The sequence below is a fragment of the Trachypithecus francoisi genome, unplaced genomic scaffold (assembly GCF_009764315.1).
Source record: "Trachypithecus francoisi isolate TF-2019V2 unplaced genomic scaffold, Tfra_2.0 Lachesis_group9, whole genome shotgun sequence".
Lineage (NCBI taxonomy): Eukaryota > Metazoa > Chordata > Mammalia > Primates > Cercopithecidae > Trachypithecus > Trachypithecus francoisi.
Genome location: NW_022681474.1, coordinates 12570760 through 12642848, shown reverse-complemented (window position 1 = coordinate 12642848; position 72089 = coordinate 12570760). Strand labels below are relative to the sequence as shown.

Sequence of the window (72089 nt, the reverse complement as noted above, 5' to 3'; positions counted from 1 at the left end):
TCTCATCATTCACCATCCTAATTGCTCGGTTCCTGTTTGGAATCGTGCTATAAAACTCAGTTTCCTACTTGTCATTCTGATTTTGATTCTAGTTTTCAATCATAGTTTTGAAAAGTTGCTTTGATGAAGGGCTTAACTATTGCAGTTATAGAGGTCACCACCTATAATCTCTCTAAGAAAAAATTTCAAATGAATCACAGCCACTCTAATAACGTTGCGGTCGTGCTACATTGCTCATAATTCAGAATATAACACAGAGGCCTTACAGGTCTTTCAGATAGGCTTCTTTTTTTTTTAATCTGTTTAAAAAGCAAAAAATGGTGAAGGCTTCTATAAGGATCAGGATGGACATGCTCAGGCAAGTAGAAAAAGGTTTTACAAAAAATTGATTACAGCCAATAATTAATGATTAATATATGCATTAACTTTAATATAAACTTTAGGCTTACTTTGTTAATGAATGATAAATCATTTCATATGTAACATAGATATTAAAACTATATTACTATTTCCATTAAAATTTCCATACTCTTCTCTATACTTGTTATAATAAGCTTTTTTTCCCAGCAGTGACTTCAAAGTATTTTTTGTGTGCTACTTTTTATATATTTCTTCCTTAAGCTGTTTGTGAACAAAGCTGATGATAAGGTTTTTCAATGGTGCCAGCATTTTTCTTAGAGTGTTTTAGTGTCTCAATAAAGAACTGTTCATGTTAAGAATACATTTGTTCCTAGGCCGTGAGCGGTGGCTCAAGCCTGTAATCCCAGTACTTTGGAGGCCCAGACGGGCGGATCACGAGGTCAGGAGATCGAGACCATCCTGGCTAACACGGTGAAACCCCGTCTCTACTAAAAAAATACAAAAACTAGCTGGGCGCAGTGGCGCACACCTGTGGTCCCAGCTACTCGGGAGGCTGAGGCAGGAGAATGGGGGGAACCCGGGAGGCGGAGCTTGCAGTGAGCTGAGATCCGGCCACTGCGCTCCAGCCTGGGCGACAGAGCAAGACTCCGTCTCAAAAAAAAGAAAAAAGAAAAAGAAGAAAAAGAATACATTTGTTCCTAAGATCATCTCTCCAGAAGCCTGAAAGATGTGCTGCACACATTGTCAGCAGCTCAGTAACCTGAGACCCACAGGTTTTGAGATACCTGTGTTCTTCCTGTGTGTCATTTGCTTCCTGGTGCCATCCAAGCTGTGAGAGTTTCAAGCATCTTTTTTTGGGTGTTTAAGGCACAACAAAAGTGAATAAGCTTTGCTAGCCTCATGTCTACTTTAGATCAAGAAAGCAAAAGAGCCTGGGTGGATGGGTGCGTGATCCCAGCACTTTGGGAAGCCAAGGTGGGAGGATTGCTTGAGTCCAGGAGTTTGAGACCAAGTTGGAAAACATGCTGAGACCCTGTCTCTCCAAATAAATAAATAATAAATAGCCTAATTAGCCTAGTGTGGTGGAACATGCCTGTAGTCCCAGCCTGGGAGGTGGAGGCTGCAGTGAGCTGAGATCATGCCACTGCGCTCCAGCTTGGGCAACAGAGTGAGACTTTGTCTCAAAAGAAAAAATAAAGAAGGAAAAAAAAAAAGCAAAAGAGGTGAGCCGATGCTAGTTCCGGCTAATTTCTGTTCCTTTTCATGTCCAGAGTCAAGTCCTTCAGCCGCTCTTTGCTAAAATGTTTAAAGAGTGTTTCCTGAGACCTGGTAAAAACAACCATTTAATCAATTGAAATATTTATTTAGAGTCATCTATGTGCCAGTCCTAAGTTTTCTATTAGTCTTACCTAGATGACTTGTGGAAGATAACTTCAGTTTAAGATTCTACGAAAATGTTGATGTCTTTGGTTAGAGGAAGTGAGGCTGAGTTTATGAGTGAAGAACAGGGGAAAATGAATTATTCACAGTCATGTGTGAGTGTCTGGGAAGACAATGGGACTGTTCACTGGAGGATTTGAGATGCTGTATTAAGGACAAAGCAGACGTATAAGATAGATTCCTAAGCTAATGACTTCGTGACCCAAGATTCATGTCCAATTTTCCTACTAAAAGCAAAACTGCAAAGTAGGCAAATTCAAGTACAGATTTCCGATTTCATCTTAGTTTCTTTCATTCTTTGATTGATTCAACCTCGACCTCTTCACCATTATCATATTTTGCTTAAATATTAGCACAATAATATGAAAAACATAGACTATAAGAAGTTAATGAAGCCATACAGAAAGGCACACGTCACGAGAAACATCATCGGACTGAGATATGGACTAAATTGTGTCCCCCAAAATGCCTGTGTAGAAGCCCTAACCCCCAATGTGTTGGTATTTGGAGGTGGGGCATTTGGGATGTTACTATTATCCATTTAGATGATGTCATGAGAGTTGGACCCTGGAGATAGGATTAGTACCCACATCTGATCTTGGACTTCCCAGCCTCCAGCAGGAACGTGAGAAATAAGTTTTTTGTTGTTGTTGTTGTTTTTTTTTTTGAGACGGAGTTTCACTCTGTCATCCAGGCTGGAGTGCAATGGTGCCATTTTGGCTTACTGCAACCTCCGCCTCCCAGGTGTTCAAATGACTGTCCTGCCTCAGGCTCCCAAATAGCTGGGATTACAGGCATGCACCACCACACCTGGCTAATTTTGGGGTTTTTAGTACAGACACAGTTTCACCATGTTGGCCAGGCTGGTCTTGAACTCCTGACCTCAGATGATCTGCCCACCTCCGACTCCCAAAGTGCTGGCATTACAGGCATGAGACACCATGCCCAGCCTGATAAATAAATTTTTGTTGCTTAACTCACCCAGGTTATGGCAGTCTAAACTGACTAATAACACACTGGGTTAGATACTCTCTAAGAAGACATGTAAAAATCATTCTGGCTTGTTTAGGAGATGTTTTTGTTACAGGCAGTCCTATTCATTTTGTCAAGAAGTGTTTTACAAACAACTGTATATGACTTTACACATAATCCTAAAAAAGAGAAATTCCAACCAGTTGGGTCGGACTTACGTCCTGCTTTCACGAGGAACACAGTCTGGAGGAGACCGACATTAACCACATATTTGCTTTCAATGGTGTATCATGAACCGAGAGAAATGTTTTGAAGGCCAAAACATGATCGTCACCTGAAATTGCATAGTAATGAAGGAAATCTACCAAGACAGGAGAAAGTGTCATGGATATACGTGTGTCCTAAAGTCTGTAGGACAATAGGCAATAACTACGAAATAATGTTAGGATGGTAACTGCAGAAGGAAGAATGGGCCCCTAGTGGATGTAGGCATGAGGTGCCCTGGGCACTGAGACAACCAGTGTAGGAGGTGAGTGGAGCAGTAATGCCAGATGAGGTTAAAGGTAAATAGGAGCCAGAAGTTAAGGGTTTGTGTTATCCTCTAAAATTCATAGTAGGTCATCACAGGTGGTAAGTGCGGGGGAGGAGTGTCATGAACAACACTGCATTTTGGATAGATGCTCGGGTTGTGGAGTGATGGAAGTTTTGGAGACAGTCATGGGTTAGGTGTGAGGAAACCCATTGCCTAAGTTATAGACAGTAACAGTCCAGACTAAGGTAGCAGTAGACGAGATGAAGGAAAGTTGGCAGATTTGAGAGACAGAGAGGAGAAATGGGGAGAAATGGATGGGGGCAGCCTTTATGCATGTGGGAAGCAAGGGAAAGGGAATTGATTGAGAGTATTTCAGTTTCTGGAATATATCTGCAGAGAAGATCCTTAGCATCTGTTGATGTTTCTAATAGCCTTGGTAGCCTTCTCTAACAGCAGTTACCTAAGCCACATTGCTAAAGCTTATCACAGCAAGGATCAGAGAACGGGATGAATGGGTTTCCCTGGAATCACCCGGTCTATCCTGTGCTAAGTATCCCAGTTCTCTGTTTTCTTTCCATGTCTAGGACTATCCCCAGGGGGCTGGCTTCCTAGGATATAAAGTAAAATGCTAAAAAAAAAAATCAGAACCCTTAAGAATGTGAAAGAGTCAGTAAAATCTGCATGTACTTGTTTGTCATCAGAGGACTGAAAACAATTCCAAATGGTGCCCTGATTTTCTCTTCATTAGCAGATACTTGGAACACTGACTTCCGGTTTTGATTAGGAAAAAGGAGCTGGTCTTCAAGGATCCCAATAGTCTACAGAAGAGATAAGATACAACCCAAATAAGCTGGTAGTGATTGGGAAGTAATGCTGAAGTTCACAGGCACTAATGAGCTTCTTTGTTATGACTGCAGGAGCTATAAGCAAAGAACTTGTTTCTGTTGCAGAAATTTATCACATCCAGTAAGTATAAAATATCCCTGAGAGGAAGTTTTTCCCTTTTCCTTTTTTAAAAAAATTGTTGGGATGACTGGGTATACTGCATATGTATAAATTATATTCTGAAAATGGAACAGGACAAATCAGATAATTTACCAAAAGAGCTGCCTGCTGAGGAGGGACTTGAGGGGGAATCTGTACCCCTGAGCTCAGTTGATGGCAATCAGGAAAAATAGAAACAGTCTTCCAGGAAGGCTGCGAGAGGCACGTTTTGCCTGGGCCCTCTACATGGATGTGGATGACATTGTAAAGAATTCTTTAAGGTACTTCTGGCCTTAAATAATTAGGAAGTGAATACCTGTCAAATTCATCAATGAGTAAACATGCCAATTATCATTTAAAACTGAAGTGACAGGCACGAACTCACCTATGGCAACCACAGAGCATGCAGATACCCCAAATAAGAACCGATAGTACCTGAAAAACCACAGGAATCAGAAAGGACTAGGTTCCCAGAGCGGGAGACCTGCCCAAGCGCTTCAATGGGCAGTGATTCTCGAAGGAGGCCAACAGACAAGGGAGAGACCATGGACTGAGACTCCCGCGCTCCTGAATGCCCTGGAAATATGTCGTCCACACAGCAGCCCTGGCTCCTGAGGCATCCCAGGAGTACAAGTGAATCCTCTTCTTCCCATCATCCATAAAGGGAGACTTGGAAGAGGCTAACGGCATTTCTCAGCAACTACACCACAAGGATTTTATTTGAATCACGTTTAACAACATGACCCAGGTCAGGTGCAGTGGCTCATGCCTGTAATCCCAGCATTTGGGGAGGCTGAGGCAGGAGGATTGTTTGAGCCCAGGAGTTTAATATCAGCCTGGGCAACATAGTGGGACCTGGTCTCTATAAAAAGTAAAAAAATTAACCAGGTATAGTGGCATGCCTAGAGTTCCAGCTACTTGGGAGACTGAAGTGGGAAGATAGCTTGAGCACTGGGAGGCTGAGGCAGTAGTGAACTGTGTTCGCACCACTGCACTCCAGCCTGGTCAGCAGAGCAAGACCCCGTCTCAAAAATCAAAACCAAATTCAATGTGACTATACTTTACACTGAATAACACATTTCAGTTGGAAATAGCCACATTCAACTCTTCTGCAACCCCATAAGAGTAAGGGCTGCCACAGTGAGCAGTATGGACTAAGAGCCACCCCTGGTACGTAGTTGATGCTTGATAAAAATTAGTTTTTAGTATTTTATTTTGTTTTAGCTAATATGTTTTTGCCTAAGTTGATAAGTTTTATAATATTTTAAACTTCCTATACTTTCAGTTAAAATGCTACATATTTTTAAATTCTTACTACCACCTTCTCCTGTAAATAAACACACACAAGCCCCTTTAAATAAAAGGATTTTTAAAAACTGTTTGTTTGTTTGCATTTTCTTGAAGAGAGGATAAAATGGGCTCAATTTATATGCATCAGTTTTTTAAGACATCAATGTGGCGTGTTATCACAGCTGTAACACTGGATTACAAATTAAAATTTGAGACATTTCAGAAAATCTAGTCTTTCAGCTATAGGGAGTTTAAGGTCCCACTTCAAAGAAGAAAAGCTATTTATATAGAGTAACCAGAATTGGCCAAAATTTCAGTAGACATATTTAGCATTTATATATTAGTTTTAAAATATTTGGTTCTAGAGCAATTAAAACGTGCTTGTGGTACTTCTGAATGAAAATGTCAGATAGGTTGGATTTTTATTCCTCACAAATATGTAGAAGATTTTTTTTTTTACTGCAACAGCTATTTTTGTCGTTTGAAAGAAGAATAATTGACACTGGTATCCCTCAATGGAAATTAGCACAATTTGGATTTTTCCTGCTTCTCTTTACCTGATCAGGGCCAGTCCAATTTAAGCCCCAAAGGTTACCAAAATGTCAAGGAAAGGATGATTTATTCTTATTTGAAGACCATCTAACCTTAAAGTTAAATGAGAGCTAGATGCTCTCTCTTTCGATACATATAAATTCAGTTAAGTGGCATTTTTTCAGAATATGAAAAGTAAGCATATGTGTTAGCTCAACCAGAATTTCCTATTTCTCACCTCTGCTTGCAGGGGGCTTGTTAGGTTCCCTGAGTGTTCTGCTGTTTTTATGTCTGCATTTGTTGGCTTTTCCTGTGATTTAGGATTTGGAATTAAATTGATCACTGGTGATGCTGCCTCAGTCAAACTGGTGTGTTTCATAATAAATGTTGACACACTGAGTGGAAAAGCTTTGGCTCAAACCCACGTCTTCTTCTTTTCAGTAAAGTGTTCATTTCTCGGTCCTCCCACCGTGTCGTGAACTGGGGTTGCAATAATTATTTATTTATTTATTATGTATTTGTATAAATGCCAGGGATGCAAGTGCAGCTTTGATACATGGGGATGTGTTGGGTAGTGGTAGAATCTGGGATACAGTGTTTCCACCACCCACGTGGTATACACTGTACCTATTTATTTATTTATTTATTTATTTTTTGAGATGCAGTCTCACTCTGTCACCAAGGTGGAGTGCAGTGGCACGATCTTGGCTCACTGCAACCTCTGCCTCCCGGGTTCAAGCGATTCTCCTGCCTCAGCCTCCCGAGTAGCTGGGACTACAGGCACGCACCACCATGCCCAGCTAATTTTTGTATTTTTAGTAGAGACGAGGTTTCACCATACTTGCCAGGATGGTCTCGATCTCTTGACTTTGTGATCCACTCCCCTCTGCCTCCCAAAGTGCTGGGATTACAGGCATGAGCCACCGCACCTGGCCATTGTACCTAATTTTAACCTGCAGCCATCAGCCATGTGCAGCAATATTGATTTAGAGATATGCGTATGCACAGAGATGCAGTCAATTAGAAAAGGTATTAAAAGAGCTGTGACATCCTTCTGGCCGTGTGTGTGTGTGAGTGTGTGTGTGTGTGTCTGTGTGTGTGTGTGATCTGGGCACAGGGACAATGTGAGGATGGGAGCAGTAACTTGAAGGGATAACTTAAAGGGAAAACTTAACTTCAAGATAAAAGGAATAGTATATGTCAAGAAATGGTAAAAAAAAATTTCTTAAGCTGTGGCAAATTCTTAGCATTCATGTTATACTGACTTTCATGCAGCTTTCAATTGTCTTTATCATAATTACTACTGGCTCCAAAACATAACGTAAAATCATGTCCTTTTCGTAATCTTGTGGATCTGTTCAATTTACCTAGATATTTCCAGATAATTTAATTTTCTGAAGAATGAGCAATGTGTATATTTTTATATGTTAAAGTGAACTCAACTATAATATAATGGTGTCCAGTGGAGACACATGTCACATCGCCCAAGCCTTATCTGATACTTGAGTATCCTAATTTCTTCACTGGGAATAAAAGCTTTTGCCCAGCTAATCAACCATGTGACTGGGGGAATTAAAAGTCTCCTATCTGGAAGGATGGCAGATTATTTTCAGGGAATTCACAAAATTTACAACTGTAAACGTAATATCACCTTAAGCAAGGAAGAAAGAATAGCAGCTTCCCAGTGGATCTGGTGTGCCCATATATTAGAGTATTTATTTGGCCTTTGGATTCCTAATTGTGTGTGCAAGACTGGCAAAACTTGACGAGAGTTTAGGGAAAAGCAATGAAAATGATTAAGGGGCTGTTTGCATTGATTTATGAAGACACTTTTAATGAATTCAATATGAGTAACTCTCCTAAGTGACGACCAGGGAAAGCCATAATAAATGTCTACAAATATCTGTTGGGTGTGAACACTGAAAAGGGAGATGGATGAGGGTACAGAAGCAGATGATAAGGAATAATGAGATGGAATTGGCAGAGTTTATAAGAAAAAAAAAGTGTATTCATTTTATGCCTCTGAGAAGTGTCCATTAATGAAGAGGTTCGATGCCGTGACGAGAAGCACTCAGACTACAGAGCCGAGGCTGAGGAAGTCTATGGTGAAAATGCATGTGGGTGAGCCGGGGCACTGGCAAGGGCTCTGGGGAGTGGAGCTGGGGTTATTATGCTCAAAGCATGGCCATATTTGGGTCCATATTTCCTTATGGCTTGTGTAGAGAAGCAAGCAGAGGCTCAGAACTCCTCGTCCTGGACTCCATGCCGGTTTCACTGTTTTGCCTGTGTCTATGCCTGCACTACTTTAATGAAATACTGAGGCCTGTTCTGCTAAATTAGCAGCTTTGGTACAAAGGGTAATTTTAAAAAATCATTTTCACTCCTCCTACCCAAGGGCATAAAGACATGATATTAAAACATCTATGTATTTTTTAAGCTCCATATCCTCTTCCTCCCTCCTTTCCTCTCTGATGTCTGAGTCTCTGTAGGCATAAAGAGAAACTGGGGAAGGAGGGAGGGCATTGTCCCATGGTCGTACTCAGTCATCACTACATAAGGCTTTTCTTTTCAAAAATGGAGAGTGATGTGGCTAACAATTAATGAATTCAGCTGAGACAAATGACAATTAAGTTTAATAAAGCCTTAACAATTAGCATTTTAACCATTATTTCATGGGAAGCGAAACATTAGATTAGTTATGCTTGTAGGAAGTAATCAGCTAAGAATTACTCATTTTTAACTAATTGTAATTACCCTGTTCATTTCTATTGGGCCTCTTAGCTGAGAATCTCAGCCTGTGTTCGTATCACAGCTTTAAAAAGGATAAATGCTACTGAAAGTGTAATCTTTAAAGTGCAGCTGGGAATTCATTTTTAAAATGAAAGAACAATAATTTTTAAAGCAGCCATATTGGTGACTATTTAAATAGCTATAGCTTATGGAGAAAAAGAGTGATGGCCTTACATATCAATCAAGTAAATATTTTGAGTGAGCAAGTGTTATAGATTTTCAATGAGGTCATAATAATTTTTTGTTCAGACTTTGCTTTCAGTTACAAGCACTTGAAGGAAGGTTTGAGTAAGAAAGTAGCTAAAAAGTATCATTTACCAAATGGTTCATATAAGCCATGATTAAAATGGAATTCCCTAGATAGTGAAATAATATTATCATGTTGGAGTTATTAAGTTTTGTATTTTTGTGTGTTTACCATTTTTATTTTTATCATTATGTTTCCATACGTTTTTCCTGCCAGTGGGATAGCAGGATGCGTAGTAGTCAAAATCTTCTTTTAAAAATTAACTCTAATGTCTTAAGAATGTCAAATAAGTTATAAGAAGAGATAAATGAAATGCATAAATTTTTTTCAAAGAGAAAATAAAAGGTATTTCAGAAAACCTTTAGGAAATTTAGAGGCAAATGAATTCTAACATTTATAACCTGACACAAAAGTACAACATGTTTAGCCACTTTGCCATATATCTAGAATTTATATTCAATGATAATCATAATGTTTAAAACTACTGAATATAGATTGCTCTGAAACTCATGTGACACAAATTTTGACCTTTTAAATCAGGAAAAATTTTTCTTGCAAGCCAGAATTCTAATTGCATTTAAAAATTGTAGAATAACATGTGCTTATGCAAAAACTGTCCTTTAATTTCCCATGACAATCAAATTAAAATGTATGACTTACATGTAAATTGAACTACATCTACCTTGTAGTGACGTAACATCCTGCTCTGAGCTTTTGAGCTTTAATTCAATATCTGATTATGTTAAGGCCTCCTGTTTGAGTCTCTCTGAGTATGTACATGTGTAGGTGTGTAAGGTTAGTGAAAGAAAAGGGAATCTTGCTTTTATAATAATGGAAATCAAGATTAGTTTTCTAATGCCTTGAAAATTACAGTTCTAAAACGTCTGAGCCCTTATCATTGTCCTTTAAAAGATGGATGATCCCTGGTTTGATACTTTGGATTATAAGATATTATCAACATAAACAAAATTTTTATGGTAATGTTTTAGTGAAAGTATAGTGACCATTCAAGGAAACAATGTTGACTACCAAAGATGACCTGCTAAAAATACATTGCTTTGTTTTCTAGAAGTCTCTGTATTTCTACTATTCTGTTTTTTTTCTTCTCTGTTCTCGTCTTTTACATAACATTTGCCAAAATTCAAAGCACTTACTATTCATGAATGTGCATATTGAAACATTTTCAGTTTACTGAAAGATTAGCACATGGGCCATTGCCTTTCAAGTTTTATTAATAATGAATAACCTTTTCTGTCTTACTTTTTCTTTTTTTACTATTAACTTTGCAAGTGTCCCTTTGGAAGGAAGAAGAAAAGGATATGCATTGCAGGTTCTGTAAAACGTGGATCATAAATGAGCATAAGCATTTGTCAGCAATTTCATTATCAAGAAAAATTTCCTGGACTAAGATGTTTCAGCGTGAGTCAGAGAACCTCCTTAGTGTCTGAGCTTCCATCCTCACATGAGGCATAGGATTTGCTTGGGGCATTTTGAGACTTATTTAATATGCATTTTCAAAGTGATGTCTAACTCCTATAAAATGTTCATGAAACAGAAAAGTCACTCACAGGGCTCCCAAGTGTGAGGTATTGTGTTCAGCATGTGAGGGTTGTAAGGGTGGGTCTCTGAATTCAGAGAAAGAACTGTAACAGGAGAGAGGGCAGGGACAGCCTGTGTGCAGGCATCAGGTGCCATATCAGGTGCTGGAGGAAGGAATCGCCTGCAGTGGCTAAGCAGAGGCTGCTGAATGCTAGTGATAACGCAGCTTTACAGGAAGATCACAGAGCAGTCAAAGCCTGGCCAAGGTGCTTTGTTTATCTTCCTCTGTGGTAAATGTGATATGAATTATATAAGCTTACAGACAAGTCACTTCTTGCTGTAGGTTAGATTATCCCGAGAAACAAGAAATTGGAGAATGGCAGAAGGGTAACCCATTGGGATATTTCTAATGAAAACGAGGTAAATGGGTGTTCTCTTGGTTTATCTTTTTGATTTGCCTTGGGAATTCCATTTTGTTTTTGTAAGAATCCTCAGCTCATTCTTAGATTTCTGAAAGCATCAAGATCAGAATCCCGAGCCCTGTAGAGTGGTGGAAGAATTACCTCAAGCCAAATGCCAAAATGCTCTTAGAGCTTCTGCACAATGTGTTCTCTTTGTCAAGTGCAGATAAAACTATGCATTGTCCTGTAAAGAAAGGCAACCAAGGCCAAGTTACCGATGATGTGTTTCTGTGAAAGACGCTGCAGCAATGAAGGTTGTGGCTTTGATCCTTGAGTCTTAATGGTCTCAGCACCACTTACTTCCAGGTAGTTGACCATCTGGTCACTGCCTCAGATAAAGGAGGTCATATAGGGACTAAAAGCAAGACATGTATAAAAGATGCAAGGCATTTACTCTTTTGCTGGTGTAATAAGAAAATAACCGTGGAACAAAAAGGCTATTTTCTTGGATAAAAGCTTTTTTGTATCCAAAGCTCTGTTGGCCATATGGAGTCTTTGTCATCATTGTTGTCCACTCTCGATCTATCGTCCTTCATGTCCAAAGAGCCTTCCATTCTTTCCATGTTTTTTTCCCTAATTGCCATTTTCAGATTAGTTTTTAATCCCCAAACAATATTTCAACAATGATGCATGTTTCGCCTTCTCTGTTCACTTCTGCAATAATAGCTCTTTGGACCTGAATACAACACAAGAACTACAACTCCATGCGTTGGGGAATAAAAAGGCATTCTCTAAAAGAACTGAGCCCTGGAGAGAGGAGGTTGGCATTCTAGGCCAGAAAGAAAAACCAAAGATTTTCTTCTGTCCCTGTGTCAGCCTGGTGACACTCAGAGGCCATTCAAACTGCCTTCTTGTGGAAAGGAGAAAGCTCTTTGTCTTGGAATCAATTCGGATCCCTTTATGTCAATTCAGACAGATATTCTAAGCAAACAGGTATTTGTGTGTGTGTGTGTGTGTGTGTGTGTGTGTGATGCTCATTTGAAAATAGGTAAAATGTTTGGCTTTCCCACTGTAATACACAATAAAAAGAACAGAAATGAGAAACATCAAAAGACCATAAGAATAAAGTCTGAATGATAACGTTGAGAATGATAACAAATGTATATGACTGAAATATAATGTCTCATTTAAGGCTCCCCCAGCTTTGTGAGTGAGGGTTAGAATCCATGTGGGGACTGCAGTCATAAACAGCTGATATTTACCATATGTACATTGTTGCAAGAGACAAGCTCAATGAGTATAGTGTGAGAGGCTCTCACTGAGAAATCTGGCAGGGAAAATAGTATTAGTGATTTATACATGAAGGAACTGTGACTGAAAGAGACTTCATAATTTGGTAGCAGTTTTAGAAATTCAAAGACATTTACAGTGTAGTCCTTTTCCTCCTCCTTTTCCTCCTTGTCCTTTGGTAAATATTTAGGAATTCACAAGTCTTACTGAAACACTAAGCTGTACGTTTTGGACAGCCTAAAACAAATTGCATGTGTGTGTGTGTGCACGCACGTGCGGTGCACCTATGTACACATATGTTACGAATGCTAACTAGAAACAAACTGGAAACAAAGATCATGTCCAACTAAGTTTTAAGAAATGCTCCAAAAAGGCAGTGGTACTGAACAGAACCTGAGGGATGGATACATTCCTCCACTTATTCATTCAACAAAACTTTCTGATGGCCTGCTCTGTGCCCAGCATTTCATTTGTGTCTGCAACTAAGCCGGGCACAGTTCCTGGCACCAGGGTGCGTAGGTTGAAGCCCAGCATAGTGCCTTCCAGGTTGGAATTGTTGGGTTACTTCATAATGGGAGGCACACCTGCATGTTTGTACACCAGGTGTATGTCCCATGTCCCATGTCGGGTGCTCTGGGAAATTGAGACGTGTGCATGGAGGTTAAAGGGGAGCACTTTTCAGGGCAACATTAGTGTGGGTTGAGAAAGCAGTGTTGCCCAGAGCGGGAACTGGACAATGACACAAACACAACAAAAGACTCCGCTCATTCCACAAAAGTTCTGAAAAAGAAATGGTTCTGTGGAACTGTTCCAAACTGAGGCAAGGGGCTTAGGCCTTAATACCCAATATTGACCAATCATTGCATGTGAGCTGCAGTCAAAAAGAGGCATGACCTTCAACAAGCAAAAGAACCTTTCAGAAAGGAACTACCATCCTCTGTCAGGGTGGCCCCATCTGGAAACAGTACCAGTGAAGCAGTGGTGAACTTTATGGGAGTCTGATCCACTCACTATTGCAGCTTACGTGTGTGCCTGGCAATGTTCTCGCTGAATCCCAGAAGCCCTGCATCTGTCTTACAATAGATTGCTGCTGGGCTGACCTTGTGAGGTAGTAGGTCCAACAGAACCCATCTCATGCAGGATAACCCTAGCCACACCTGATGTCCTCCTCTTAGGTGCTCTGTGTGTCCCAAGACCCGGTAGAATTCTAGGAGTTATTTTTCAAGTGGTGTAGAATTCCTCACTTCAGATGGCAGGGACTTATTTCAGGACTTTGGCGTACACACTGAGCATCTCCTTTCAAGGCTTCTCATAAATGCCATTCAGTATCTTTCTACCAGTGAGACCTCTTTGGTTATAGGTTTTCTGGGTTATAAGCAGCAGGACCACTTGCAGTGCAGCCCCCACTTTCCAGGCTCTGGGTCTCACTTGAAATGGTCTGTCACACCACCCCGTATACATTTGGAATAGTATTTCCTCACATAAAACATCTGCATCTGTAACCTAAAGAAATTGACCAGGTGTTACGTTTTCTTATAGGTGGAAGCTATCAGATGATTTTTTCTTCACTTTAAAGAGGAAGGTTCTACATATTTTAGTTTTGTGGACCTATAAATCTTCACCAATGTGGTAAGCCACAGAATATTCACAGGATTTTCCCCCATCCTCTGAAATATAAACAGCTTACTACGTCTTCAAATGTACATGTCAGTTGTGTATCATCTGGGCTGATTAATATGGAATAGTGAAGATGGTGAGCCAATGTTACATTCTGCAGAATGTCCATAAAGTCCAGAGGTCTTAAGGCAAAGATTGGGAAATTATGGGGAAAATACTTCTTGTCTCTCCCAAGAGCATGTAAACTGCTTCTGGGAAAGAGTGCAGCCATTGGATTAATGATGGCCTACCATGGATGGAGGCTGCTCCAACAAAAATAACACATGGGGCACAGCAGTCGTGATTAGAGTTTTTTTCTGGCTGTTTTGAGGGTTTCTACAGGTGAGTTAAATGTAAATATCATGGGGTCACCATCCTTTAGGCTTTGGGTGGAAAATGTTCGTGATTACTTTGAAATACAAGATTCCCCTGGGCTCTCTCGGCCTTCACAAAAGTCCTTCTTACCCTTGCGAGGAGACAGCAGCCTCACTATGCCTAGAGAATATGCACCTGTCTCCCCTGAGGGGGATGCACCACAAGATGATAGCTGCCCTCCTCTATATCTGCCTCCACTGCCCCAGTACCATGCAGGACAACATTAAAATCATTTTCCAGAATGGGCCAGCTGAGGAATAATGTATCTGGCTCAGGGGAAAGGGGATTATTCACCAAAGCTTTGCATGAGCAGCTCATATACACTGATAGAATGTGTTCTGAAAGTATTAGACCAAGGTTTGGATTAGGCTGAATATAAGACAGTAAGAAAGAGCTAATGGACGTGAGGGAAATTATTCTACTATTCATGATTCGATGACTGTCCAAGACACCTGGTCCTGTCTATTCGAGTGTTGTTCTGTCTCCTTGAATTTGGCACAGAGCTATTGAGGTGAGGATACTAGAACTGCTTTGATGGCATTCAGAAAGGAGTAAGATATCTTAGGTAGATAGACATACTAGAAAGGACTTTTTACCTAAAGTCAGAGAAGTCTTCAGCTGACCCTATGCCCTGGGAAGATTCAGGGGACATTCCAGCTAGGAAATCAAGAAAGGATGCTGGACTCATGCCAGCTTTGTTAATCAGCTTGGTGTTAGTTGTGCTTTGTGGACCAGTGACGGCAGAGTGGGACTGAGCCCCCTAACATCAATGACAATGCCAAATGACAGACACACAATGGCAGCACAGGCAAGAGCAAGACAACCGGGAGACCTCTGGCCAAGCCTGATGGACAAGGGGCCATGGTTGTGAGACTGATGGACAGCCAATTAGGGTCTTGCCTGACCTCTGTAGAAAATCATCAAGAGTAGGTGAATTAAAGGCTTACATCAGTTAACTCAAAGCAAAATAATGATCTGCAGCCCATTTCCAGACCTGATTCATTTCTCAGCTTCAAATCCTAACAATTTTAGGTGGGCTTGATCTCTTCACGAAGGACCTGACAATGCCCCAGTATTGAGTATGCTCAATAGTGATACCCACCACTCATTCCTCACCAAGGCATCTATAGCCATCTACCGGAGTGGGTCAGTCCTGGGGAAGGAGATAGACAGATCTCACAAGGGTTGTCCCATACAGAGTCAGCTGAAGCAAGAAACCTCGAATACCAGAGAATCCCAAATTCCAACATGGCTTTCCTGTTAGAGATGGGCATCTCAAGGCCAGGTCATGACTGCAGTCCTATTGTGTCCACCGCATCCAGGATACAGCCATCTGCAGACGCACCGTGAGTGATCTTTCTGGTCTCCTAGTATATCACTGGGATGAATACACTTAGCAGCTGAAAGATCCCTCACATTTGTTCCATGATGTGTAGAGTATGAGCAGTTGTCAAAGAAACAACCAAGTGGAAACCTTTGAAACTGCCCCCCCTCCCCACCAAGATGGTGAATCAGAAACAGTAGATCATCCCAGTGGAAAGGACAGAAATTCGTGCCATCCCCAAATACATAAGCATACAGGCGTGGTGGTCCTCACTGTTTTCCCCTGTGAGCCATCTCTGGCCCGTGCACGATGCAGATGGATGGTGGCAGATGTTGGGGAACCCATGAACCTGCAAGTGGTTCCCCAGTTGCAGCACTGTGCCTGATGTGACATCCTTGCTTGACAGATCCAGAATCTCCATTGACCTTGGTAACTGGCAAACAGTTTCTTTTCACTTCCTATCCACAGGAAACATTGCTCATTCACTCAGAAGGTACAGCAGTATGCATTCTATCTCCACATGTACACGACCTCTCCTGCTGTCTGTCACAATATAGGTTGAACGGGACAGAATTGTTTAAAAATCTGCAGAAAGTTACAATGATTCACAAAAATGATGGCATCAAGTTAATCAGACCTGGGAGAAAAGTGGCAAGGATTCTGGAAGTTGTCATAAGATAAGTGTGTAGCAGACAGTGAGAAATCAATTCTACTTAAGATTGAGGAGTCCCAGGTGTTGGTAACAGTTTTAGGGCTCGGTGATTGGGAGTATGGTGAGACAGCCTATTCAAGGAGAAGAATAAGCTACTACACTTTGTACCTGCATCACAAAGAAAGAAGCAGACTACTCTTGGTGGGGGCTCTGTGAGTTTGGAGTCAGAACCTAGAAAATACTGCTCCAACCCATTTATCAGGTGCCTTGGAAAGTTGCCTTTTTGTTTTGTTTTGTTTTTTTGAGACAGGGTCTCACCCTGTCACCTAGGTGGGAGTCCAGTGGTGGGATCATGGCTCACTGCAGCCTTGACCTCTTGGGCTCAAGCAATCCTCCTGCCCAGCTTACAGAGTAGCTGGGACTACAGGCACACACCACCACACTCAACTAAATTTTTTTTTCATTCTTGAAGAGAAAAGTCTCACTATGTTGTCCAGTCTGGTCTTGAACTCCTGAGCTCTAGTAATCCCCCTAACTCTGCCTCCCAAAGTGATGGGATTACAGGTGTGAGCCACTCTGTCAGGCACAAGGCTGCCTTTCTTTCTTTTCTTTCTTTTTTTTTTTTTTTTTTTTTTTTTAGCAAGGGCCTAGAACAAAAGATAACTCTCCATGTTCAACATGGAGTCAAAGTGACCTTTAACCTGGGCTATGTGAAACAGCAAGTCCCATTGAACTGGAGGTATCCCTAGTCCATAAGAATGGTGTGTACACATTTGTTAAGCCTCACTCAGAGGGTTGCAGCAGAGGATCCAGAGCCCTGCAGCCTGGCCTTACTATCCGCAGCAATTTCTGGGTATAGCAGTGGAAGTGGTACCAGCAGCAACTGTCAGCATCCTGCCCTGGAGTGTCTGTCGGGGTAATGGCCGCAGCCCCTGATGGCAGCAACAGTGGCAGCTGTGTCCTCACTGAGCTGTGCTGTGGCATGCCTATCTGTGTTTCTGGCTGCATGGATTCCTACACATAGTTCTTGAACTCTCCTAAATCTTCTATGGACTCTTCAATATTTGTACAAATTCCTTTACAGCTTAGGTCATCAGAGTTGGTTGCTTGTTACAAAGAATAGAAACACTGAGAACTGGTCATGATTATCCCTTCCCAGCTGCTAGAAGAGCTTCCAAGAGGGCAGAAATAGAGTTGCCTCAAGACTGGGTCAAAGTCTGCTGTGTGTGCAGCCAGAGATTTGGATTAAAGAGGGTAGGGAGCATAGCAAATAAAAAAAAAAAATCACACAATTAAAGATTTTCAGGGTTTTGTGGACTCTTAGAATCATATTGTTTAATGCCCTCATTTTTCACACAAAAAATGAATCTCCCAGAGATGTTGACCCTTTGCTGATATTCCCATGAGTGCTCAGGGTCTAAGTATAAGACCCATGTCTCCTTTTCTCCATGCAAGAGCATTCTGCCCTCCAGCCTCCCAACTACTGAGCTGTTTTTTGTTTGTTTGTTTGTTTACCTCTGTAAACACACAAATGGAGGGGACTTTTCCCTTGATAGTTTTATTAATCTTAGGGGACTCGGTTGAATATTGTCCAAATGGATGTCATTCCCCTTATGCTTCAAAGATAATGGTTTTGCATGTTTCTCAGTAGCTATCAGACTCTTTATAGACTACTTGAACAATATGATGAAGGACTTCTAACATTTTTCAGTAACGATGATTGGGTCAAGGATCTATCAAGGGGTTAATCAGAAAAGTTTATTAATTAGCACATTTCCAGTGGCACTATTGCAACTGATCCATAACATGGCACATGAAGGGTATGTGAAGTTTAAAAATCAATGATCAATCAACAACCTTGTTTTTTTCTGGATCAATTGCATTGAAGTTTTACTAAAGGAATCTTAGATTATTAATAATCAGTCCAATAGTCCTAAGTACAAGCTAACCAAAGTATGTCATATGTACTTACAAAAAAGCAGCTAGAATCTCCCTATGAAATTTTGTAAATATATTTCAAAGCATAAATCTTCCTGTTCAAATTGAAATAGCTATATTGTTTAAATTTAGTTTTAAATAGCAAGAGCAATTAGTCCACTAAAGGAACTAATTGCTTGGAAATTTTCATATTTAAACACAAAGCCATTTCTAAATGACAGGATTGAATGTAATTTTCAACTCGAAACAATGATCTTTCAAAGTAAAGCAGTAAAACAAAGGTTTCAAACACTTCAAGAAAAGAGTAAAAGTACTTGATTTTGCTTTATTTTTATAAATAAAACTGTATTACAAAGAGTGTGATTATGATCAATGCCTATTTTCAGCAACACATTTCTTACAAACAACCACAGGATTCTAGACACACATGATAATTCAAAATACATTTGAAATGATTGGGTGTTTTTCATGCAATCTACTCCTAAAGATTATGATTATTTTCAGAGCTGCAGAAATTATAAAATAGACTTTTTTTTTTTCATTCAAACTCACTCCACAACCACCATTCTATATTTTGAAAAAAATCTCAGGTTAAAGACAAAAATAGAATGGATGAACATCCACATACTCACTTCTATTGGATTGCTGAAGCTTCCGAATTCTGAGCATTGCAATTGTCCTTTTGGGTGAAAAGTTTTTCATAGAAGGCCATTCCCTTCCCTTAATCAGATTTTAGAGTTTATGACCAAGAACTTTGGAGCCAGCCAGACTGGCTCAGATGTAACTGTAGTGCTAATTAACTATGTGACCTTACATAAATTACCGTACTCCCTTAAGTATCAGGGTCCTCAGCCATACAAATGATATAACAGTATAATCTATTATTCAATATATTCAATATAAGCATATTCAATATGCTTATCTTGTTTAATCCTGACAATAATGATATTATACTTAGGATTAAATAAGATAAGCATAGAAAGTAATTACTCAATTAAAAGGTGCTTAGTATTTGTATTAATATTTTATCATGAGTAAAATAACCATACATTATAAAAATTAGATAGAGGAAAGTAATTTTATGAACCTCTAGTCCATGAATCATGGTAAAATAAAGTAACAAGTACAAGAAACCGCTAACAAGAGATAGTTAGAATGACCCTATAGGGTAAGCAAGCCTAATTTGCTCATTAACTTCCTAAGAATACAGGGTGTCTAGGCAGAGGTAAACAGTCTTAGGAGGAAAACCAGGCAAAAGGGAACGTTGATCTACTCACTACTTTGTCAAGACTACTTAGAAAGAGTTGTTTACAGTAGCTAGTTTTTAACATTTGGTGATGTCAGGCTAGATTCAATAAAAATTGCATTACTTAATGTATAGCATGCTTTTTTACAAATTTTGAACTCATTCTGAAATTAGTCTGAAGATACAGAGCTCAGCCAATGCTATGCAATCTGCAAATTCAAATATTGAACGACTTGGTATTTAGAATATCCTTAAAAGCAATTAATTCTTTACAACTTTTTAAAATAAGAAAATCAAAGTTATTTCAATGTATTTTAGGGTTAGGAAAACTAGACATAGATACCCACAGGCAAAAAAAAAAAAAAAATTATAGACACAGACCTTAAAATAAAATCAAAATGGATTGTAAATCTAAATGTAAAAATGCAAAATTCTAATCAAACAGGAGAAAGTCTAGGCAACTTTTGATTTGGTGATAACTTTCTGGATACAACAATAAAAGGAAGAACCATGAGACAATAATTGTCAAGTCAGACAATATTAAAAGTGAAAATTTTTGCTCTGTGAAGACATTGTTAAGAGATTGAAAAGACAAGTCGCATGCTGAGAGAAGAGTTCTTGGAAAACATGCATCTGATAAAGGATTAGTATTCGAAATATACAGATAGCTCAACAATAAGAAAACAAGAAATCCAATTAGCAATAGGCAAAAGACACCATCCCGAAGAAGATACACAACAGCAACTAATCATAGGAAAAGATGTTGGACTTCATGTGTTAGTGGGTAGATGCAAATTAAAAGTACCGTGAGAGTCCACTATACACTTACTAGATTGGCCAAAATCCACAGTACAGACAACACCAAATGCTGACGAGGATGAGAAGCAACAGGAACTCTCATTCATTGCTGGTGGGAATACAAAATGTTATAGCCACTTTTAAAGACAGTTTGGCAGTTTCTCGCAAGGCTAATCATAGGCTTACCATAAAACCCAGCAGTCATGCTCCTCAGTATTTTTCCAAATAAGTTGAAAACTTGTGTCCACACACAACCTGCACAAGAAGTGTTTAAAGAGCTTTATTCATAATTAACAAAAACTAGAAGCAACAGAGAAGACCTTAAGTAGATAAATGATAAACAGATATTGGTACATGCAGACACTGGAATATTATTCAGCACTAGAAGAAATGACCTGCATAGCCATGAAAAGACAGGGAGGAACCTTAAATGCATATGACGAAGCGAAAGAAGCCAGTCTTCAAAAGCTGGAGACTGTATGAACCAACTCTATGATATTCCGGAAAAGACACATCTATGAAGACAGTAGAAAGATCAGTGGCTGCCAAGGGTTAGGGGAAGGCTGGAGGAAGTGGTAGACTACTGAGGATTTGTAGGGCAGTGGAACGATTCCGTACAACACTGTAATGGTGGATCCATTGCAAGATGCATAGAATGTACAGCAAAAATAAAGTGAACTTTAATATAAGCTGTGTGCTTCAGTTAATAATAATATATCAATATTGCCTCCTCAGTTGTAACACATGTACCACATGAATGCAAGATTTTAATGAAAAAGAAACTTGAAAAATGGAAAGAATGGAAATTCTACTTTCTGTGAAATTTTTCTATAAATCTAAGACTTCCATAAAAAATGAAGTCTATTTTTTGAAAAAATAGTATGTTTTTATAGAAGTCAAGGCAATTATGTAATTCTATTCATATATTCAATATGTTACACATGTGATTAACATTGCTTTAATAACTACATATCATTCATTTAAATTTTAAAAAATTAAAGTTATTTATTATGTATTTATTATCTTTATAAAATTTGACCATGCATAAGGATAACAATTGCATAAGTTGCATGAAATAATGCAGTCCAATTTTCTTTCATTTCTTCCTATTGGATTTGAAAATTATATTTAGTAAGTTACAGTTTTAGTTTATAAGGAGAGTTATGAAAATGACTTTGATTTTTAAAATGGTATTTAGTCAACCAGAAATGCCAAGGAATGACATTCTTAGTTGAAATCAGCTTTTTAGAATACTAAAAAAGGATTTAATTCATTTTAGTTTTGTATGGTTTTCGTAGAGCTTTTTTAGTATTATGTAGTTCATAATTTTTGATTATTTTTACATTAGGTAGGAATCTAACAGGAAAAATGATTATTTTATTTCTAAATTGAAACAGAAATAATTTGGAGCTTCTCAACTCAAAAGTGCTTTCAAGTATGTTTAGCAAATCAATTGTAAGTCTGAGCTCTTTCATGCTACTTCCTGATAAAAGCAAGCACTAGTCACGTCAACTGTGTGCAATGATGTGCACATAGGACTAACTGGGAATTTTGATAAAATATAGTTTCTGATTTGGTGGGTCTGGGGAGAAATTTAAGGTTCTGGATTTCTAATAATCTCCCAGGTTATTCTGATGCTGTTGTTCTGCAGACCACACGTTAAGAAGCATAGTGTTGCCTCAAACTTGTTACCATATGGAGAGAAAATAGGAGAAACATGTGAACCATACCTGAATATGTTACTTAAATGTTTATTTATCTGTGTAGACATTTGTATTACTTCTCCCATTAAAAGAAAAGACCCAGATAACAATAATCATCTATCCATCCTTCCACCTATCATCTATCCATCCTTCTAACCATCTATTCATCAGTCCATCCTTCTATTCATAATCCATCCATCCTTCCATCCATCACCTATCCATGTGTCCACCCATTCATCCATCCTTCCCTCCATCCATCCAAGAAATACCTATTGAGTCTTTTCCATGTATAAAAGACTATCAAAAGCCCAGAAGTAGAAGTCCATATCGTAGTAAACCATAGAGTCTGATAGGGGAAAATATCAGATGACTCAATCTCATTCTTTTATGGCTGAATAGTACTCCATTGTGCATATGTACCACATTTTCTTTTTTTAGCTTTTTTTTAGCTTTTTTTTCAGATGAAGTTTCACTCTTATTGCCCAGGCTGGAGGGCAATGGCACAATCTCAGCTCACTGCAACCTCCGCCTCCCGGGTTCAAGTGATTCTCCTGCCTCAGCCTCCCAAGTAGCTGGGACTACAGGCCTGCACCACCATGCTCGGCTAATTTTGTATTTTTAGTAAACTCGGAGTTTCTCCATGTTTGTCAGACTGGTCTTGAACTCCTGACCTGAGTTCATCCGCCCGCCTTGGCCTCCCAAAGTGCTGGGATTACAGGCATGAGCCACGGCACCTGGCCCCTTTTTTAACTTGTATTTTAGGCTCAGGGACACATGTGCAGATTTGTTACATAGGTAAGCTCATATCACAGGGGATTGATGTACAGATTATTTCATCAGGTACTAAGTGTAGGACCCGTTCGTTATTTTTTTCTGCTCCTTTCCCTCCTCCCACCCTCCACCCTCAAGTAGGCTCCAGAGTGTGTTGTTCCTTCTTACGGTGAGTTTCAAGCTAGCAGCTGTTTCACTGGCTTACAAAATTTTTGAGCATTCAGCTCTGTGCTCTTGCAGGACTATCCAGGCTAGACCCCATCCCCACTGGGAAACATGTCAAGGGGGAGGTAGGAAACCACGGACCAACACGAGACACTAAAGACTGGTGGCTGGAGGAAGAGCTAATGCAGTGGTGTTCAAATGCAGCAAAGCATAAGATTTGATAGACATTTTTGAGATTGAGGAAATCTGGCAACTGATTGACTTTTATTAACAAAGATAAGTCATGGAAAAGTACCAATTTTATCACTTGAAAGATTAACTGGATGATGGTGTCTGTAATTATGATTCAACAGAAAAGAGCAGACATTTGTGAAAAGAAGAATTTAGTTACATTTCAGCACCCTAAATTCCTTAAACACGGCTGCGGGGCTTGGCTTGGGAGACACCAGGCTACAGATGCTTTCCATATATAACCAAGGTATAGATATGTTAACTATTCTACAGAATCATCTACCCGGGAATTTTATAAGCATTTAACAGAACACATTCAATGAAGTATGTCTTTCTTCCTACAGGTAAATTGACCCTATTCTTTATATTCTGGTTTAAAATTAATAGTATAATTTTCCACTAACCTCCCAAAGTAGGTCTCGAAGGTGTTTTTGAGTCTTTCATCTCCCAGTTCTCGAATATTATTACTTCCTTTTATTCTGTAAGTAAAATCGTCATGGATTTACTCTCAAGTGTGATTTTAAAAATCACTCATTTCTGCTGTAACAAGTAGCTGTGACCTGAGTACCTTCCCTAATAATTCGTTTTTTGTATTTCTGCCACAGTTAACTTCTTTTAAATGTCATGATATCCATCTTTAATAAGTTGTATTATTGGGAGCGTGACGAGACTGGCCAGAAGGATGAAGCAGCTGGAAATTGAGGCACTGAGGAAGGGTTAAGAAATACAAGTTTTTGGCCGGGCGCGGTGGCTCAAGCCTGTAATCCCAGCACTTTGGGAGGCCGAGACGGGCGGATCACGAGGTCAGGAGATCGAGACCATCCTGGCTAACACGGTGAAACCCCGTCTCGACTAAAAAATACAAAAAATTAGCCGGGCGAGGTGGCGGGCGCCTGTAGTCCCAGTTACTCGGGAGGCTGCGGCAGGAGAATGGCGTGAACCTGGGAGGCGGAGCTTGCAGTGAGCTGAGATCCGGCCACTGCACTCCAGCCTGGGCGGCAGAGCCAGACTCTGTCTCAAAAAAAAAAAAAAAAAAAAAAAAGAAATACAAGTTTTTGGCATGGAGAAGAGAAACCTGGAGAAGGGAACATGCGGTAGTTGTTTGTCATCAAGCAGGAAGAAAGTGTTGTCGGGAAGAGTCTTCAGTCTATGTGTCCCAAAAAGTAAACTCAGAAATCACTAGGGAGGCAATAGCAAAAATGAGTTTAGTTTTGTGTCAGGGGGACCCTCCACTGAAGCAACTCAGATGTAGATGGAGATGCCTTGGTGCTGGAGGCAGGTAGAGTACTGGCTATCACCCTGAGAGTAATTTTAAAAGGAATTCTAGCTGTTAGGAAGCACTGGGCTGGGGGATCTTTCAAAGACCTGTTAAATGGAGGGTTCTATCATTCTCTGAAGTGAATGTTCTCTACAAACCTATCATTCTTCCCTAATGTTCAGTTTTTCCCAGTGACTGAGTTTTGCAAGCCAGTAACACTAAAGAGGAAACATTTATATTCTCTTTGGCAATAGAGTTATGTCAAATAAAAGGCCTCAATGCTAACAGAGAGAGTATGTGCTTCCTACTTGGGTACACACACAGAACTCATTAGTTCTAAATTTAGAAGTAAGCTTTAGTGTTGGAGGGACTCCAAGTTTGACTAATACATTTGACGATGTCCTTGTTAGAAAAAAAAAATATCATGATGGAGAATTCTATTTTTCTAGGTTGGTATGTGTGGATGGACAGGGAAAAACACATGCTCTTTTCCATGCGCTAATTCCATCTGTTCACAATTATTGAGTAGGTGTGCCAATCGAATGATGCTCAGTACACAGTAGGTATGCAATGGGTGCTTTTAGTCTGATAGTATTTATAGTTCCTACTTGGCAGAGGTAAATCCCTTAGCTAATTCTCAGAGCGTCTGGATTTAAACCAACTGCTCTTTTTTCTCCAGGGCAAGCTGCCTGGTATGAGACACTGGTCAACTACAAGGTGTCATTTTGTTTCGACAGAGTCTATTGAGCACCTACTAGGTGTAAGTAAACAAAGATAAACATAAAGAAATTAAAAAAATAAGTCAGCAAAGGTAACCAAGATGCTACATTTAAGAATCTGCTCTCAAGGATCTTGGTCTTGGCAGAAAGACACATTTGAGTAAGTAACTTAGTATCATTATCAGTGCTCAAAAAGCCTGTTACTTAGCATAATTCTTTTCTAGGAATCTTAAAAAACTACTGCATAGATAGTTCAAAATTTTCTAAACTACCTTGCTTAGAAGCATTCAATAACTTTAAATAAAGTATTTCAGTGTAGAGCAGTGCTTTACCACAAATTTTCTCTCCATGAATATCAAAATAAATAATTAAAAATAGTTTGTTTGAAGCTTTAAGTATTTTAAAATTAATAATAAAAATATTAAATGTCAAAGTATATGGATTTACTATGTTTAAAATATTAATTTTTAATTCTATCCCCCCAAAATCACGACAGTGTTTCCTATAGGGAATTCTAAACCATAGCGATGTTCCCGTCATAATTCATTAGGCTAGCTCTCCCTCCACTGTTAACAGCAGCAGGAGTGCACCAGCAGGGAGAAATGGCAACGTGGAATGGTCAACTACACACATATGCTGTGGTGCCCACTCCTGCACCCTCTGATGAGGAGAAGCTGGGTGAAATAGTAGGGCAGATGACGTTTGGTTATAAGCTAAATAACCACTGGCATCACCTGGTGCCACCATCACATGCTTTCCTCTTCCTCCTCTCTCTGACTCTCTTATTAACTTGACTATAAAGTGGGTGGACATCCCATTAGAACTCTGATTTACAAACTAAAATTGACAGAAACTTTTTTCATACTGTACTCACTCAGATGCATGGGCAGTTCTGTTTTAGACGCTGTTAATTTGTTAGAGAGTTGGCAATGGTGGTTACTCCGGATCACTACACTGAAACAGGAAAAGATACACACAAAAAAATCTAGAGATGGGTAAAAAGAATAAATATTCATATATACTATATCTTTTTTCCTAAAAAAAAAAAAAAAAAAAAAACACTTAACGGTTTGATAGGCCTACATGGAACTGGCCTTCTAGTGTGTGGCTAATCATCATTTGATAATACTTAGAAACTAAAAATACTAATGAATCATTGAATGTTTCTCCATTTATTCAAATCTGTAAGTTCCTTTAATACATAAAGGATTTTTCCCCAGGGAGGTTTTTGACTTCTTTCTTTAGTCAATTCTTTAAAAATGTTACAGTTTTTACCATGAATGCAAATATCTTATGTATTATTTTATTTTCTAATTTTTTATTGTTAGTGAAGATAAATATTATTAGTTTTTGTAAATTGGTCATTGTAAAGTGACCTTGATAAACTATTGTGTTTATTCTAATATTAATAATTGATTTTTTGGCTTTTCTTTGTGGATGATCATATCATCCACAAAGAATAACTATTGTAATTCTTTCTTTCCAGCATAACAGAAGTGGTTGTGAACCTTTTTGTCTAGTTTCTAGTCATAAAGAAATATGTCAGAAGTTTTGCATAATGTCTAATATGACAGTTTTATGATATGTAACCAAATTAAGGGATTTCCTAAATCTAATCATGAGACAATACCTGTCAAAACCAAATTGAGGGATGCCCTACCAAATATTATTTGGCCTCTGAGTTGTAAGAACTGTGAGGGTCTGAGATTTTACTCTGCTTAAAAGCTAAAATTTTAGCTTGCTACAATGTGATGGATGCCGGCGGAAGACGTTAAGACTCCTAGGTCAGAGACAAAGACTTCATTACACACAGCAGTCACAGGAGTAAGAGAACCAGCTTTTGTGTTGGTTTCCTAAGATCATTTCCCATAAAGCAGCACAAACAAGACCAGTAACACCTGGACATGCAGCAGGTTGCGTTACCGTAGAGGAACCCTGAGCTCAGGGAACCTGAATCTTTTGTTAGGTTGATGCAAAAGGAATTGCAGTACAATGGGCAGTAAGTATGTCCCGAGGGAGAAACTCTATTTATCTTCCAAAACTATTTGCTAAACAATCATCTTGAAATTGATAATCTGGAACAAAAGTAGTCAGTGTCTTTCCTTGCAAGATATGCAGTAACCAAAGAAACCCTGGAGAACTGTCATCCTGCAGTCAACTTCAAATCATCAAAATCAAGAAAATCAAGGGAAGTATGAGGAACTCGTCCAGACCACAGAAGCCTAAAGAGAAATGATTAACTAAAATCAACCTGTGATCCTGAGCTGGCTCCTTTTACTATGATAAACATTGAAACAATTGGAGAAATTGGGCCTGAGGGTCAGATACAGTAATGCGTCAATGCTGACTTCCTGACTTTGAGGATTATGAGTAGTGAGGTTATGTAGGAGGATGCCCTTGCTTATAGGAAAAAGATACTAAAGTATTTGGTGGTGATGGGCTCCCAGCTGACAACTTTATCTCAGATGGATCAGGGTAGAAAAAGGACTTTTTTTTCTATCCTTTTAGTTTTTCTCTAATTTTAGGATTGTTTCAAAGTAACGTGGGATTCTGAGGCTTTGGGGAAAAGTAATGTTTTGATTAGCATATCAATGTAGGTATACTTTTATTAGTTTATGCAAGCTTCAATGTCTTCCTAAACAATTTTTATCTACATATATTAAAATGTTTATCTATGTAATTGCTGTGTTAAATATATTGTTGTATTATTTTATTTTCATTGTTTCCAATTTTGTTTTTGATGTTATTTCTCTTTTTCCACCAGTTGCTTCATTTATTGATATATCCTCTCTTTTTCTGAAAAGATGAGTTTTCGAGTCCTGATAAAATACATTGAGAGATATCAGCTTAACTTTACTTCTACTTTCACTTATATTTGGACACATAGTGTTTAATTATTAGTCCATATTAAATATGCTATAATTTTTCTTTTGATTTCCTTTGAATTCAATGGTAATTTAATAACTTTTTTTTTTGAGTCATTTGAAAGTGTTGAAGCTACCTTTTATTTAAAACGGAGTCATGTTACTGACTTACTGGCGTTTTTTGGAAATTTGCTTTGTGGTTATTACGTGACTAATTTTTATAAATGTCCAGAAACTTTTTTTCTTTGTGACCTCTAGAATTTTACATATATGCCTATTTATACAGTCACAATAGTACAAGTTTATAAATTATGTTATGTATATATTCTATATTTTTGCTTATTTTTGTCTTCTTAATCTATAAGTTTTTAAGGGAAGAGTATCATAAATTACATTTGCAATTTTTCTGCCTATTTCTATAAGTGTCTCAGGTCTTGTAAATATTGGTACATGTATTGATGTTTAAAGTGATTATGTCTTTAGATCTATTTTTTTATCAATATATAATATTTTTTGCTATTTAGCTTTCAGTGTTACTTGTTTGCTTCCATTATGTCAAATATTGGTGGATTTTAAAAATCAAACCTGATTTTTCGTTGTTATATTGAGACATATGTTTCTCACCTACTTTATATTTTGCATTGGCTGTTCTTTCTTATTTTGTCTTCTTTTCAACTTTGTATTGGATACATCTTTTTCCTTTAGTTTAAAAGTCATAGGACCTATTTTTATTCTTGTTTACCTTTAACATAAAAATTATATTGAGGCTTAAATATCCTTAGAATTTTGGAGATATATTGTTATGTATATTTTTCCTTCATTACAAATACACTAGTGTGTTCTCATGTCAAATTTATTTCAGCCACACACACATAATCCCATACCACGTGGCTATACCTAGGTTTCTTTTCCTAGCTCCTTCAGAATTGCTAGGTCGCTTCGCATAGATAGGTAGGTAAGCAGGCAGATAGATAGATAGATACATAGATAGATACATAGATAGATGGGTAATAGATAGATGATAGAGATTTGCCATTTGTTTAAGGGAATTGGCTATGAAGTCTATAGTTTGGTAGGCTGGAAATTGGCAAGAGTTGATGTTGCCTTCTTGAGTCCTAAATTCTGCAGGGCAGGCCAGGCAGGCTGGAAACTCAGACAGACTTTCCATGATGCAATCTTGAGACAGAATTCCTCCTTTAGGAAACCTCAATTATCACTCTTAAGTCCTTAAACTGACTTCATAAGTCACAACCACATTATGAAGGCTAATTTGCTTTACTTTGCCTACTGATTGTAAATGTTAATCACATTTGAAAAACAAAAACAAAAACCTTCACAGCAATATCTAGTCTAGTGTTTATCCAAACAACTGGGCACCAAAGCCCAGTCGAGCTGACATAAATTTAACCATTGCAGGTGTTGTGAATACATTTTTTTAATCTATCTCTTCTTTAGACAAAAAGATAGATTTTAATAAATTTAATTAATCTTATTTTCTGTATTTTTTGGCTAAATTCTTATGAATTTATTTTTCCTTTTATTTGAAAATGTCTTCAAAAATGTTTCTCAAATTGATTTTAAAAAGTGATATTTCAAAGGTGTGGCTGAGAACATAAGTGCTCTGGCTTTATTTTACATAACAATTTGGTTAGCTAAAACATTACAGATTCAAAATTTTACATTTTCCAAGTTAATTTCAAAACACGACTTAATTGTTTTCTTGCATCTAGTGATATCAATATGACTTTTCCCTTTGCAGGCAGTCTGCTCTGTATCTTTGAGATCTTTGAGTGCATTTAAATGATCCTTGCAGCACATATTCCTCACTATATTAGAAAGTGTACATGTGCAGTTTTTTTTCAATTCTCTGTACTACATTTAATCAAATGACTTTCTTTTTCTTTCGAACGGGGGTTTTCAAAGTTGGTCTCTAGAATCTTCAGTTTTGTTGTAATCACAGTCTCCTTCCCCACACCAGATCCACTGAGTGAGAATCTCTAGGCCTGGCAATCCCGACTGCCTCTAGGTGATGTGGACACATTGTTTCAAGTTTGAACACCACTGTTGTAAAACATAAAACCTTTCTTCATGCTTCCTTTAAATATGCCCTCTTCTCTTTTAGTTTCTCTTGTTTTATAGGACTCCTGTTACCCCGATGTGGATGTTTCTGCGGGTCAATGTTTACCCTTTTCTGCTGTTGTATCCGAGGATTCCTCAGTTGAATCTTTCTACTTCATCATTCTTCAGCTGTGCTCGTCTTACTTGTTTTTTCCCCAGTGTTTGTTTATTTCATTTCAACTACTACACGTTATACTTAATAGTTCTATTTGATGGATTATTATTTCTTGTTTCTTTTTCAGATTAAAAAAAAATCCTCCTTTATCCTTTTAAAGATTTTGTTTTAATTTTAAAATTCTTGTCAATTACAACAATTCCGGTTTACATGTTATACGTTGCTTCATTTGTTGTCATTTGATCACGGTTGTAATCCGAGCACTACGGTCATTTGACCTGTGAACTCTTTTTCTCTTAGATGGCACCTCCCAGGTCTGGTAATGAGCCTTAGGGGAAGGCCAAAGGACAGGCCCAGGTTTACGTGCTTCTGGTGAGACTAATTACAATGGAGAGGACGTGGCCCAAGCAGTTGGCCAACAAACACAGACCTCTGTTGATAACTTATCTTCATTACTGTGTGCCAGTCTAGCCAGTGTTTTATTTTTAAATTGTAATGGAATGCAGGATTGGCGGGCAATTTTTGATTTTTAGTTTGCATTCCGCCAGGTTTTGTGTTTGTGTTTAGCAAACGCAAAACCTAACAGCTGTCATCTCTTACCTGTGCCACATAAAACAGCTGCCAAGTGATGCCCAGCTGAGACTCTGTCTGCACTATCACGATGTCACACGCTGATCATCCTGCACACTTGTGTGTATATTCAGGTTTGTCTTCTCAATGTAGAATAGATAATCCATAAGAGCAAAGAAGAACTTGTCTGATTTCTTTAACATTCTAAACCTAGTGACAAGTGCAGCAAAGAGTACATAGATAGTTTTAGAGGCTTTGAAATTGTTTTTATTAAATGAATACGTGACAGAACTTTTGCAAAACTATCTTCACACTATTGTCTCAAAACATTTAATGATGACTAGGTTTTATCCTTTGTCTTATCTATTTTATGTTAGAGGGTGGTAAAAAATCCAATATTTTGGTATCTATTAAGGCAAATGAAGATCCCATGAGTGATGAGATATTATGACTGTCTTATCTCTAAGTGTTCAGCAAAATATCTGATATACAGAAGACTGTTAAAATATGCAATTTATTACACATTATTAAATATTACTTCTTCAATTTAATATAGAATTATTGACCAATAATCATTACAAATTGTGTTTGTGCAGAGGAACGTCCATGGGCTTATAGGAACATCCATAATCTCTGTGAAGTTTGTTCTTTTTTTTTTCTTGTTTAATATTGTTTATTATATTATCAAGTCCTTCACTTGAGGTTACTTTGGGAAATGAATGGTGCAACCCTGTTCAGTGCGTGTCACACTCAAAGCAGAAATATGTCTATGGTACTCTTTATTCTGGCCTAATGTAAGGCCAGAAACTGCTATGTATATTACTGGCTTTGGGTACAGTTTTAATTGGTTCATGAAACCCATGGTTGAAAATATTTATTGTTTATTCAAAAGTTTTATGTCTTTCTAGACAGTGACTGAGAAGGCAGATAGGCAGAAAACACTGGAAACAGGTCCTAATTATCATGATTATTACAACACAAGGAAGCCCAGTAGTTTTGATGGAGAAGACAGCTCTTGTATCTTCCTTTAGGAATTCAGTGGCATGTTTAACATTTACAACTTGTGAGCCACTTTTTTCTTAACATATAGAAAATTCTTTATTGATGCACTTTGGACATAGAAAACCTGTTCATATATCTTCAATAGGTCGGTGATTTATTGAAAGGAATAAAATACTTATTAATAATTTGAGTTCAGGATATGAAATAATTTTTCAACATGTCCAGATGAGCCTGTCCAGTTAAATTCTATCATCAATTGCAGGCAATGGTAGAGACTTGGCCTTGAGTGTCAATCTGTCTTCAGACACAGTTTTAATTTCAGCTTCTACCAGTGTATCAGTGGCTTGACAATGAATTATGAGTTTCCCAGTCTTAGCTGGACAAGTCACTCACAACATTTTTTATAACATGACCCAATTCTGGAGGAATGATTTTAGATAAATGTGATTTTTTTAATGAAAATAAAAATATATTTTCTTGCATGTAGAATGAGCCACATGACATATAAAACAGGAATTGTATACCTTGTGCATTTCTTTCTTTGACAATCCTGCAATGAATTCTAAAATTCAGTTTTCATCAGTGAAGAAGAAAACTTGTGTAATGAAGAAGTATCTTTCTACTAATGATTCCATAGACCAAGGCAACCCTCATAGTCGCTTTACTCCCAAAGTGACAGTTTACATGGTCAGGATGCTTTTAAATACACAATATGATCACTTTAGAACACTGAAAAGAGAATCAACTAAATGTGTTGCCCAGGTTGGGTGCAGTGGCTCATGCCTGTAATCCTAGCTCTCTGGGAGACTGAGGCAGGTGGATCACCTGAGGTTGGGAGTTCGAGACCAGCCTGATCAACATAGTGAAACCCTGTCTCTACTAAAATTACAAATATTAGCCAGGTGTGGTGGCAGGTGCCAGTAATCCCAGCTACTCAAGAGGCCGACGCACGAGAGTCGCTTGAACCCGAGAGGCAGAGGTTGCAGTGAGCCAAGATCATGGCACTACACTCCAACCTGGGCAACAGAGTGAGACTATGTCCCAAAAACAAACCAACAAAAATATGTTGTCCAACACTGAGAAGGATACAGAAAAATAAAACAGCAAGATTATTTTTAAGGAAGGACATTTCAGGCAACTATGTTTTAATGACTATCCACTCTAATATAAATCAGTAGTTAAAAGTATTTACAAATGAAACAATTGATGCTGAATGGTGTGAGGAAAGTTGAGGCTATGTCAATGAATACCAGTGTGATCATGAGGCGACAGAAATGGAGACTCTAAATGTGTTTGTGCATTATGCCTAGGTTTATGCAAGCCTCATAGAGGTATTCAGTGTCATGTAGGGGTGGAATTAGATTATGAATGTGCGGAATTCAAGATATTGTCTTGTGTATTGTAAGTAACCCCAAATAGGGGAGCTCTTATTGTAGTTACTGTTGTAATAAATTATTTTAGATACGGTTTAATACTTAGCAGTTCAAGTAACTCCATATGAAAATGCCTTTTCTGAATATCATTGCTTTATGAAAAGATACTGATTCTAAACCGGTGGGTCTCAACTGAGGCTGATTTTGCCCCTAAGGGTACATTTGGCAATGCCTGGAGACTTTTTGACTTTCATGATGGTTGAGGGCTTGTTATAGGCATCTGGTTGGGGGAGGCCCGGGATGCTGTTAAACATCCTCCAAGACACAAGATAGCCCCCTCTCAACAAAGAATGATCCTGCCCACGGTGTCAATGGTGCTGAGGTTGAGAAATCCTGTTCTAAACCATTTATGTGATTTTCTTGTTTTGTTTAGTTGTTGTGATAATTGAGAAACAGCAATAATAAAAACTGGAATCTGCCATTTCAGTTCTTCACCTATCCCCTCATCACTGCTGTAGCTAAACAGAAGCTGTGAGCAAGAAAACGGAAGAAAAGAATTCTTACAGAGACAAGACGTAAGAGGAAAGAAGAGAAGGTAATGAGTAAACAAGATGACTGGCAGAAAAAAATTGATTAATGTCTCTCATTCCGATTTACTATTGTGAAAGAACGGGTTGAACCTGCTCTTAAAAATTTAAGAAGCTGGCCGGGCGCGGTGGCTCATGCCTGTAATCCCAGCAGTTTGGGAGGCTGAAGCAGGCAGATCACTCAAGGTCAGGGGTTCAAGACCAGCCTAGCCAACATGGTGAAATTTCATCTCTATAAAAATTACCTGGCATGATGGCAGATGCCTGTAATCCCAGTTACTAGGGAGGCTGAGGTGGGAGAATCACTTGAACCTGGGAGGTGGAGGTTGCAGTGAGCCAATATTGCACCATTGCACTCTAGCCTGGGTGACAGAGTGAGACTCCGTCTCAATAAATAAATAGATAAATAAATACAAAGCAAAAACCCAGACATACTAATAGGGCTCCACACAAACAGGATGTCACAACCTAGTCTAAAGGAAGGGAGTCTAAAGGAACAAGTAGTCTAAAGGGAGTCTAAAGGAACGTGGAACCCATGGGAATGTACATAGAACTCATAAATGTAGATACCAATGGGACCAAAAAGGTGATTCTTTTTAAACTACTCCTGCCCAAGTATCCTATAATCCATTCCACATTGAAGGGAGAATGAAAACTACTTTCCAAGCTCCTCTGTAATGTCTTAGTTTTATAATTGCCCTACTAGAGATTGGAAATTTGCTCACTGACTGTTCAATCATTCTCAGTTTTCCTGTTTGAGGGAACAAGCCCCTCCAAGTATTGTCAGAGGTAGTCCCTGTCATGCGAGTAACAGTTGGCACGTGGGTTTTTGCCCGGAGCGTGAGTAGGACAGATTGGAAGCACTGTCTCTGTATGGAATGCTGCATTTGCAAGGTCTGTCCCAGGTCGCTTGTGCAGACAGCTGTCTTAGCTGGGATTTTATAAAGTTGAATACTATTAGCTGCAAGTTAGGACATATTTTTAACAAATGCCACTTATGTAGTAGGAAATGGTAGACGTATAAGAACCAAGAGCAGAACAGAGGCATACAGGTGAGAAACAATCTGAAACCATGTGTGATTGTCATGCCCCTGGCCACCCGCGGCTGGGGGCAGGTCGTGTTCATCATCCTACAGAGAAGGAAGCGAGGGCCAGGATGTTCTGGAAACTCACCTACAGGCACACAGCTAATAAGAGGCAGATTTCCCTTTGAGGTTTGTGCAGCCATGGCCAGGCTTTGTGTGGCTGGGCCATGCTGCCTTCTCCAGGCAGCATGGACCGAGCTTAGTCCTCTGAGATGGAGAGAGAGAGGGTGGCTGAGTACATGGAGGTTGGAGGCTGGAGGAGAAGGGAAGCAAAATCTCCCATCTGAAGTAATCCCAAATGTGGAGAGCAGCACATGGCCATCAGAGCACCGGCCTGCAGAAGACTGGGACACAGGGCGGAAGGTGACCCCATCAGAGGCATTTGTGCTGCAGTAGTAGGGCCAGGCAGCAGCTTAGGAGGCCCCTCAGAGAGCAACAGAGACAGTGGGAGACAGCAGCTCATATCTAGGATGAGGGAGCCCAGTTCTGTGGTTTGTGCCTGGGGTACCACTTCCCTGTGCCTCCTCAGAACAACAAGAACAATGTACGCCAGGGCTATGGCTCATGTCAGTGAAGCCTTAGGTTCAGAGGTCCAGAATGTAGACACTAGGGTGGATTTTACACTGTGTTAAGTTATGGTGTGGGGTAGATGGGAGAGGAGCCCACGTGGGGGCTTTAAGGATCCTTCAACACAGTCCAGGAAGTTACACTCAGAGGAGCATGGAGCTAGGGGCCCCACTCAAGGCCAGGGACAGGGATGGGTCAGGACACACTCACAGGGCCCAGACAGGACGAATGCCTGGGGTAGGGAGGTACCAAGCCTGTGAGGCCGGGAGAGAGACAGGGAGAGACAGAGACAGAGACGGAAACAGGGAGAGGAAAAGAGGGTGTCTGGGAGAGGGACACAAAGAGGGAGAGACAGAGTGAGAGATACAAAGAGACAGACAGAGAGACACACACAGAGACAGAGAGTGAGAGACACACACAGAGAGAGAGACACACAGAGACAGAGAGTGAGAGACACACACAGAGAGAGACACACACAGAGACAGAGAGTGAGAGACACACACAGACAGAGAGACACACAGAGACAGAGAGTGAGAGACACACACAGACAGAGAGTGAGAGACACACAGAGACAGAGAGAGACACACAGAGACAGAGAGAGACACACACAGACAGAGAGAGACACACAGACAGAGAGACACACACAGACAGAGAGACACACACAGAGACAGAGAGTGAGAGACACACACAGACAGAGAGAGACACACAGACAGAGAGACACACACAGACAGAGAGACACACACAGAGACAGAGAGTGAGAGACACACACAGACAGAGAGTGAGAGACACACAGAGACAGAGAGAGACACACAGAGACAGAGAGTGAGAGACACACACAGACAGAGAGAGACACACAGACAGAGAGACACACACAGACAGAGAGACACACACAGAGACAGAGAGTGAGAGACACACACAGACAGAGAGAGACACACACAGAGACAGAGAGTGAGAGACACACACAGACAGAGAGACACACACACAGAGACAGAGAGTGAGAGACACACACAGACAGAGAGACACACACAGAGAGACAGAGAGTGAGAGACACACACAGACAGAGTGAGAGACACACAGAGACAGAGAGAGACACACAGAGACAGAGAGTGAGAGACACACACAGACAGAGAGAGACACACACAGAGAGACAGAGAGTGAGAGACACACACAGACAGAGAGAGACACACAGAGAGAGACACACAGACAGAGTGAGAGATACAAAGAGACAGACAGAGAGACACACAGAGAGAGAGACACACACAGACAGAGAGACACACAGAGACAGAGAGTGAGAGACACACACAGACAGAGAGACACACAGAGACAGAGAGTGAGAGACACACACAGACAGAGGGAGAGACATAGAAAAAGAGACAAACAGGGAGACAGACAGAGAAAGAGAGAGAGACACACACAGAGAGGGAGGCACGGAGAAGGAGAACCCGTGGGTAAGTCACTTTATTGGGGGTCAGGTGAAGTGCAACACCGAAAAGGCCTGAGAGGTTTTATCATGCTTTTGAGTGTCACTAGGTCCCAGTGTGGGAGGGCAAGAAGGGAAGATAATACCAGCGAGCACCCCACCATGCTGGGCAGGTGCCTGGTCACCTGGGCAGGGTGCTCACGGCCTTATTGTGGAAACGTGGAAGTATTAGGAAAACACAGTTTTAAAATTTACCATACATATGGACATCCACACACACCCTTTCCAATCTTGTCTCTTTCAAAAACATTATTTGTGCTGGACTCAACAACCACACAGTGGCCGTCCCAGCAGTGGCTCTGGTTGGAGTAGCACCTAGCCTCCGCTGCGTGCTCTCAGGGCTCATACGATGCTTAGGGAAATGGCCGTGATAAAAGGAACGGTGAGGGAGAGAGAAACAGAAGAGTGTGGCAAGACGCCCTCCAATTTTCCTGTTTTTTTGTAGAGAGGCCAAAGGTCTATAATGCATGATTAAAACTTTAATTAAATATGCTTCAATTCTAGTTCAAAATGCAGTCTCACTATCCATTGGACACTTTAAATTCTCCAATAAGATGATAAATCTCAGTTGCCATAGAAATGTTACTCCCTGAAATGTTATTAAAAGTAGGTTTTTGTTATCTGGCAAAACTCACTATAGGGAGATTCCTTGTGAGATGAAATAAGGAAGAAGGAAACTGGTATTTGTCGAGGGATCAGGAACGCCCACTGCTGTTCCTCGTTTTGCAGGCATGGTCTCTTTTACTTCATTTCACCAAAATTGCAAGTGAGTTTTACCCCCCATTTTATAGCTGGAGCAACTGAAACACAGAGACAAAATATTCTGTACAAAATCACAGAGCTGAGAATGTGGGAAGCACCTAGGTCTGTGGCTTCCAAGCCTTTGAACTCAACATCACATTCTCTCTCCAATAATCCAGAAGGGAATGGGTGATTTAGCTTCCAAAACAGAGCTGCCAAAACTTAAACATCCTATTTACTGAGAGTTGATAGGATTCTACAGAACAATAAAATCTCTAAAAAAAAAAAAAAAAAAAAAACATTAAAATGAATTGTAAAAACTACTAAATATACTCAGGGCTGTAACTTGGTTTTTTAATTACTGGGAAGTATGACATCATGGATGGACAATGTCTGCGCACAGGCGATTTGGCTTCAATCTAAGGGAGTTGCAAGAGAAAGGAATACTGGAAATTCCATTTCTGCTTCTTCGGTGGAGCGATTTGGTGGTTTCTCTGCCTTGAGTCCCACACTGTGACGTCATTCTAATAGAAACAGAAGAATGGCTGGCCAAATTTAGGACATGCATGAACTTTGTGATTTCATACATTTGAAATATATTCAAATCTTTAGAAGTCTGTTTGTGAACTATAAAATAAAAGAACATTACTTCCTTTTTCCAAGAAAAGTGCCTCCCAGCGTCTTCTTGGACGTGCTATTTCTTCTACAAAATCAGGCTTCAATGAGCTAAGTGTGAGTAAATTAGAAACATATGTACTAAATTGTCTCTGTTATAAACTCCTTTATTAAGGAAACACTCAAATGCTCTAACAGTGAATACAACAATCTGAAGATTTGGGTGCACATCAAACCTGCTTAAAACTCATCATTCACCACCTTTATGGGAGTATAACTTACTAGTGTGTACCAATTCTAACGTTTAGTACTCATGCCATTAGTTCTTCTTAAAACCAAGTCTAAATGCAATTTAAGATAAAATACTCCTTTGTAGCAGTTCCTCCAAGCAGAAAAGTTACCTCAGAATGAGAAAATAAATAAATAAGTAAATACAAACCAACACAAAAAGCAAAGCTCAAAGAGGGGGAAAAAAATCATACTTTTGATCTGGGCATGTCCATTCAAGCTTTTCTGAAAGGGGAGACAGGTGGGATCGCTTTTCTATTAGAAATGGCTACCAGAATTTTTCATATTTGTCTTAGAGAAACTGAAATTGATTTATCTTTGATAAATAGCACGCAACATAATGCAAATACAGAAAAAAATCTACAACACATTGTATCTAAATATCAACACTTTATCAACCCCTCAACACATCTCCCAAGGAATCTTCACTCTGATTTATTTTCGTATTATTGGGAACTGATTACAATTGTTTTCATGTGCATTTAAAAATGCTTGTGATCCCAGAAGATTTATGTTAGAATCTTTACTTTGAGAAGATTTGGAATGACGATAGCTGTCATCCTCTCTATCTTACTTTTAAGTATACTTTTATGCGCGGTCTATAGATCTTTAAAAAATTCAAAAAGTTTTAAAATCCATAATTTATGTCTCAATTTTTACTCCATGTATTCTTATATCAGCAGCCCCAGTATATCATAACAACTTTGGAAACCCTGGGTTCCGTTCACCTTATAAGGCATCTTCTCCAGGGGAATGCAGCCAGTCCTGTGTATTTCATCAACCTTCAAAGATCAACTCTGTTTCAGTGCAGGATGACTGTGTTTTGGCAAGAAGCAATGAAGTCTTGAGTGTGTGGAGCATTTAAAAATCAATCTAATATTCCATAACAGTACCAATGGCCCTTTTAGTTTTAATGTCCCCAAACAATAAAGGATGGTTGTTAAACCGGATATAATGGGCTTAGCAGATTGTTTTTTCTAATTGGTGTTTTTTTGCATTTGAACTTCAACCCTGGCATTTTCCTTCTGGATTTGAACACAGCATTTCCTCAAGTAGGAGCCAGAGGAACTCGAGAACCCCGGCCTTTGTGCATAGCTGTGCAACCTGGGCTTTGTCGAGACAGGAGCGCATTACCATGACATTTAAGGAGGAAAACAAGCTACTCTGGATTGTATCAATCTCACTTGTAATCTATTTTTGAACAATGTACTAGAAAGACATTTCCGTTCACACAGAACTAGTGATTTACCCTCTGGTGGATTCTACCCTTCCAGCTGCTTGGCGATAAATAAAGCCAGAGTGGAGAGAGAGTGTAAATAAAATTAACTGTACCCAGTTGGTTCCCCAATGCTTTCATTTATGCATGCTTGTTTGATGAGGTACTTTTCAAGTCTTCTTAATTGCGATATAAAATAAGGCCTCTGGTAATCAAAAGCTCTAAAAAAAAATCTTGGAGGGGGGAGGTTGTCCACCTTGCTTGTCCTCAAATTTTCCTTCTTGTTTTTACACTTCCCAACCTCATTACCATTTCAGTAACTCCTGAGGGTACATGGCACCATGCAAACCTGGTGCTGCCATGGCCAGACAGAGAATCCAGGAGCTCTGATCCTCCCACCAATACCTACTGTGGTGTGGAAACTCTCCTGTCTTTTTTACTGAGCCAAGACAATGTTAGACAGCCTTCAAAGAAGTGCTTTAACAATTAAGAGAGAGAAAGAGATATATATAGAAAGAGAAAGAAACAGAGACATACAAGCAGATACACACATACACACACAGAGGGAAAGAGAGAAAGCTGGACCGGAGAGAATAGACGGGAAGAAATATAGAGAGAGATAGAAAGAGAAATGGAGAGAGAGAGATACAGAGAGAGACAGTAAGAAAGAATAGAAAGGGAGAAATGGAGAGAAATATGGAGAAGAACGGAGAGACAGAAAAAGAGAGCAACAGAGAAGGAGAGAAAAGCAAAAACACAGCAGCAATGCAGTAACACAGTACAAATTCCTAAAACAGTGTGTAGCCATCCGTTTATCTGGTCATCGCTATGTACTGGTTTTTGGACGTCTGTCTGTTACTTCCCTTTGTCCTGAGTGGCTGCTGTGGACATAGTCACTATTTGGTTCTTGGGCTGGTGGTACTCTCTCTCGGGGAAATTTAGTGGCTCCACTCCTCGACTCTATGTATGTCTAGGGACTTCGGGCCTGGAAGTTGGAGACCTTCCTTCGTTTCACAAAATCTGCACCACATCAGGTGTCTCCTGTCACTAGAAGCAGAAAACAGCTCTTCCTTTTTCTGTGTCTGTGGGCGGGAACTGGCTGCCCTTTCAGTTCCCGTTTCCCGTCTAGGGCGTCCTAATTTTGAACAGAACAAACAGCACTTGCAACACCCAATCCATCAGGAAATCCTGTTGTCTCTGCCTTTGGAAGGCCCAGAACCCCATGGATTGTTACCATGTCCCTGCTATTCACCATCGCAGCTGGAAACACCGTCCTTTGTCACTGGATTCACAGGCGCACCCTCCAGGTCCCCTGCTTCTCCGCAGCCTGGCTCCTTCTGGCTACTCTCAACCCAGCGGCGAGAGGGTCGCTGCGCAAGTCAAACTCAGGTGCTCGCTTGGGCAGCACATCTGCTAAAACTGGAACACACAGAGAAGAGGAACCTGGCCCCTGCGTAAGCATGACATGGAAATTCATGTGACATTCCATACGCTTATGAATATACTAAAAGCCACTGAATTGTAGGCACTGAAAATAATAAATTGTATGGCATGTGAATGATATCTCAATTCAGCTACTGTAAACTAAATAAACAAAAGCAAATCATGCCCACCCTATGCTCAAAGCCCTGCAATGGTTGCTTATTCCATTCAAAGTAAAATCTATGTTTTTTAAAAAAGTCATAGTGTAGTTCAATGTTGAGAGCAATGATCACACACACACACACACACACACACACACACATCCCCCGAGACAGTGTAACAAGGTGTATTTACATAATGGCAGAACAGGGCGAACCTCTTAAGCAGGTCTCAAACGGCGCAGAAAGAGCAAGAACAGGTGCATAGCTGGGGGTTTTACTGTGGTGAGCAGGTGGGTGGGGTTTGGTAAAGGTGCCCAGAATGCGGACTTGTGTGATCTGAATCTCCTGCCAGTGTCAAAGTGGGAGCCCTTGGGCTTTCTTCTCGGCTTGTCCAGACGTGGGACAAGCTGACGAGAGGCCCAGGACCAACATTTGGCCTCTGAGGCTTAAATGTTTTCAAGCAGCAAAAAATGAAGTCAGCCACTTTATCACACAACTATTTGCTAAAACCTCGAGAGCTCAGTAGGATCTATCCTGAATACACCATGCAAAATCCTCCTTCATACCTCATCGGTTTCTCCCCCATCTGTGTTCTTGGCTCAGTGTTGTCTTTTTCACACATCGCTGGCCACATTCTAATGTGTCCTGTCGTTTTCCTAAAATATTCAGAACTTGTTATCAGGGTTCCCCTGGGTCCTCTCCTGACCTGCTGAAAATGAACTGCTTGAGGGCAGGGGTCTTTGATCCAAATGCAGACGAATTCCGATTGCCTGCACCAGACCCGGCATCAAGCAGATGCTCCATAGGTACACGTTGAATGAGTGGATTCAGATGCTTAAGAAGCACTCAGCATCCACTCAATAACCTGGTTCTATAGGTTGGTGCAAAAGTAACTGCATTTTTTTTTTTTTGCCATTACTTTTTAATGGTAAAACCGCAACAACTTTTGCACCAACCAATCGTTGCCAAATTCTCTTTGGTGGCTCACTTCCTCAGTAATTTTTCAACCTGAATCTTAGCCCTTGGGCCTATCAGAATTTTACTAGTGGTTAAAGTATTAAAGCAATATCATGCATATGAGAAGCAAATTAGACATTTATACCAGAAAGTTTAATTATCTCTGACAGCTTTAATAACTATAATAATTCTAGTTAATTCTAACTAGAGTTACTGTAGTTATTGAAAAATTAGTTTGATTTTGAATGTTTACTCAAAGGTGAGCCATTAAGCTGTAATTGTAAAAATCGATTCAATTTTTAAGTGAGATATGATGACTGGGACAGTGTTCTAAAAGGCCATGAGGTAACGGAGGGAGTTGAATTCTACTCTGTTTTCACCACTAATTAACTATGAGTTATTTCATCCACTACATTGAACAATCTGTCACTATAATAGGGCTAATATGAATTAAAACATGAATGCTAAAAGAGTATATTTATTTTATCATATGCAGTGTTAGAGTAACAGACAATAAAAGTACCAAGTTGTCCTTTACTTGGCTTTAAAGCAGAGATTATAAAGGAACCAAAAATATATATAGAACATGTAACGAAGGTCTTTCGCTTTGACGCATTTAGGACATTTTCTCTCAGGATTTGTATCTTGCACTGGAATAATAGTGGTGACTGGCTGTGTCTTTAACCTTACTTTCTGCTGTCATGGCTTCTCTATGAGTATTTTCGGAGGGCTTGCCATTACAATTGTCTTTTAGCAGTAGAATTTAACAAGAAAATTCCAGGGGCCACACTCTAGATGAAGATCAGCACAATCCCTATACCTGCAACCTCTTCACAGAATTTCCCTGCACTTCCTGGCATTAACCGCAACCAGGAATCATGATGGAGATTCAGCCTCCTCGGTAGCCATTTTTGCAGGAAGCTGCATGTTTTCCTGCATCCCTGAACCTCAGTTCCAGAGGGGGTCTCCTGTCCTCCCTGATGCTCAGTGTCACCTTCCACAACGATCTCCAATGCTTCTACTGCTCCTTTGAAGTTATGTCATCTCATTTTACAGATTTTCAGAGTTTCTATTTTTTCTGTCATTACATAAGCTTCAGCTAATTTCTTCTGTTCTTCAAAAACCCATTTCCCTAATGATTTAGATTCACCGTCTCAACACTTCGTTTCGTTCTTAGAGACTTCAGTGCTCTTGCCATGGCTCTCTGAAATGTTGCACTCTCTCTTCCTTTGTATGCTCATGGTCATGACTTTCTCCACGATTTCTGAGCCACCAACATATAGAAATTACCTGAATTTGAATTTGCTAACACTCTTTTTTTTTTTTTTTGAGACAGAGTCTCACTCTGTCGCAGTGCAGTGGCTGGATCTCAGCTCACTGCAAGCTCCGCCTCCAGGGTTCACGCCATTCTCTGGCCTCAGCCTCCCGAGTAGCCGGGACTACAGGCGCCCGCCACCTCACCCGGCTAATTTGTGTGTGTGTGTGTGTATTTTTAGTAGAGACGGGATTTCACTGTGATAGCCAGGATGGTCTTGATCTCCTGACCTCGTGATCCACCCGCCTTAGCCTCCCAAAGTGCTGGGATTACAGGCGTGAGCCACTGCTCCCAGCCCCACTAACACTCTTATATGAAAAATTCAGTCGTCCCATTCTTCAATCACAATCATGTCTTATTGCTTTGCTCCTTTGCTTAAGCACCGCATTAAAAAAAAAAAAAAAAAAAAGCCAGCTTCATACACACCCTTCATTTTCTCTTTATCAATTACTTCTATCTTTATTTCTGACTTGTCTGGTTTATATTGCCTGGTTCATGAATAAATCTGTCCCCTTGGAAATATTCTCACTTCCATTCCCTCCTTTTCCCCCTAGAAACACTTTAAAGATGATTCAGAAATCTGTCTTCGTTGTGCTTATAACGACCAATACTGCATAACATCATTAAATTTGGCAGCTAAGTGTCACCGTATATTCATAAATTTCAAAACAAAATGGTCACTCAATGTTATGTTGTAGTCAGCTAACCCTCGCAGGCTTTCCGTGCTATTTCATAATACGTCTTTTTCCAAATTTTCTACTTTTCTTCCCTTACATTATGATTCGTTAATGACTTTGCCATGAGGTCATGAGGTGGGAGCTGTGTTTTTCTTCAGTCACCAAATCTGCAAGTCTTCCTGTACCTGCACCTATTTTCACTTTTATTTTTTAATTGTACAAGTGTACAATGCTACCAAATGTGGATTCACCTTCTGTGATGAATTAAAAATGTTCAGTAGGTAATTACTACATCCTTCACTTTCTAGGATTTGGGTCATAGCAGTAAAAATGATAGATTAGATTCTTTCATATTGAAATTTTATTCTAGTGGATGAATAAACAGGTAATTACAACTAAGGTATTAGACATCTACTTTCTTAGCAAATTTTCAGTACACAGTATAATGCTACTAACTTCACTTACTACCTGTTTAATGGTTTACATTCACTTTCTAGACATTCATCTGAGATAACCGCATCTTTTCACCTTTATCCTTGGTCTCCTTAACTCACCATCCCCTAGTTTTCTTGTCTTTTTAGTCTCCATTGGTCTGGGAGAATTTCTTCAGATGTATTTGTGTGTCATGACCTTGATGCTCTTGAATAGTACTGGCCAGTTATTTTGTAGATTGTCCCTCAATTTCAATGTGTCTGATGGTTTTTCATGATTAGATTGAGGTGATGAGCATTTGGCAAAAATACTCAGTCTCCAGCAGTTCTTTATAGAAGTACAAAACCGGACCAATACACCCACCACTGTGATGTTCCTCAGTTCTCAAGGTCCTGGGTCTGCCTGATTTCTTCTCTCCATTTCTTCTTTAGAATCTTCACATTAAAAAAAGTATATGTTTCAAGATTTTTTGTTACACTTAGAAAGATAAAGTATGTCTACTCTGTTTTTTTCCTGTAAGCAAAATTCTAGAAGAAGCAGAAGCTTGTTTTCTAACTTTTAAAAAGCTTTTTTTGTATTTTTATTGAGATTGTGTTAAGTTTATAATATAACTTAACTTTTCATAGAATTAACAGCTATATAATGTTGAGTCTTTCTCTTTGAGAATAAGAAGTGTTTTCCTGTTTGTTCAAATCTACATTTGTGTTTTTCATGGATGGTTTTAAATTTTCTTCCTGTTACTTTTGCACATTTAAAAAAGTTTATTAGCAAATTCATTAAGTTTATTTTCAAGGGAGAACCATCGTTATGGAAATTGTGAATTGTATACTCTGTACCGTTGTATCTTTTAAACTTATTTTTTGTGATATGAAAGCTATTATTCGTAATACTAAATTCTTTTATTGTTTGAGTTGGTTTTATCATTGCTTACATAGAATTTTGCAGTTATACTATCATTTTATCTGCATTATATAGAATGTTTTGCTTGTTGTTTGTATCAATTATTGTGCCTCTGATGAACTTATCTTGCCCAATTTCATTGACTAATACCTCCAGTATGCTGTTAAACAGTAATGCAGATACAGTTTTTCAGGAATAGAATCTAGCTGATACATGAGGAATTAGAATATTGCCCCTGTGAAATCACCTGGCCCTGGTGAGGTTTTAGTTTTTTGTTGCTGTTTTTGTTTGTTGTTGTTGTTGTTTTGCTTGCTTTGGTTTTGTATAGTTCCTGGAATATGTTCTTCTCTACAGAAATTAATCTGTTTACACTTTCTGTGTTTAATGGGACCAATTTGGGGACACAGGTAAATCATTCACCAAATTGCTTCTTTTGTCACTTGTCTGCTTCTGACCTTGCAGGGATCACCTGTAGACTGCGATATGATGGTCCTGGTGACCAATGTTACATGGAAAGTGAGTCATATTTTAGTGAGATGACTACTAATGTAATGTGCTTCTGTGTGCCTATTTCTAATTGCCCTGACTCTGGGGTTGTGCTTCCTAAACAAAATCTTTGCTTTTCAAGTTACTTCATTATTAACTCAAGCAGTATTACTAAAAATGGGGAAAAAATTCTTTTACACACATTGCTTACTTTTATTTTGGAAAGCTGTCTCAATAAAATTATTTTACTTAATTCCTTTTTATCTTCTTCTTCTTCTTTTTTTTTTTTTTTTTTTTGAGACGGAGTCTCTTTCTGTCGCCCGGGCTGGAGTGCAGTGGCATGATCTTGTCTCGCTGCAAGCTCTGCCTCCCGGGTTCACGCCATTCTCCTGCCTCAGCCTCCCAAGTAGCTGGGACTACAGGCGCCTGCCGCCACCCCCGGCTAATTTTTTGCATTTTTAGTAGAGACAGGGTTTCACCATGTTAGCCAGGATGGTCTCGATCTCCCGACCTCGTGATCTGCCCGCCTCGACCTCCCAAAGTGCTGGGATTACAGGCGTGAGCCACCGCGCCTGGCATTCCTTTTTTATCTTCTAAGTGCTTCAATGGTTCATAACATTTTGCTAACCTTTAAGATAATTTTTTCTTCTCTTATGCATGAATTCATTTTTCCTGATTTGGATAATATGATGCAATATTTCACAGCCTTCCAATAGCCTTCACTCTGATTATGTCATCAATATAATGATTCACAAGAATGTCCAGAGAGACCCTATATTTCCCAACACATGTCTCCATGAGATAGGAGCAATGACTCTTGACATAGCCTTGTAATATGTATACATTTTTTTAAGTCTTTGCTGAATAAAAGCAAATTGAGTCTGAAATTCTTTATCAAAATGGAAAAATTCAAAAAACAAGACAGACTAGAGGAGTCTATTTGTACTGTTTATAATCCCAGGGCATTAAACATTCATTTCTGAACCTGGGGATAATATTTCTTGAGAATTTTGCACTGACTCCTTTGACAACTAATGATTGGCTATACCTGCCTATGATTTGCTACATCGTCTGAGTAGCCAAAATAGAAAATTCTGTGATGATGCAGTGTTATAATTCTCTTCTTCCTCTTCCAAATATTTTATGTTTTGAGAGATTATTTTTTCCATCTTTTAGCCTGATTCTACACTTGAGGTTTCAACTATGAATACTAGGAAGGATCATCAGATTTGTTCTGATTTAAATAGTTCTCATTGCTGGCACAGTTGTATTTATTATCAGAATTTTAGTTTTCTGTTTTCAAACACTGTGAACAATTCTCACTTTCCAGACAATTTGTCACTTATGGTCCAGTACAGTTAATGCTAATTTTATGTTGATATTTTATCTTTTAATGTATCTTTAAGATTGTAAGTCAGATACAATCTACTCCTATCATTATGGAGAAAATCAATTTTCACATGAGATCACTACTCATTTAGTGGTGAGTAGCACAGTGTTTTGAGCATGAACTGAAACTGAATCCCATCCATACTGACTACATTCATGAATACTTGGACATATTGTACATCTCTTCTGAATCTTACTAGCTACCTCTATAAAATTTTACTAATAATTTTAGATTAAGAAGAACTGTGTCTATGCCATAATTAGTCTGTATCTATCAATTAACTCTCTATATATGCATATATAATACATATATATATATACACACATTGTGAGAGAGACATATACTCACAGGTATATGGTTTTATGTCTCCCTCTCTCTCTCACACACACACACACCCATAATTACATTATGTATACATACATATACCCATAATTAGTCTTGATCTATCAATCAACTAAATATTAGTAAATTATTAGCAAATATTTAAAATTTTAAAAAATATTAGTAAAATTTTATAGAGATGGCTAAAAAGATTCAGAAAAGATATATAATATGTATATATACACAATGTGTATATATATCATATGTATCTATCTATAATCTAGAGTCTTCAAAATGGTCATTTTCCTGCATTTTATAATGAAAGCTGGATCCCAACTCCTCCAGATAGACAAGTATATACTGAGAAGGTTAAGAGTCTAAAATGAATGTATAAGAGTATATTCTAAAGGTACTGGGCTAAAGAAATGCAACATAATGTTGGATTGGTTCAAATTTGTTCATATCAGTGAATTTATCACAAGATTCAGGACTTAACTGTAACAGCAGTTAGCTTTAATAACATCCTAGGTTTGTTATTGAAGTTCAGATTCAGAGGTAGGCCATAGTCAACAAGCCCTCTCATAATCAAGTCAAAAGAGGCACAGTTGAAAGTGAATTATGTCTCCTCCTGCAAGAAGTGTTGCCATCCTCTGTAACCTGCAGATGAAGTTGCAAGAGGTTGCATGGGACCTGGATCTGAGGGAAATAACCCCAGCTTGTTGAAAAGGCCAGGTGGGGCTCCTCTTCCATCAGAAGCAAGGTGGATACAGTAACGATGATAAGTGGAAGGGTCTGTGGTGACAGGAAATTGATAATCAGGTCCCAAGAATGAAATAATCGGGAGCTTTGTTAAGATATATAAGCAGGACCATTTTGTGTCTAATGGGCAGAAAGCTAACTCAGTTATTATCACTGTGGGAATTTTCAGACTAGCACCCACTTGACAGACCTGGCACCTTGATCGAAGGCATTTATATGTCTCTTTGACAAAGATCCCTGCAAAACAGCCACAGGCGTGTATTATGACTCTTCCTCTAAGCCTTCCCAGTGGGCCTGGCTGTCATGCACCAAAGTGTCAGTGTGTGATACATAGAGAAAATGCCATGATTTTTCAATGAATATTAAATACTAGCTCTGAACTGATGTTAATACGCAAAGTCAAAACCAAACAAGACACAGTAGTCACCGGTCGGAGCAGGGGATCACAGAGGTCAGATGAGAGGTAGAGACTTGGTCCAGCATGTTTCACAGTGAGGGTGCAAACCCAAATCAGGAGACTTTGAAACCTGCAGAATCTTCATCTTGGTTTCCAGATCAGTGGAGCAAGACGTATTGGGTAGGAAAAGCCAGAAATAAGCCACTGAATGGATGCAGCCTATGTGAATAGCAAGTCAAAACTGGAACTGTGTCTTAATAGAATTGCAGAATTAGTGCCACCACCACATACTGGAAAGCTGCAAAATTTGTAGTTTTTATAGCATCCATATTTAAATGTTTTGTTTGCTGGTGCTGATCTTGGAGACTGAATGTAAATTTTTGTAAACATAAACAGGTGGGGAAGTCCATTGCAGCCAAGGTTCAGGATGTGGTATGTTTACTAGATGAATACCAGGTATATGGGCTATTGACCTAGTAAATACTTTAATTCCCATCAGCAAAGGTATTCAAAAGCAGTTCACATTTACATGGCACTGACAGAGATGCATTTCATTGTCTCACCTTAGAAGTTCATCGGTTCTCTTGTTCTGTGTTATAATATTGTTTGGGAGGACATTGTTTGCCTTACTACATAGATGATTGCACCAATCCATTGAGTTCATGGTAGCTATACTAACTGAATCTATTGAACAGGAAGTAGCAAGTGCCCTGCATATTTTTAAGGCACTTGCATGCTCAAGGACAAAAGATCAAACTCAAGGAAATTCAGAAACCTGCAATACTGGTGAATTGTCTAGTGTCCACAGTTCTTGAGTATGACAATAATTTATCTCTAAAACTAGACACCTATTGCTTCAATTTGTACAGCTCATGAAGAAAGAAAAAGGAGCTATGCTTAGGGGGAATCTGGATTTTGGAGACAACACAAACTGCATTTGATTCTGTGTACCAGTCCATTCACCAGTTTACTAGTAGTACCGACAGTTTTAAGAGAGGCGTGGAATGATAAAAGTCTTCTCTTAGAAATGACTCTAAGGTCTAGTGTAAGCTACTTTTCATTTGAGATGTCCATGACAGACACAGATGTTATGTGGTTTTCTAAGAGGTTCTCATAACCCCAGGATTTTTGTGTAAGACCATGCACTCTGCCACCAGCAAGTACTCTTTGGGGTTGCTTCTGGCAATTCTAATGAAGACTGAACACCTGGCCATGTCACCTGAAGTGACTTTGATCCTAGAACCAATATCATGAAGTAAGCATCATCTTATGCAATAAGGTTGCATGTGCACCGCAGAATTCCAAGTTTCAGTGGAAATCATATGTATAATGCAATCTGAGAACAGACATTAAAGACACAAGTACACCTCATACCCTGGTGCCTGAGTGCTCTCATGATACCTGTGCCTTCCCCCTTTACTGCCTCTTGTTCCCTCAACCATTACACCGATTCAACAACCCAAAGTTAAATGAGAACTAAAATAGTTAAATACATAGGAATTTCATTGCCACTTTTGTCCAGTTGCAATCTTTGGCATCACAGGGAGTTTCCAATGATCAGTTAACAGAAGAGGAAAAGCTCTGCTGTAGAGATGGCTCTACATGTTATGCTGATACTAGCAGAAAGTGAATGTCAAATTCAACTTCAGTTAAAAGTGGCACTCAAACTGGTAGTGAAAGGAAAGCCTCTCGGTGAGTGCAACTTCAGATTATATATCTGGTTGTGTATTTTGTGTATAAAGTAATGACTTGAAATAATCTACAGTGACCCCTAGACCATGATTAATGGGGTAGTCATGTTACTACACTCTTAGCAAGGATAAGAAAACTAGCAACAAGAAGATTTTTGGAAGAGGTAGCTTGGTTGGCCCTTTGGAAGTGGGAGAAGGATGGAAAGAAATTTGTGTTTCATGCAAATGCGTAACAGAAGGGATTTTCTGCAGAGGAGCTCTCAGTAATCAGGTGGAAAAGGTAGCACAGAATGTACCTGTCAATCAAAGCTACCCACAATTACATAATGGTTCATGAACAAAGCAATCATGGTAGCTGGATTAGAAGCTTGTGTAGGGTCAACAAAATAGAATGCTACCACCAAGGATGTTGGGTTATTGCCCCTGCTCAGGGCTCAGTTTTCAAAGGAGAGATGGTTACTAATTATTCTGTATAGCACTATTCCATGCAGCACCAGCCATCTACCTGGTGGCAAGTTGATTACAGCAGACTCTTTTAATGATGAAAAGAGAAGTCCTTTCTTTCTCTTGCCTGATCCCTTTACCATTATGTAATGGCCTTCTTTGTCTCTTTTGATCTTTGATGGTTTAAAGTCTGTTTTATCAGAGACTAGGATTGCAACCCCTGCTTTTTTTTGTTCTCCATTTGCTTGGTAGATCTTCCTCCATTCCTTTATTTTGAGCCTATGTATGTCTCTGCATGTGAGATGGGTCTCCTGAATACAGCAGACTGATGGGTCTTGACTCTTTATCCAGTTTGCCAGTCTGTGTCTTTTAATTGGAGCATTTAGTCCATTTACATTTAAGGTTAAAGAGAAAATTTTTGCAACCTACTCATCTGACAAAGGGCTAATATCCAGAATCTACAAAGAACTCAAACAAATATACAAGAAAAAAACAACCCCATCAAAAAGTGGGGAAAGGATATGAACAGACATTTCTCAAAAGAAGACATCCATACAGCCAACAGACACATGAAAAAATGCTCGTCATCACTCGCCATCAGAGAAATGCAAATCAAAACCACAATGAGATACCATCTCACACCAGTTAGAATGGCAATCATTAAGAAGTCAGGAAACAATAGATGTTGGAGAGGATGTGGAGAAATAGGAACACTTTTACACTGTTGGTGGGATTGTAAACTAGTTCAACCATTATGGAAAACAGTATGGCGATTCCTCAAGGATCTAGAACTAGATGTACCATATGACCCAGCCATCCCACTACTGGGTATATACCCAAAGGATTATAAATTACTCTACTACAAAGACACATGCACACGTATGTTTATTGTGGCACTATTCACAATAGCAAAGACTTGGAATCAACCCAAATGTCCATCTGTGACAGACTGGATTAAGAAAATGTGGCACATATACACCATGGAATACTATGCAGCCATCAAAAAGGATGAGTTTGCGTCCTTTGTAGGGACATGGATGCAGCTGGAAACCATCATTCTTAGCAAACTATCACAAGAACAGAAAACCAAACACCGCATGTTCTCACTCATAGGTGGGAACTGAACAATGAGATCACTTGGACTCGGGAAGAGGAACATCACACACTGGGGCCTATCAGGGGGAGGGGGGAGGAGGGAGCGATTGCATTGGGGAGTTATACATGATATAAACGTTATGCACATGTACCATAGAACTTAAAATATAATTAAAAAAAAAAAAAAAAGAGAAGTCCTTGGTTTTACGTATGTTAATAGAGATTTTCCTTCATTTTCTGCAACACTTCTACCAGAATTACTATTCGTCAACTTTCAAAAAGTCTTGTTAATTACTACTAACAAATACCTCATTTTATAGCAATAGAAAGTGCAATAGGGGACTTACACACATGAAATTTACTGGTATTGCCAGGTATCTTGTCGCTGTGGAACAGCTGGCTTGATGGAATAATACAAAGACCTACTGAAGGCTGCATTGTAATGCCAGGTAGGAGACAACATTTGTTGCTTTGGGGTTGTTGTCTTTAGGAATACTATTTGAATCTCTAATCCACAAGTAATACATTGTGCTAGTGACATCACAGTAAGAACTGGGAAACACAAGACAGAGGTAGGATCAGCCCCTCTCATTTTCTCCTTAGTAGACTACAGAGAAATGTTTTCCTTCCTATTCCTAGAAGCTTGAGCTAATAGAGTTTGAAGGTCATAGTGACCTAGAGCACAAGGCTTTCGCTAGAGAATATCTCCATGGTTTCATCAAGTTGTGTACAGGGCAGCCCACATGGGCTGTCTGGGCTCCTCATACTGTTGAAGAAACAAACAGTAAATGTATATGTACAAAATGTTTTTTGTGGGTGTATAATATAGATATATGCAAATGTAAAAACAGATGCAAATTATATATTTTACATATATATAGTATAAGTATGCCTTAGAAGAAGAAAAAAGAAATGTGTCCATATGAAGCCATTTGACTAAATAAATTTTAAGAACAAAAGACATGAAATTTGACCACCCATAACCTGTATCCCAATGGATTCTACAGTTTGATGTGACTCTGAACAACTTACCTAATCACTTTTTAACTTGGTTTCCTAGACTCAAAATGGGCCAACAATCATAGATATCCCATAGACATATTAAAAAGACTAAAGGGTATAATTTATATAAAGTCATAATTCATGTGAAGTGCTCAGCACCTCTTTCCAAGGAAATACTCAATAAAAATGATTTACTATGCTCATATATTTATAGAGATATATTTATGCACATGTATGCACATACATATCAAACATAGATGATAGATTAGACAGAGTGACCATGTATCATATATTTTTGAATATTTTATTTCTAGGAAAATCACAGTGAAATTGTAAACTGTAATGCTTTTTGACATAAAATTTACAGTTTAAAAAATGACAGTCATGAAAGCAACAAATTGTTTTGTACATATGTAATTTATTGTTTGAACAATTTCAAGAGAAACAACTAAATACATTAATGTTTAAGGGATTAAAATTTTAAACCTTTAATATATGCTTAACTATTTTATATTCCTTGTATTATCCCCAGAATGATGTTTTATTCTGCTCTCTGGATTCTTGTGAAGTATTACTAATGATGTTAAAAGTATCATTCCTAAATGGTTCCCTAGGTTATACATTTTGTCAGCCCTCAGCTTTCAACCACATTTTCTCGTAGGCTTACAATTTATAGTACAGAATTTGCTAGGAATGCGTCTGGGACCATTTTTCTTAGTACTTAGATGACTTGTTTTAAAATTTAGCTTGAAATCGGTACAGATTTTGTTTTAGTAAATCACTCGCCTTAAATGTCATTACTAGGATGACAACTCTCTCAGCCCAGCCTCTAACTCACAGACTGCCTTGATATGGGGATTATAGGGCTATAATTAATCCTGAGGCAAATTGAAATACCCATGATCATTTCGTGGGATGTTTTTTAGCTGTATAATTCCTCCCACACTGGCGCTCAATCTGTGCATTTTCCAAATATGCTTGCCAGAGAAGAAACGCTGCTGAAAACAAGCTCGAAATAGACAAGGGAAAGGGAAAGCAAGAGAATTTAAAAGTTTAATGAGATCCAAAATAAGTTAATGGGGTTAGGGAATTTTTTTGCCAGTTTTTAGCCAATTGCAATTAATCAACTTGGCTGTTAGTAAGACTGAGAAGAAAAAAATTTATTTGGCTCCTTTAGGGCACATAAATACAGAAAGAATTTTTCCAGGAATTAAAGACCATTAAAACTGAAAGAAAACTTAGATATTAAATGGTATAAAATATTTATTGGGTAGGTGTAAATACTAAAAATTAAATATATGAAGATATTTTTAAAAATTCTTTTCAAGTTATTAGCAAAATAAGGAATAAACTCTGGTTGTTTTCTTTCCAGTAGGCCACATGATGTATTACATGACAGATATATATTCTGTCCTGGTTTTGCCATAGCTTAATATTTGTAATGCTGATTTCAAGATACAGGATTAAATTAACTTCAAAAAATGGTAGTGGAGATGAAAAGCCTTATTTGAGGTGTAACGCCTACTAATAAATGTAAAAGGAATGATGGAAACAGTAAAACCACCATTTAGCAAGCACAATAGTAATAATTGATTTAGGCCAAAGTTATCAGCAAATATTAAAGCCATTTGGTACAAAGTCTGATGGGAACAGGATATTTGAACAGCCTCAAAGTATTTCTCCAAAGATTGTTAATTCATGACACAGAGAAAAGGTGAGTTTACAGCGTAGAAATCTGACAGATACCATCTGTCCTAATCCACTTTGTGCTGCTATAACAGAAGACCATAATCTGGGTAATTTACAAAGAAGTTTGTTTGGTTCCTGGTCCTAGAGGCTGAGGAGTCCAAGAGCATGACCTTGGCATCTGGTCAGGGTGTTCCTATGGCAGAAGGGGGAAGGGCAAGGGAGTACGAGACACAGAGAGTAAAGGGAGGGCAAACTTATAACTTCACCAGAAGCCCACGCCCACAATAACAGTATTAATCCGTTCATGATGGTAGAGCTCTCATGACCTAATCACCTCTTAAAGGTCCCACCTCTTCCACAGCTGCTTCGGAGACTAAGGTTTCAACACAGGAGCTTTGGGAATACATCCAAACCATCAAGCCATAGCACGACAATAGCCCAGCGATTAAAGTTAACATTCCAAGAATGTCTCCTGATGTGGTGGGCTGAGAGCGCGTAACTCACATGGTATTTCTGTCAACAATAAAGCAAGGAAAACCTCAGTCTAGTCATAAGGAAGGAATCAGAAATCCACAAATGAAGGGACAGTTTGAAACTACAACTGAGGTGTACTGCTGAAAAAACATACGTGTCATAAAAGACAAAGTTAAGATTGAGGAGGTATTCCAGAAAATGGTTAAGGAGGCATGGTAGGTTAAAAAAAAATAGTGATATGGCCGGGCGCGGTGGCTCAAGCCTGTAATCCCAGCACTTTGGGAGGCCGAGACGGGCGGATCACGAGGTCAGGAGATCGAGACCATCCTGGCTAACACGGTGAAACCCCGTCTCTACTAAAAAAATACAAAAATCTAGCCGGGCGAGGTGGCGGGCGCCTGTAGTCCCAGCTACTCGGGAGGCTGAGGCAGGAGAATGGCGTGAACCCGGGAGGCGGAGCTTGCAGTGAGCTGAGATCCAGCCACTGCACTCCAGCCCGGGCGACAGAGCGAGACTCCGTCTCAAAAAAAAATAGTGATATTAGATTGCACCTTCAGTTGAAACTTCAATAGGATATTTAGTGAAATATGAATACAAAGTTTATAATATGTAATGCTATTAGATCGTGATACATTTTCTTTTTAATATTTACAATGTGGCTGAAAATTAATTGATTGACTATACAAAAAGAAGAAGAAGGAATTTCTCTTAATAACCGAAAGTTGGACTTTGTACTGTGAGCACTACTTATCTAGAAAATGGTATCACAACACTCTTAGGATTAATGAGCACAAGTCCATTAGTTCAATGTTTTGAACAAAGTAACTTAAGAAAACTAATTTAGGGAAGATCTATTTTATATATGAATGTTATACAAAATAGAATGACACAATACTGAAGAGAACTTGCATTTATGATACATTTTCTGAATCTGGTACTTATATTGTAGATAGTTATGATGATGGCCTTGTTATTAGGAGACTGATAATGAAGTCTACACAGTTGGAGGAATTTACTGTCTGCCACTTACTTTCTAATGAGTTGGCAATAATGAAACAATGAGAATGATACGACACAAAAGGAGGTTAAGGAGGAGGAAGGGGAAGGAAAGAAAATTAAAAACAATATTCAGAGAGGAAGAGAAATAAACAATACATCTAAATGAAGGATACACAGTGGTTCATTGTACCATTTTTGTAACTAGTCTGTACTTTTGAAATTTCTTTGATAAAAAGTATACGGTTTATTTTCATCATTATAATGAGTATTCAACTAAAAACGTCTACTGATATTACTATACATAAATATTATACAGATGGCTTCTGCTCTCTACCTACCATACCGCACTTGCCACTCACTCCCTGGAAGAAGCTAGTGCTAGAAATAGAAAAGGAGATGCTGCCATTATAAAATCCTCACTGTGCTGGGAGTTGGAATGTGACATACTTGTTATAAATCCTATAAAGTTGGAATGATCATATTGTTGGCCAATTTAACCTAAATCTCATTAACTATCTAAGTCACTTGAGATAGAGTCAAATCTGTTTATAATGATTAAATCTTTTAAATGCCAGAAAAATCAAAAGAAAGAAGACAAAGGGAATGGGTAAAAGAAACCAAAGAGGAAATAATAAAGTTCAAGTGTGTTTCTAGTGACATCAAACTGCTTTCAATCTTACCAATATGTTGTTCAAATTAGCCATAATCTTCCCAGGACTAACTACCTTTTTCAATTCATATGAAAAATACCCAAACTGTTTTTTATTCCTTCAGAGACAGTAATATTTGTTTCATTTTTTTATCTTCTATTTATTTTTTATTTTTAGAGAGAATCTCAGAGTGCATGCAGTTGCATGAACACAGCTCACTGCAACCTCCAGCCCCCGGGCTTCAATAATCCTCCCACTGCAGGCTCTGGAGTAGCTGAGACTGCAAGTGCATGATGCCACAATTGGCTAATTTTTTAAAAAAATTATTTATTTATTATTATTATTATTTTAGATATGGGCTTTCACTATGTTTTCCAGCCTCATCTTAAACTCCTGGCTTCAAGCCATCCTCTCGCCTCAGCCTCCCAAAGAACTGGGATTACAGGCATGGGCCACCATGGCTGGCCAGACAGAGCAATCTTAATTTTAAAGAAACAAAATAATTTATTTATTCATTCAGCCAATTTTTATTGAGTATCCACTCTGCACCTTGTACGATGCTACATGTCAAATGTGTGTGTGAGCACTGCTTTAATCAAAACCCCAGCGCACTGGCAGACATGAAGTTTGAATAAGCAAGAATTAGACACGATTACAAATCAGGGATGGAGTCAATCAGATTGAGTAGAGAAAGTGGGATACAATCCTACAGAAGGAGTTTTATGTGGGCAAGAAAACAATAACAGTCCTCCATATTTGGAAGACAGGGAGGTGGGGGTAACGGACTCAAGTGATTCTGGAAAAGTAGGTCCCACTCCCAAAGACTCCAACCACACTACCAGAGCATTATTAACTACATTAAGCATAGGATTATATCCTAAATACAGTAAGTATCTGTTAAAAGTTCTGGGGTAGCCTAACGAGATGAGCGACTACGAGTATATTTAGAAAGCTGCACAATGCTACGTGAAAAAGGAGTGAGAGAAGCTCTATGGAAACAAGAAGGAGGTTGCTAGGGTACAGAGAGAAAGGTGACATGGAATGGAGAGACTGACAAGGAAAGTTAACTGACAAGAAATGTATTTTGGAGGTAAAATAAAGAGAACTCAGTAAGGTGGAAGGCAGAAAGGACGACGATGTAAATGGCTTCCCAAGAAGGGGTTGAAAAGGCATTGCATGTCTAGCAATACCTCTATTCTCTCCTCATTTGACAGATTTGGCGAGCAGAAAATTCCAAGATGAAAAATATTTTCTGGCTGGCCATGGTGGCTCATGTCTGTAATCCCAACACTTTAGGAGGTTGAGACAGGAAGACTGCTTGAGCCCAGAAGTTAAAGACCACCCTGGGCAATGTAGTGAGACCCCATCTCCACAAAAAATAAAAATAAAGATAGCCAGGTATGGTGGTGGATGCCTATAGTCCCAGTTACTCGGGAAGTTGAGCCTGGAGGATTGCTTGAACCCAGGAAACTGAAACTGCAATGCACCATGCTTGCACTAATGTACTCCAGCCTGAGAAACAGAACAAGACCCTATCTTGAAAGAAAAAAATACATATTTTCTCTTATAACTTGAAGGACATATTCCATTGTATTCTGGCTACCAGTGTTTTTGAAGTATAAGGAATATGAATTAATACTTAATTTCTAATTTAATTTCTCTTCCAATTGAAGTGGAGGTGAAGTATGAATTCATTTTTTATTTTTATTTCTTTGAAGGAAACTGCATTTTATTTCTGTAAGCTATTAGAGTCTTATTCATCCTCAATATTTTCAGATTTCAGAAAAGGTGCTTTTATTGAGATCACTGCATTCATTGTGCTGGGTTCTGGACGCACAATTTTATTATGGCATTTTTAGGTTATTCCATTCTAGTAATTTTATTATACTGTGTTCTTGATTAATTTATCTCCTTAATTACACAAACACACAAGTAGGGTTTTGGATATAATAGATCAAAACTCTTATTTTATTATATTCATGCATTTTCAGCATTTTCATTTCTTTTTATTTTTATACTAATTCATACAGTTTTTCCTAACTTTATCTTCTCACCCTTGTAATGAGTCACCAATTCTGCTGTCTTTATTTGAAACTCCCACAGAATCTTTTATGTGCTATGATTTTTTTCCTACTCTTGCTATCTTGTTTTTATTTGGTAAATGCAAAATCTCCTCTTAATCTTCTGGGCTTATCAATTATAGATTCGTTTACTCTTATGGTTCTCATGCAGCCCTGGATTTTATCTTTAAATTTTCTAGCTTCATTTCCAGTCCTGAAATCTGTCTGATACCTTGAACCAAGGAGGCTGTGGTTTTGCCCAGCACTATTTTTCTGCAGCTGTGGCTACAAAAATTGAGTAGAAGTGTCCTGGGAAGTCACAACTTTCATCTCTTACTTCTTCCAAAATCATTTCTCAAGTTCCAAGAACTTGAGAAGTTGTCAAGTTCAATCTCCCTTCTCCTTGCTTTAGGATATTTATTACACTTGTCCATCTACATAGGAGTGTGTGTGTGTGTGTGTGTGTGTGTGTGTGTGTTAGATAGACAGATACATAGATACATAGATATAAAGGTGCTATCTATAGCATCTTCAAATAAGTATGTTTACAATGTATTTATTTTGTAATTGTTCACAACACTACTTCACGTTTCCACCATCACCAGAAGTCTGACATGCTTTTGAAAACAGACGATCCACACTTTTGGCTTGATTTTCTAGTCCTCTTTGTGAAATGACATGGCAAATAAAGTTTAAAAACTCTCCACCAATTTGTGATATCTTTTCTTTGAAAGGATGAAAGTCAAGAAGGAAAAATGAGTTCTTATTGAATTCAAGCTTGCTCTTTGCCTGGAGTCATCTGCCAGAAAATAAATTAAGGCTGAATTAAGTAGTATTTAAAGGATAAATTGTTATCGAATATCAGTGAGAGGATTGAGCAGGTTAAAAGTCAGTTGACTCTTTTCCATAAAGATTGAAAGTGTTTTCATCTTTTTTGTGTTTTGTGTCATGCTATTAGGGCTATGATGGGAGCACGCGGTGTGTTTAATCCATTGATATGAGCATTTGTCAGATGGAGAAGTCAATGTTTTATGTTTAGTGAGAAAATCAGGTTACAAAATGTTTCCCAGAATGGATTTCACTAACATTATTCATCATATTACTCAAGTGTTTCCCTGGAAACGCTAGATATCTGTGTTTCATTTTCTTTTATGACTGGTCTTCCATTTTGTAGCAAAGAACTATTACAAATTGATATTTACTTGTATTTTGAGGATTTATAGAGAATGTATAATCCCCCAATAAAAGAAGATGAGCCACTTTCAAGGTGTATTTTAGTCTGTTTTCCTAATGTTTGAATTTCAGACAACATTTTAAAGCTTGACGACTTTAAATTTTTTCTTTGTCTTAACAAAAAAAAACCCATTTTTTTAATCATTAAAAGTAAAACAGTTTAGTATGTATATTTTCTTCTGGACTAATTAGAGCCATAATTACTCAAAATAGTAGGATTGCTAACAGAATTTTTTCTAATAAAATGTTTCAAAATAATAGTCATTTTTATTTTTGTATTATTAAGTGGATATAACAAAAATTTTAAAAGCTGTTTGAGTTGTTTCAGCTGGCAACAAATCTATCATTTCTGATCTCAGCATTTCACCCCTTGTGGGAACTGCATCATTCCTGGCTGTAGTCCTAGGTTCATGTAATTTAAAACTTTATATTAATTTGCTAATCATCTGATTTTTTTTTAGTCTCTCCCAATCATATATTTGACTTCTTTAAACTAAGATATTCCTAGTTTATTTTAATGTGCATTTTTAAGTCCTAGTTTTACTTTTGTATTTAATATTATTTTGTTTCAGATATGTTTTTAATTTCTAGGTCCAAACTAAACATTAGACACATCTAATCTATTTATTTTCACCCAATTTTTAAAAAGTTATACTCTCTTGAATCGCTTCTATTTTCTTCTTTTATTTTTTGGAATCATCAAATTTCAGAATCAGAGGTCATCTTCGTGACCATAACGAATCAGGAAATATCATACATGTGACAACACATATGTCAAATCCAAACCTCCAATCTGTTTTTTGGGCACGGCACATTTACTGTGTTATCAGCATATACATTTATCTTATCAGAATGATGCCTAACGAACATTTCTTGCAGGCTATACAGAGATCAGTATCCTATGGAATGCCGTGATGCCATACTCTATGCTGCAAAGAATGAGGTAAAATGTGGTTCAAGGGAAGTGGAACAAGCCCGTGCGTGCATGTCATTTCGGAGTAAATAATTCTACAGTCAAAAACCCAGTCTGTCCACAGGCAAGTCCTGAGCTCACAGCCCAAGAAAACAATCTTACAAGGATTGCATCATCTGTTTTCTAAGAAAAGCTAATGTCTTACTATTTGTTCTTTTGTTAATCAAAATTTTAATTCACATATTCATTTTTTGTGTAAAAGAACAGATTGTAGGGTGGAGGGTCAAGGTAAGAAAGTGATACAGAAATGTGTATTAAAACTTCTAAAAAATGTTCTAGCAATGGAATATCTCTTTGACCTAAGAAATACAGACGGATCCATTAATCTGTCAAACTCTTTATTGCATGAAGAGAAATAAAAGGATAGCAACCATCAAGACTGGCTTGTAGGCTGAAAGAAAATGATGACCAGATTAAACCCCACCACTGAGGTTTACATTAACTTCTAGGTACCCTGGCAGGCCATGGCCCAGGGCAAACCTGAGTAAATTCCTACTCTCTGAACCACCTCTCAGGTTTTGTTCACGGAGAAGGCTGTACTTAGCCCCTGATGCCAGTAGAATGGTATACCATTTATTTGACTTGTGTTTTGCCCATGCCCTGATTTGTTATAGTCATTATGATGACCTCTAATGCTAAAACTCTATGATTCTAAAAATAATTTTAAAAATGGAAGGAGGCTGGCATGTTAGCTCTTGCCTGTAATCCCAGCATTTTGGGAGACCGAGATTGCAGGATCGCTTGAGGCCAGGAGTTTAAGACCAGCCTGGGCAACATAGTGAGACCTCATCTCTACCAATACAAGAAAATTGCCAGACATGGTGGTGCATGCCTCTAGTCAGTCCCGGATTCTCTGAAGGCTGAGGTGGGAGAATCACTTGAACCCAAGGGTTCAAGGCTGCAGTGAGCTTTGATGGCACCACTGCACTCCAGCAGCCTGGGTGACAGAGACCCTGTATCTTTAAAAAAAAAAAAAAAAAAAGGATTCAAGAGAGTACGACTTTTAAAGAAATTGATACAAGAAAATGAATTAGATGTTTCTTGGTTAAGTTGGACCTAGAAATTTAAAACATATCTCAAACTTGCTCTTACCTGCCAACTATTAGGAAAGAATATATATATATGAGCTGGAGAGAGATTACCTGTGGTGAAGCATGCTACTAGGGGCTACAGATTTTTAATCAATATTAGTGGTATCTTAGACAAAAAGTATCTGTTGCCAGGCCTTGTTAATTAATAATTTTTAAATAGCTATTATTCATCATTCATTGTCTCAATAACTTTTAGTTTATGTTGATTTATATTAAAATTTGGTCTCTATGGTTGGAGTCCAAGTAACATAACATACCTCTATGTTTGTAGTGTAACTTGAGTTTTAGAAGAAGGTGGACATTGGCTGTTTCTGTGTGTTTGAACCTAAAATCAGAACAAAATGTGGGTATGCCTTGGATAGAGATGTTGCCTATGCTGTTTTCCTCCTTATAATGTACATGGTAAGGAAACATGACTCCAGTCTCAATTCCCAGGGAAGTTTCTGTATAGGCTGAGAAAACCAGAAAAACCTCTTTAACTCTACCAGGTGTGGTTCATAAACTCAGGCTATGCCAGGTGATGCACAGCCATCTCTTGGTGTATCTGATTGGTCCAAGGGTGGACATGTGACCTACATTGGCCTAAACTATCTGAACAAAAAGACTTTCATTCTGTGGTTAGGAGAAGCAGTTTTCTCTCCTCTGAATGTTATAACTCTTTATACTAGAAAAAAATCTTTCCACCTTTTTGGTTTATTCATTTCAGATTTTTGGCACAATTAAAAGTTCCAGCTAATTGTTTTTATAAAATGTTCCACGTTCAGGATCTGTCAATTATTTCTCATAATTAGATTCAAATGTGTGTTTTTTTGGCAGCAGTACTCCATAAGTAATCATGCATACTTCTGTAGAGTTAGGGAGTCACCAATACCACACTCAGGTTTGATAATTTCCTAGAAGGACTCACAGAACTCGTTGGAAGCTGTGATACTCAGAGTTACAGTTTATTACAGCAGAAGTATATGGAATGAAGTCAGCCAAGGGAAGAGGTGCATGGAGCAGAGTCCAGGAGATTCCCGTATGCAGTTCCCAGCGGCCCTCTGCCAGTGGGATTGTGGGCAGTGCTGTCTCCAAGAAATGATGAGTATGATTTACATGGAGTATTGCCAACCGAGGAAGGTCCTAAGCCTTGTGTCTGGAGTGGCTACATACACATCATCAACCAACACCTGCTTGACTCGTCTTTAGAGTCCAACTCCTCCCAACATCAATCTGACACTGCACGGCCCAAAGCAGTACCCAAAATCACACTGTTAGACAATCTGGTGTGGACCAAGACTTCCAGGTACAAAAGACAGTTTTATCAGAAAGGACATTCTAAGGGCTTGGAGATGACCCCTTTGTGGCAAAGGCAAAGGACAGGGTTCCCTTTGGGAAAGGCTGGTTTTCTGCTACTCCCCATGGCCCTTGGCCAAGGCCCTCTTACAACAAAGCAACCATATCTCTTTGAGCATCTACATTTAGTGTAACATTTATGTCAATCGTATCCATCTGAATATGGCTAACTTTTGGAGAAATCAGTATTGGGCAAGAACAGATTTGTAGAAGCAATTAATTCATCCTATAAAGCCATGGCATAAATTTTCATTTTTTTGTGATAGTTTGATAACTCATTGTTCTTCTCTACCTATTGCTATTTGAACTTTACAACAAACTTGTTCATCATTACTTAACGTAGAAATTAGATGATGGCTAGCAAAATTCAGCTTTTCCCCAGGCCAGTCATTTTTTATTGGTATTTTCTCCTGTGAAGGCTTTAATTCTATTTCCCAATACATTTTATTGTCAATATCTGTATTAGACTCTTACCAGCAACACCAGTGTTATAATATATCACACTATGGTAGTAAATGTAACTTGAAAAGTAAGTCAAAAGCTACTGTTCCATCAGTAGAGTCCCACTCCATCGTTAACAATCACTCCAGTTTCTCATGATATTACATAGCCACAACGTCTCCCAGAGGGATGCCACCCAGATTCTAGGCTTCCATTTCACCTTGTCAATTCCAGGATCAGGAGTGCTCTTGACAATATATAGTCTCACCTTTTCAGATATCCAGTATAATTGAGCTAAAAGACAATATCATCTCGTGATCAGAACCTCTCTCAGGAGACATCAATATAGTATTAGATTTGCCTCATTGCCTCACTCAGTTATTCCTCCTTTTCTCCTTTATCATTACATTTACCCAAACATCTGTTTTTGGAAGTATCACTGAATTTGATGACTATGCTGGTCTAGATTGCCTGCAGTAATTCCAATCTAGCAAGTCCACTCAATTCATGCTCAGTGGTGTACATTAGGGTTACAGAAGTACAGAATTAGTGAACTATTTCAATCAGACAGTATTGCTATATTCTTTGTCAATCCCAGTTTTCCCAGAAGGGATCAATGCACAGTCCACCCCATCAGTCCCTTAGAATTCTGGTATAAAAGAAGAACATAGTTTCAGTTTCTTGCTACAGGATAATCCATGCTGTCAACATCTAGATCTGCAGCCCTAGTCTCAGGACCACTGCATTAGGTCGAAGAAAAGAAAGTTGAGGTGATGTGGGGAATAATTGTATAATCATTGCAGTCCTGTTCCCAAGATCACCCACAGAGTTGGAGGGATCTCTCTAGTAGGAACCTTCTCTTCCAAACACTTCATGTTGAGTGTGAGCACACACTCAAGAAGGCATGTAAGCCAGCCCTGTGTCTCCTTCTGACAGTCTCACTCGTGACACCAACTACAGAGTTAAGGAGTTTCCAAGAAGACTCTCACTTCTGACACCAATTGAAAAATGTGGAGGTCACAAGACCATCTCACATCTTACAAAATTTGTAAATTTGGGGTACTCAAGACCACCCTTGGGGTTGAATAATTTCCTAGGAAGATTCACAGAACTCTCTGAAAGCAGTTACACTCATGGTTATTATGTATTATAGCCAAGTGATCCAGATTAAAATAAGCCAAGGAGAGAAGCTCATGAGACATACTCCCAGAATATCACCGGTTCTTGTCATTGGGATTGCCCCCATGGAAAGATTTTTAAACTTTACTAACACACTAGGCTCTCTTCCTCAGATGAGAGAAAGTTTGAAGCTGGTACCTGAATTTTCTACTTAAAGCATCTATGAGAAAGAGTAGAGCCAGATGTTTTGTAATAAGTGTCATGAGAGTAGACGGAAATAGCCCAATACAGTACGCAGACAAACCAAAGGGCGCATGTTAAGACATTTAACACTGGTGGTTGTGACATTTCAGGATACAGAGAATATTTACGGAAGATATCATGACATTCAGATGAGGAATTAAGGGCTGTATCCTTAAGTGAGAGGATACTGCTGTGAGGTCGTGAGTCTGTCTCAGCTAGACAGTCTTATAACATTCTTACTAGCTAATAAGGTGAAGCACAGATGTTAGTGCCACAGCTGTTGATTTAATTTGTCTTGATGTCTTTAATCCATGTGATGATTGGTGAGTAAGGAGGGAATTCACTTACTCCCAATGAAGTAACAATCATGCACGTATTAATTGGTGGTTTAAGGTTGGAACTGGAGAAGGAGTCAGTGGGGAAGGAATAGATTGAAAACCCTTCCTAGCAAGTATTGACCCAGAAAGTTATACAGCCTGGAGGGACTCCTACCATGGCACCAGGAGGCCAAGACTCCACCTATAGACCTTCATCCAGGTGCCTCAACTTTCAAACCAGCATGACATAGCAATTTATCCAGCATAAGATTATGTCTGCAGGCATCTTGAAAGACTAGATGGATTTCCCTTACTGTGGAAGACCTCAGCATTGAAAGCAAAATATGAAATAGATTTTAGCATAGGGCATTAAGAAGTCTTTCCAGTTTCGTTACTGAATCAAAACAATTTGGACTTGCCTGACACAGACAGATTCAATGTGTCCAGATAAGCAGCGAATAATGGTATCTCAGCACCTATCTACTCAATCATGTCTGACATTCACTTTTGCTTAAGCTCAGTTTTCCATGAAGTGCAATATCCTTTTACCTGATTTAATTTCAGCTCAGATCTTGTTTGTTGTTTTCTTCTAATAATAAAGGCCATGTAGGAGACAGGTAAAGAAAAGAAAAGAGAAAGGATTCATCAGTCAGCTACAGTCATAATAATGTACAAAAAAAAAATCCCCACAAGATTGGCTTACAACAATAAGCATATGTTTTCATATTGTGGGTCTTCAGGTAGAGCACTATTTGATCTAGCTCATGCCTGACTGGACAACTCTTGTCTGAACTGCTGGTTCGATGACTGGCTGCAAGCTATAGACCTGATTCATATCTGTTCCATGTATGTTAGTGGTGCATTAGGGCTGAAGGTGTAGTATCCAATTAGGCATTTTCTTCCCATGGCACACCATCAGAGCACAAGAGCCAAGCCATATCATGCAAACACATGTACATCCTCTCCTTACATCACATCTCCTAATGCTGCATTGGCCAAGGTAAGTTACATGGTCACTCCCAACAGTGGTCTAGAGAAGTATACTCTGCCCAGAGTGGAAGGTGCCAGGAATGAACATTGGCTGCCCAATAACCAAAATTATCACCAAGGAAAAGTGAGAGTGGAAAAACATTGAATACTCATCTTAAGTAGGTCCCAAAGCTGGCCATCAATAACAGAAAAGCAATGTCCTGCTTTGTTCCTTGGAAGAGATAGGAGCATGTTCATCGTTAGCTGCTAATAAAATTCTTTTGATAAAAGGCAGTAATTTTATGCCCTTTCAGGTATTGTAAGATCTAAAAAGGGGGAAATCCAGGGTTATATCTGTTTTATCAATAGGCATGAGGTCTCTGTGAGTTTCAAGTGGTGGTTTACATTGAGAAATGTATGATTTGATTTTACATTATTAGAAATTAATAGGATTCTATAATTTTAGCAGATGCTCAGCTACCGAAAAAAGGCCTTATGTCATTTAGTGCTGTTGGGTTCATCTTTCCAAACTGTACAACATCTTCAGAGACTAACATAGGTCCTAACATAGATTTCTTCCACTATTCAAATTCTAGTTATTCCTCATCCTCCTGCCAAATGTCATTGGCATTAGTATTTTTATATTTAAATTATATTTTTAAGAATATGAAAACACTATATACTCATAGTAAAGTGTTAAAAATGTGGCAAACATAAAGAAAAAATGTTAGGTTATGTAATCAGTGATTTACCACTTGTGTTTTGCTATGTTCATTTCTACTTTTAGTTATATAGACACACACACACACACACACACACACACACACACACAGAGAAAATTTTTCAAAGCTTCCTGGCTCTCAGTTGGCTATTCAGCTGAAAAATAATTTATTTTTTAAATTCTGGAATATTTTCAAGCATGTTTTTTCTTTCAATATTACTCCTTGCCTGCTGTATCTATTATCTCCTTCTGGATCTCCTAAAAGATATATATTGGGTCTTTTTAATTTTTTCCCAAGTTTCTCTAATTTCTTGTTCATTATTTCTGTTTGTTGTGCCAAAATGACCCTTTATGGCACTCACTGAAGTTTTTATTTTTGTAGTGATACTTTAAGATTTCCAGCTGGTGTTTTTTCTTTTCCTTTTTTTAGGAGGAGTCTTGCTCTGTCACCAGGCTGGAGCACAGTGGCACAGTCTCGGCTCCCTGCAACCTCTGGCTCCCAGGTTCAAACAATTCTCATGCCTCAGCCTCCCCAGTAGCTGGGACTACAGGCACATGCACCATGCCCAGCTAATTTTTGTATTTCTAGCAGAGATGGGGTTTCACCATGTTGGCCAGGATTGTCTCTTGACCCCGTGACCCACCCACCTTGGCCACCCAGAGTGCTGGGATTACAGGTTTGAGCCACTGTGCCTGGCCTCCAGCTGGTATTTTTGTATATAGTTGTTGTTGTGTTCATGGTTACTATTCTTTCCTTTACATCTTTGAGTACTATGACTATTCTTGACTTAAAATCATTTTCACATTTTTTAATTGTTTCCATTCAGATATACATTCTGTACCGCTTTGGACTGTAGGCTTTATTTTATTAAACTCACTAAGATATTTTATAATTTTTATTTTATGACACATATCACAGCAAAGTGTTCCCCTCCCAGTGTGCTCGATTTTATTTAGGGTGATTTTAGAAGGGCCAAACTTTGCCCTCTACAGTGCTGGTCTCTAGTCAGGTCATGCAACAGAGGCTCCTCCTAGCTCTTACTCTGGGCAGTTACAACAACATTAGATGTTCCCTGGGATCCGAAATTTCCTGATACATTCATAGTTCCCAGTGAGTCACACTTCTTTGCATCCTTGCCCTTAAAACTGACACAGCCCTAGTATTTGCTTTGGCAACAAGATATTAGCAAGTGTGACACAAGCAGGCATTTGAAATGTGCTTGTGAATTGGGGCATGTTTTCCCTCTTGCTGCTCTTGAACCTGACCATTATGATATGAAGCCAGGCCCAGCCTGCTGGAGACATGTAGCCCAGCAGACTGACAGCACCTTTATTAGACACACAAATGTGGACCCCTGGTCATTCAGCCCTAGCTGGGCATCTGCAGCCAGCTGAGACACCAGTGAGACCAGACAGATGTCCACCTGAGCCTACTTCCAGATGCCAGATACTAGGGTGTTGCTTTAAGCCATGAAGTTTGGAGTGGCTTTTAATTTGATAACAGATAAGTGAAGCAAAGCGCTAACTTTGATGCCTTTATCACTCTCACAAGCTACTCATGGCCCTGTCAGTTCAGCCCTATTCAATGTCAATGTTCCTCTCCTGTATTCTGCTCCATGTAAGTCTTCCATTTTGAGTTCTGCCGCAATCACAACAGACATGCACGTGTGCTGCGAGTGTGCATGGGTGTGCATGCAGGTGTGAGCATGCATGTGTGGATATTCGCTGTGGAGAACAGTTGCAGGTAGAGATCACTTGACATCTTGACCCAGAAATAATTTCGCATGTCTAAAACCAAACAAAGTTATGCTCCGCATAAAGTTTTTAATCCTGGTGTTTATTGTCACTTAGCATAGTTAATACAATTTGCACCGAAGAATTGAATAGTATTAACATGGAAAGTGTAATTTTCAACTTCTAGCTAATTACATGATATGGATTAACATTTCCTTTTATTTATTATTTCTCTGTTATTGAAAGTCAAGTTTGTTTCCAAGCTTTTCTTATTATGAACTGTCGTCCCTGAGACACCTCTTTACATACACGGAGATGCATTTAGGAAGCATTTTTTACTTTACCAATGTTAAATACTTGTTCACGGGGGCTTTCTCTGGTTTCCTCCCCACCTCTGTACTCTAATGCCCTAATATTATCATGTCCAAAGTCACTTAGCCTTGAAAATCCCCACTTACAACTGATTTCAACACTTGATGCTTAGCATTGACTTATTTAGTCATTTTATTAATCATCATCACTAATTTGTATACAATAAATCTTACCTGTCATATTAGATTACAAACTTAGTGAGGGCATTGATAATGTCGTGTATACTTTCTTATTCCTCATAGTCCTCGAAACAGCTGTATACTACCTACCAACTGTTTAACAAAGATGTAGTGTATCCTCTGCTTCCTGAGTACACCACTTTGTGGGGAAGAGTATTTCTCTGACTTTCACCCACTTGTCCTGCAGGTCTCCTTCACATTTGCCTACACAGTGTTATTTGAATCCTTCAGAGATATTTTATGTTACAGATATGTTCTGAGATTATAATGTAAACTACATACAATTTCCTCATAAGCCTTGCAGTTATAGTCTTCCATATTTCCTCATTTTATTCTTCTCAATTTAATGTTTAAAGCCCTGTATTAACCCATGGCTTCCAAAGCATGCTCTTTGGGGGAAAATAAAATCACGGTTTATTTATAGTTACTTACAGACTTTTCTACCATGAGTTAACTACATTTTTTTGGATTATAATAACTTTTACATAAAATATTTCAGCGAATTTAAATACAAACATACACACTAAGCATTGAGTAATGTATACATAATATATAAATCATAAAGAATATTATCTATAATACTCTTTGTTAAGTACTTTGTCTATTACGAACATAGTAAAATTCCTATATTGTTCCTCATTATTTCAGATAAATTTACCTTTTCTTCTTTCTTCCCCAGTCCTCCCAACTTGATCAATATTTTTAATGAAATTTAGGAATAATATCATTTATTACCAATTGGAATAATAAGCATATTTTAAAGTAACATTTTTGTGTGCCTAATAGAAAACATTCAGTGAAAAGTTAAATTAAACAGACATTTTATTTTTCTTTCTTTCTAGAGAAACAGACCCCCTGAGTACTAATCCACACAAGAAAACAAATGGAAATAAATGTGGAAATAAAAGGGATGATTCAAGTTAAATCACCCATCCGCATTTTCACTGGACTATACAAACTGATGAGGTTATGCGTTTAGCTGATATGCATGTAGCTACTTCTGATCAAGCTAATTAACCTGACAAGCAAAATCTCTTTTGTTATGTTATTAAATCATGCTCACTTGCTGTGGCATAGTCTCTCCTATTTACCAATACTTTCTTTTTATATCCCAAGTATAAATATTACATTTTAATAAAGAACACATGTCAAGAAATAAGTTCAATTCAGAGGCAACTGGGATTATCCGGAGATGCAGTCATAAGTATGTTCCTGGTAACAAATCTAGTAAGGATTCTCAATCAAATCTGGCTTCTTCTACCACAGACACCTTTATTTACACAATATCTTAATTTATTACTTTAATTTATTTGCTGGTCTGTTTTATTTGTAGGCTTAGTCTAATTTTAACACTGTCAAGAATAATTCACAGAGTATCGGGTGAGTCCGCTTAGAAGAGGGAACCTACGTTAATCTTTTCTGACATTAATAGAATTAGACCTTATTAATTCTGACATGATTTATTTCATATTGTGTAAATACTAAATGCAAGCATCATGTTCTCATTGAAACAAGTGTTTTACATGCTTCATATACTGCAATTTGAAACATGAATTGAAAGTGAGGCTTGAAAACCATTTGAAATGACTTAATTCTTGTCAAACTTAGAAAGATTATTACTGCCAAATGGGAAACATGAAATGCAACAAACAGTGCTCCATGACGTCACTGGGAAGAAAGAGAGCAAAGGCGTGCGCAGCCTGCGGGGCTCGCCAATATCATTCAGGCAGATATTCTTACAGTAACGAAAATTATTCCCAATAGAGATACACCTGCATAATGCATTTTTTTTTATTTTATGTACAGAGAATTGAAGTTCCAATACATTCATGTTTGAGTTTTGTTGTTGCTTTGTTTTGTTTTTGTTTTTTTAATCGGAGAAGATATTTTGGAGTATAATTGTCAGGGACAATGCAACCTGGGTGTGCTTGGAGCGGGTAAGAAAAATGACGCAGGGACTTGGAGGAATCTGGAAACCATCATTCTCAGCAAACTAAAACAGGAACAGAAACACCAATCACTGCGTGTTGTCATGAGTGGGAGCTGAACAATGAGAACACACGGACACAGGGAAGGGAGCATCACCCACTGGGGCCTGTCGGGGGTGAGGGAAAGGGGAAGGCAAGGGAGAGCCTTAGGACAAATACCTAATGGATGCGGAATTCAAACCTAGATGACGGGTTGATGGGTGCTACAAATCACCATGGC

General features: G+C 38.7%; 1 long non-coding RNA gene and 1 other non-coding gene across 2 annotated transcripts; one reads left to right on the top strand and one right to left on the bottom strand.

The window, feature by feature from the left end:
• Window positions 1-23638: 23638 nt before the first annotated feature.
• On the bottom strand, window positions 23639-41258 carry LOC117082398. The gene is made up of 3 exons (XR_004436595.1): window positions 41086-41258; window positions 26087-26166; window positions 23639-23714 (listed from the first exon to the last, which is right to left on the bottom strand). It is a non-coding gene; the product is annotated as an uncharacterized LOC117082398 (long non-coding RNA).
• Window positions 41223-41328, top strand: LOC117082886. Its single transcript, XR_004436814.1, has one exon. It is a non-coding gene; the product is annotated as a U6 spliceosomal RNA (small nuclear RNA).
• The last annotated feature ends 30761 nt before the right edge of the window (window positions 41329-72089 follow it).